Raw genomic sequence first — 72,089 nt, 5'->3', positions numbered from 1 at the left:
CCAACAAGGAGTGGGGTTTTGCCCGGTCTCCCAGTTCTCCAGGGAGCAGCTCTTCAAAGCATTCTCCTATAGCAACAAGTTGCATTGAACAGGGCTGGTGTGTGTGAGTGTGTGCGGCGTGCGCGCTTTGGAGATCTGCATCCAAGGAAACTTTGGGCAGGGGGATGCAGTGCAAAAGCCAACCTCTGCAGAGAAAATTATTTGTTGGGGTTCACAGGATTTGTATTCTTATTCTTATTCTTATTATTATTAATTTTAATAAATGTATATACCACTAATCATATTTTTAAATATATATATTAAGTGGTTCTATGCCTTGCATTTCAAATGATTTGATCAAGAGGTGTAGTAAAATATTACAGATCCCATGAACCACATGACATGACAACTGACAGCATGCTTAGGAGCTTCATTTCCATCTAAGCAGAGCCTGTACCAGCAAGGTGTCACATCTGCCAATTCATTTTGGAAGGGTGTTTGCTTGGAAGGCATGGGCCAAGTGGCAGGGAGACAGGATAGGATGGCCATGTGTCCTACTTTACAGATAATAGTCCTACATTTGCAAGCATCTTCTGTTTGAAGGGCTGTCCAGTCGAAGTCTAGTTTAAATGTAAAGAATCATAAGATGGGAGAGGGGCCTTGAAGTTGCCCCTCAACACGTAGCACCTGGACAGAAGACTGAGAAGGCACACAGGCCAGTGTGGTGTAGTGGCGAGAGTGTTGGGCTGGGAGCCAGGAGATCCGGGTTCTAGTCCCCACTCAGCCATGGAAGCTCCTTGGGTGACTTTGGGCCAGTTACAGACTCTCATCCCAACCTACCTCACAGGGTTGTTGTTGTGAGGATAAAATGGAGAGGAGGAGGATCATGTAAGCCGCCTTGGGTTCCTTGGAGGAAAAAAGGCAGAATATAAATGCAATAAAATAAAAATAAATAAAATAAATAAATCAGTCTTCCCCACTATGGTGAGACGTACTGTATTTCCATTCAAATTATACTAATTATTATTTCTGAATTTGCATCTATAAATATAAATTAAACATGCAAAGTTTATGCAAATCTGTGCCACAGCAAAATCCTCTTTTTCTGTGATGTATACGTGGCCACTTTAGGGAGGGATGGCAACAGGGGCCAGATGAATTCAAAATAGGTTTGCTCCCATGTCCCACCACAGTCAAGCATCTGGTTCCAGCCTAGATTCCAGTTGAGATGGAGTTCCACCCTATCCTTCATGGCTTACTAACATCATGACTCATACTCAAAAGAATTCTGTTTAAACAAGAATGCTTAGTTCCAAAGGAACAACCTTTGCTATGTCACCCTGCAAATTTACCATCAGAGCCCCTGGTCTAATGAAAGTGAGACATAGTTAAGTCTCATTGAAACCAACATTAACAAGTTAGTTGTGAGTGACTAACTTGAGTCCCATTGATTTCAATGAGACTTACAGTACAATCTTAAGTTCCGTTGATTCCAGTGGCACTTACTCCGAAGGAGGTGGTTATAGAAGTACAACCTAAAACATGACTTTCTCTAGATTGTGGCCACAGTGGCTAGGAATCTACATGGCCACCATCATACCACAAATGGGCAACTGATACAGAATCCGATAACTCCCTTTTTCAACAAACACAGCAGGTTGAGGTTTCTAGCTCAGATTGAACTGTTGCTGTGTAATGCTCCTTTTGTACTGCCAGCAGCACTGTGGTGGAAGAATAAAGCAAGGAATGGCAACAGAAGAGCTGTGTGCATCTTAGATGACTCACCAAATACCAAAAGGCCAGTCAAAATCATCTCTAACTTACCATCGAGGGAATAAAAATTCTACTTGCTTTGTAAAGCAGCACACTTTTGCATGGGAAGCTTTATGGCAGAATGTTTATGTTTTAGCATTTTCTTTCCCCTGAGCCGAGACTCAGCCATAGGCTGTCTGCTGCTACAGAAAGGGATGAAGAATGGCATTCTCATCAGACTGGGTAAGGAGTGGGAGAGGAAGTCATGGTCTGTGTCTGCAAGAAAGAGAAAGGAGGCAGGCTGTGTGTTGCTTCTCTTATCTCCGCAAGGAAGTCAGTTTGAGTCAAGACGGTATCAATACATATGACTGTTTCCCGTTTGCGCCTCCACGTGCCTTTTTACAAACTCGTGGCCAGCTGATTTGTACAGGGAGAACACCACACTCTTGCATGTGCTTTTGTCCCCCAGCCGCCCGCGTCCCTTTGCTGAAAATGGCAAGCGATCAACAGGGATCAGGTGGAAGAAATACAAAGTATTATTCACACTTACACCGCTGACAGAAGAAAACGACAGCCGTGCAAGCTGTATATATCGACTTCGTAGCAACAACAACAATAAAAACAGAACAAATCAACCTTTCTTCACTGCTTAAATTAAGAGTTGTCAGTTTAGAACACCATGGATATTTTTGTGATGGCATTTCAACCAAGTCTGTTCATGGATGGGCAAAATGTGGCAAGTGTTCTACTACTATCCATGTGAATTGATGATGACATTTGCTGATCTACTCCATCGTCCCATCATGAGGCATCAGTCCTGGTATGGTGATTCGGACTACATAAGAACATAAGAAGAGGCCTGCTGGATCAGACTAAGGATCCATCTAGTCCAGCATTCTGTTCACACAGTGGCCAACCAGCTGTCGACTGGGAACCCACAAGCAGGACATGAGCGCAACAGCATCCTCCCACCCATGTTCCCCAGCAACTGGTGTACATAGGCTCACTGCCTCTGGTACTGGAGGTAGCACATAGCCATCATGACTAGTAGCCATTAATAGCCTTCTCCTCCATGAATTTGTCCAACCCCCTTTTAAAGCCACCCAAATTGGTGGCCATCACTACATCCTGTGGTAGCAAATTCCATAGTTTAGCTATGCGTTGTGTGAAGAAGTACTTCCTTTTGTCTGTCCTGAATCCCCCACCAATCAGCTTCATGGGATGACCCCAGGTTCTAGTATTTGGAGAGAGGGAGAAAAATGTCTCCCTATCCACATTCTCCACACCATGCAAAATTTTGTACACCTCTATCATGTCTCCCCTTACCCTCCTTTTTTTTTCCAAGCTAAACAATCCCAGCTGTTGTAACCTTCCCTCATTTGGGAGATGCTCCAGCCCCTTGATCTTGTCAGTTGCTCTTTTCTGCACTTTTTCCAGCTCTACAATAACTTTTTTTTTAGGTGTGGTGACCAGAACTGGACACAGTATTCCAAGTGTGGCTGCACCATAGTTTTGTATAGGGGCAGTAGGATATTGGCAGTTTTAGTCTCAGTTCCTTTTCTAATTATGCCTAACATGGAGTTTGCCTTTTTTACAGTGGCCGCACACTGGCTTGCCATGTTCATTGACCTGTCCACCACAACCCCAAGATCTTCTTTCTAGTCTAGATGTGACTACATCTAGTCACTTAATAACCAGGGTACTGTAATGTCTAAGAAGGTGATACAGAAAGTTTCTGTTTCAAATCTTATCCCACAAGCTAACTTGGACGTGTGGGTGAAAAATTGTTCAGTTCACATTTCAGCTAAACTTACCAAATCTCCACTTCGTGAACCTAAACACAAACTGGAGTGTAGTTACATGTCAAAATGCTTACTTTTCCAAAGTTTACAATACTGTTCAAACAAAAGACTATGTGCATTTGAAAAAGCTTGCTCAATAAATGCATACATTGAAACTGTGCAAACAAAATTGTGTACATTTGGGGAAAGGCACACAAAAATGCTTTATTCAGTGGTAAGATCACTTGCAAAACTGCACATATTTGAAAATGTGTGCACAAAAATGCATTCATTTAAAAATGCATACAAAATGAATATTTTGAAAAATGCACATGACAATACGTATCACAATATACACATAAGAATGCATACAACAATACATTTAGTTTCATGTGAACTATAAAGAAAAAAATCAGAGTCCAATGCAGACAGAATGAACTTAGTGGTGAAAAAATGAGAACCAGAGCAAAATCAAGCTTGACAGGTTTGCCCATTTCTACTAACTGGTTGACCCTAAACAAACAGCATAATCTAAGGATTCATCCCCTTCTTCCCTACCTTGTTATTGAAAGAAATACTGAGTTAATCTGAGGTACTTTTAATGCTGAAAATGAAGTTAATGGCTGGATCTACACTTACCAACTTTTTTCGCTTCCAATGAGGTTTCACCGCCTGCCTTTCACACTACGCTGTACCCGCCTCAAATTGGAACCGGAATTTCCCACTTCCGTGCTCCTGCTTTCAATACCCTAATATCCTGCTATTTCCCCTTAATGTGCTCTGATTTTCCGCCTTTGCTATCATATCCGGTCATAGTCCCCTCCCCCGCCTGTCCATATACAGCAGCGTTTGTATTTCCCTCCTGTCCAATCACAGCTCTCGACGGCCCCATGTCTTCTTCCAGCTACCAATCGCATAGCTTCCTTAGCAGCCCCCATTTCCTCAGCAACAAGCACAGGGCTGGATGTGCGCGCACTTGTCTGATCTTGGAAGCTAAGTGGGGTCGGCCCCGGTCAGTAGTTGGATGGGCGACCGCCTGGGAATCAGGCTTCCTGCACTGAGCAGGGGGTTATTTTAGGGATGTACGAAATTGGCCTTACCTGGCTGTGCTGGGTTCCGCTGGAGGGGGGAGGTGCTCCGTCCCTCCCGCCAGAATCCTCGCCGGGGGGAGGCACTCCGCGCCTCCCCCCTGGAATCCTGGCCAGCTGGCTGTGCTCCGCAGGGATTCTGCAGAGCCACCGGCCGGCTCCACCAGCAGCCGGACATCTGGCCACTGGCTAGCAGGGACGCAAATGGCGGCAGCCGTAGCCGCCGCCGTTTGCATCCCTGTAGTCAGCCGTGATAGGCTACATAAATCTTTACATAGCCTATCACATCTGACTTTAAAAAGAAAAAAAATCATGCTATGGCCGCCGCCATTTGCGTTCCTTATTTTGGCCCGTCTTAGTCTACGTAAATATTTACGTAGACTAAGACGGCGAAAATAAGGGGAACGCAAATAGCATTTGTTGTTGTTGTTGTTGTTGTTCAGTCGTTCAGTCGTGTCCGACTCTTCGTGACCCCATGGACCATAGCACGCCAGGCCTTCCTGTCCTGCGCTCTCTCCCGGAGCGTGCTCAAGTTCATATTCATTGCATCCGTGATGCTATCTAGCCATCTCATCCTCTGCCGTCCCCTTCTCCTTTTGCCTTCAGTCTTTCCCAGCATCAGGGTCTTTTCCAGAGAGTTTTCTCTTCGCATTAGGTGGCCAAAATATTTGAGCTTCAGCTTCAGTATCTGTCCTTCCAATGAGCACTCAGGGTTGATTTCCTTTAGGATGGACTGATTTGACCTCCTTGCAGTCCAGGGGACTCGTAAGAGTCTTCTCCAGCACCACAGTTCGAAAGCATCAATTCTTCGGCGCTCAGCCTTCCTTATAGTCCAGCTCTCACAGCCATACATTACTACTGGGAAAACCATAGCTTTGATTAGACGGACCTTTGTCGGCAAGGTGATGTCTCTGCTTCTTACTATGCTGTCTAGGTTGGCCATAGCTTTCCTCCCAAGGAGCAAGCGTCTTTTAATTTCATGGCTACAGTCACCGTCTGCGGTGATCTTGGAGCCCAAGAAAGTAAAATCTGTCACTGCTTCCATTTCTTCCCCTTCTGTATGCCAGGAAGTGATGGGGCCAGATGCCATGATCTTAGTTTTTTTAATGTTGAGTTTCAAACCAGCTTTTGCACTCTCCTCTTTCACCCTCAACAAGAGGCTCTTGAGATCCTCTTCGCTTTCTGCCATTAGGGTGGTATCGTCTGCATATCGGAGGTTGTTGATAATTCTCCCAGCAATCTTAATTCCGACCTCTGATTCATCCAACCCGGCATTTCTCATGATGTACTCTGCATATAAGTTAAATAAGCAGGGTGACAATATGCAGCCTTGTCGTACTCCTTTCCCAATTTTGAACCAATCGGTTGTTCCATGTCTGGTTCTTACTGTTGCTTCTTGACCCTCGTACAGGTTTCTCAGGAGACAGGTAAGGTGGTCTGGTACTCCCATCACTTTCAGAATTTGCCACAGTTTGTTGTGATCCACACAATCAAAGGCTTTAGCGTAGTCAATGAAGCAGAAATAGACGTTTTTCTGGAATTCTCTTGCTTTCTCCATGATGCAGCGAATGTTGGCGATTTGATCTCTAGTTCCTCTGCCTCTTCGAAACCCAGCTTGTACTTCCGGTAGTTCTCGGTTCGCATACTGCTGAAGCCTAGCTTGTAGGATTTTGAGCATCACCTTGCTGGCATGTGAAATGAGCACAATTGTGCGGTAGTTTGAACACTCTTTGGCGTTGCCCTTCTTTGGAATTGGAATGTAAACTGACCTTTTCCAGTCTTGTGGCCACTGTTAAGTGTTCCAGATTTGTTGGCATATTGAATGCAGCACTTTAACAGCATCATCTTTTAGGATTTTAAATAGCTCGGCTGGAATACTGTCATCTCCGCTAGCTTTGTTGTTACTAATGCTTCCTAAGGCCCACTTGACTTCACTCTCTAGGATGTCCGGCTCAAGTTCAGTGACCGCACTATCATGGCTATCAGGGACATTCAGATCTTTCCTGTATAGTTCTTCTGTGTATTCTTGCCACCTCTTCTTAATCTCATCTGCTTCTGTTAGGTCCCTGCCTTCTTTGTCCTTTATCATGCCCGTCTTTGCACAAAATGTTCCCTTGAGATCTCCAATTTTCTTGAAGAGATCTCTAGTCTTTCCCATTCTGTTGTTTTCCTCGATTTCTTTGCATTGTTCATTTAAGAAGGCCTTCTTGTCTCTCCTTGCTATTCTCTGGAACTCTGCATTCAGTTGGGTATATCTTCCCCTTTCTCCCTTGCTTTTCGCTTCCCTTCTTTCCTCAGCTACTTGTAAAGCCTCATCAGACAGCCACTTGGCTTTCTTGCATTTCTTTTTCTTTGGGATGGATTCCGTTGCTGCCTCCTGAACAATGTTACAGACCTCCGTCCATAGTTCCTCAGGCACTCTGTCTATCAGGTCTAATCCCTGAAATCTATTCCTCACCTCCACTGTATATTCATCAGGGATATGATTTAGGTCATACCTGAACGGTTTAGTGGTTTTCCCGACGTTCTTCAATTTCAGCCGAAATTTTGCAAGAAGCAGCTCATGATCTGAGCCACAGTCAGCTCCAGGTCTTGTTTTTACTGACTGTATGGAGCTTCTCCATCTTTGGCTGCAAAGGACATAATCAATCTGATTTCGATATTGACCATCTGGTGATGTCCATGTGTAGAGTCGCCTCTTGTGCTGTTGGAAAAGAGTGTTTGCTATGATCAGCATGTTCTCTTGGCAAAACTCTATTAGCTTTTGTCCTGCTTCATTTTGTACACCAAGGCCATGCCTGCCTGTTATCCCGGTGATTTCTTGACTTCCTACTTTAGCATTCCAATCCCCTATGATGAAGAGGACATCTTTTTTTGGTGTGAGTTCTAGAAGGTGTTGTAGGTCTTCATAGAACCGATCAACCTCAGCTTCTTCAGCCTCAGTGGTTGGGGCATAGACTTGAATTACTGTGACGTTGAATGGTTTGCCTTGGATTCGTACTGAGATCATTCTATCATTTTTAAGATTGTACCCCAGTACTGCTTTTCCCACCCTTTTGTTGACTATGAGTGCTACTCCATTTCTTCTAAGGGATTCTTGCCCACAATAGTAGATATGATGGTCACCTGAATTAAATTCGCCCATGCCTGTCCATTTTAGTTCGCTGATTCCCAAGATGTCACTGTTCAATCTTGCCATCTCATGTTTGACCACCTCCAGCTTACCTTGATTCATTGATCTGACATTCCAGGTTCCTAAACAATATTGTTCTTTACAGCATCGGATTTTCTTTTCACCACCAGACACATCCACAGCTGAGTGTCCTTTCGGGTTTGGCCCAGCCGCTTCACTCTTTCTGGCGCTACTTGGAAATACCCTCTGCTCTTCCCCAGTAGCATATTGGACACCTTCCGACCTGAGGGGCTCATCTTCCGGCGTCATATCTTTTAGCCTTGTGATACGTTCCATGGGGTTTTCTTGGCAAGAATACTGGAGTGGGTTGCCATTTCCTTCTCCAGTGGACCACATTTTGTCAGAACTCTCTGCCATGACCTGTCCGTCTTGGGTGGCCCTGCACGGCATAGCTTATGGCTTCACTGAGTTATGCAAGCCCCTTCACCACAACAAGGCAGTGATCCATGAAGGGGGCAAATAGCATAGCAGACGCTATTTGCGTTCCCCTTATTTTCACCATCTTAGTCTACGTAAATATTTACATAGACTAAGACAGGCCAAAATAAAGAATGCAAATGGCAGCGGCCGTAGCCGCCGCCATTTGCGTACGCGCGTGTTGTTGTTTTTTTAAGTCAGACGTGATAGGCTACGTAAAGATTTACATAGCCTATCACTTTTTTTTTTTAACCTAGCCGTGATAGGCTACGTAAATCTTTATGTAGCCTAACATGTCTTTTTTTTCTTTTTACACGGGAAATGGCAGTGGCGGCAGCCAGTCGGAAGACTGGCCGCCACAGCCACCACTGCCGAATCGCCGCCGGAGCCACCACCGGAGCCGCCGCCACCTGGAAGATCCGCCCCAGGTAAGTCTCATCCCGGGGGGATCCCCGGGGGGGGCAGGGGGCAGGCCATTCCGCCACAGATTTCAGGGGACCGAATGCGCTGGCATTCGGCCTCCCCGAGATCCGTTGCGGAATTCTCTGCCATCCCTAGTTATTCTATCCCTTCAAATGAGACTAAGTTTTACCCCCTCCTATCCCCCGCTCCAGATGTGTGTTTTTTTAATTAAGGCCTTATCCTCACAGAATCGGGGCTTCTCTGCGATGTTTTTTTTCCTAATTGAGGCATGATCTTCAAAGATTTGAAGTTGTGAAGCTTCACAACTTCGAATCTTCGAAGATCATGCCTGATGAATTAGGAAAAAAAAAACATCGTGGAAAAGCCCCGATTCTGCTTAGCATCCGAGATCAGACAAGCACGTGCAGGAAAACAGCAGGAAAACAGCACAGCGCCCGAGTGTGAACCAAAGTCGCACATTCGATGAAGCACTGCACCGGGGAATATGGGTGAGTGTGAATAATCACGTTTTAATGCAAGAGAGTTTAACCCGACGGGACACCAAATTCATTGTGATGGCAGGCGCAATGTAGATCAGCCCAATGTTATTCATATTAGGACTGAGTGGAAATTGAGGGGCACATTTTGCACAACCCTCCCCTCAAATTCTGCCCCACAAATGCAGCCCCTGATTAAAAATATTCTCAGAGGCACCCTGTGAAATGAGCGAAAAATGTTTGCCCAGACAAGTGTTGCCTTTACTTTGATTTCACTGTGGGACATTATCATATAGACAAATCTGATAGGCTACATGATGATATGACATCATCACTCTGTCTGTGTGATTGCTGATTGTCTGGGATCATCCAAAGAAGAAGTCATTATCAGGAATTGCACTGGAGCGGCATATTGGGGAAGCAAAAGAGACTCATGAAACTCACCATTTTACCCCCAACATTTTCAGGAGTGATTAATTAGTACACCCCTATTAATAATACTTTGATATTTAGCATTAGGCTTTAGGAGAACATTAGAAGCTCTTAAAGCATGGAAGCTTGTGTTTTAGAAATATCGTTGGATTAATAAGCATCAGATTCCAGGGCAATTGCTCTAAGAAACACTATCCTATGCAGCTTAAATCAATCTGACTGCATGAGGACAAATCGATTTCTGTTTGTCATTCTTGGTAGTCAGCCCCTATGTAAATGCTGCTGGAATAATGAATAAAGGACTGCAGAGTCAATAGGTGGTAAGATGTGATGTGTGGTAGTCCCATTGACTAGAGAAAGTAACTATTACTGAACCACTGAAAAGAAAGCTCAAGAGCTTCTAAAGTGAGCTCATTTGGTGAGGGTCCCTATCTCTTTTGGCAGTTGGCATAACTGGGCCAACTGTTGTAAAGAAATGAAAGGCAAAGGCTTGTGTCAGGAGGAGTCATAATCGCCTAAAAGATGTTGGTAAATCTGAGATGACAGTTACAAAGATGATCAAGGGAGAAGAGTGGTTGTTAGGAGGGGTTGGACTCAATGGTCTTATAGGCCCCTTCCAACCCTACTATTCTATGTGGGTGATATTGATGGCTCTGTGCTGCCAAATGCATCTGAGTCTGAGCTGGCTGTTCTGATCCCTTGCCCCTCTTTGGGGAAACAAAAGAAAACAAAAAGGTAAGAATAATGAAACAACAACAAAGGACATTGTACTCTGCTGCCATATATGGGAGTCACTGAGCTTGCCGACATCATGAATTCCCATTCTGTTCAATCTGGAGGAGTAGACACTCCCTGACCCAATCACTGAAACTACTCTAGCTGGACTGGGTTTTAGTTTACCATGTTCTGCTCTACTAGCTGCACTTGCCTTTGCACTGTATGTAAGCATCCGTTGTTCTGCCCATCCAAAGTAAGAACTGGGGACCTAATACTTTGGGACTCATGGACGTCTTGGATAATCAGTCATTGTTAACTGAAAGAGGATTAACAGAGAGGGTTCCACCCTTAAAGGTAGCCCAGAAATAATTTTAGGAAGGTAAGTAGGTAGGTAGGTAGACCTTACTGTATCAAGGAATAGTTTGCCTTACATGTGCATAAGTTTATAATACGGTACCAAGTTCTAAAACGAGTGTGAAGAAAAAGCAACTTGCTCCCATAGCCAGGTGAGCAAAACATAGATTTCCAGATGTTTGGGACTTCAACTCCCAGTAGCCCCTGCCAGCATGGTCAATGGTCAGGAATGCTGATACTTGAAGTCCAAAACATCTGGAGACTGGCTTTCTGCCCAGCCCTGCCATAGCCAGTTCTCAGTCTCCATGTATTCCAAGTGGGGAAGGAACATTTGTCAAAGTACCCAGTTAGTGCTATGTATGTTTTTTTAGTTGAAGTTTGATCCAAATCTGATAAGAACCCAATACAACCTTTATTCCTGCCACAACTATCATCAGAAAGGTTACATATATTATATATCCTCCTCCTCCAAACATTAAGCAACTTATCTCAAGGCCATTTTTTATAGTTTCTTCTCAGTAAGGAGGGTCCAGAAACAAGGTTTGGATGTAAAGGGAACTTCACTTTATTTCTAAACCCTAAATTTCTACCTGTCTTTTCCCCTCACATTCTCCTTCCTCCCCTTTCTTTCTCTTCCCTCCTCCTTTCTCCCTCTTCCTGGGACCCTCTAGGGACTAATTTCTTAATAACTCAAAACAAGGAAGTGCATACAGCTATTACAATACAACACATCTCTCTCTTTCGAAATAAAGGTACAATTAATAAGAGCTGGGCTCAAAAGTTAGTTACAAAATCTTCAAATCTAGGCATTTCTTTGGTCTTGCACTTCTTCTCACAATTGGAGAAACAGCTGAAGAGTTGGAGGGCTGAATGCTCTCTGCAATCCTGTCCTGTCCATCTTCCTCATCCATATCATCTAGGCTTTCTAATCCAAAAGGAAGATCACTACCTTCTTTATTTGCTGTCTGATGGGCCTTAGCAAGTCTCGAGATGTTCCATTTCTTTTCACCCTCAAGATCAACCAAATCTCCTCTGTTGTCAACAATCTGTAAAGGATGTGAATAATTGGAGTGTCCTTTCTTGACTCTGTAAGGGAATTCAACTCGTACAAAGTTTCCAGTTTCAAGTTTATGAGCTCTAGCTCCTTTCTTTTGATCTACATATTGTTTATATTTCTTTTGTTCATCTGTGCCACATCAGGATGTTTGCAGGCTAAGTTGTTAGCTGGACATGTAGTTAATCTTGTGTTGACTTTGCATCTTCATAAAGGTGAAAAGGTGATACCCCTGTTGTTGAATGTGGAGTAGTTCTATAGGCAAACAGTGTGTCTCATAAATGATCTTCCTATGGTACCTTTTGTTGACTGGCCAGTTGTAGGCTCTCTTTTACAAGTCTTTTCATTCTCTCAGCCAGCCCATTAGCTCTTGGATGGTATAAGGATATGATTTTGTGTTTGATACCATTGCTGTGAAGATATGTCTGCATCTCTGTGGACGTTAACTGAACACCATTGTCTGTTACAACTTACAAGATCTTTTGGGAATCCTTCTCTGGCAAATATGAAAGTCACGAATTTAATCACTGGATGTGTAGTTATTTTTGCAGCAAATGTGACTTCTGGCCATTTAGAATGACAGTCCACCATTGCTATAGCATATCTCTGTCCTACTGGGTGATCCTCAAATGGCCCCATTATGTCCAGGGCTAACTTCTCCCATGGGCAAGAAAGGTACACTACTGGTGTTAAAGGAGTGCAGTTGGTCTTCAGTGATTTGTCACTGAAGTGGCACACTGTTCTTAATTACCTCCTTGACTTGTTTTTCCATCCCTAGCAACCAAAAGTCTTGTCTCAATAGTCTTTTGGTAGGACTCATCCCCAGATGTCTTTCACGGGACAAACGAATCAACCTTTCCTGCAAGTTTAATGGAACAATGACCAATCATTTCTCAGAACCCATTCATCTACTACTGACAAGTCCTGCACAGCATGTTGAAATGGTTGTAGGTGTATAGGTAGTTTTTTCTTGAATGGTCATCCTTTAACTATGTGGGCTTTCAACTTATTTAATTCTTGGGCTTCCTTTACAGATGCAGACCATTCTGAAGCTGAAATTATCCCCTGAATGCCTTCAGTGATTTGTGTAATGATAACTTTTCTCTCATCCTCTGATTTCACTTCATCACCTGAGTAAGGGATAGGCAAATGCGATAAGCAATCAGCAGTTACATTCTTGGCTCCAGGCAGATACACAGTTTCAAAATCAAAATCCATCATTCTCATTGCCCATCTAGCAATCCTTGGGGTAGCTTGACCTGAACTTCTTGTGGTAAAGAGTCTTGCTAGAGGTTTATGGTCAGACCTTAGAATAAATTCTGTGCCCATAGGTAGCACAGAAATGTCTCACTGTCCAAAGCATGCCAAAGCCTCTTTTTCTATAACTGAGTAAGATTTCTTTGAATTAGTCAGAGCATGAGAGGCAAAAGCAATGATGGCTTCTTGCCCATATTTAAGCTGAGTCAAACAGCACCTAGTCCATACTCACAAGCATCTGTTCTGTTGTTACTATCATTTTCTTCTTGGAGTCAAAAGACTTAGTGCTGGGCTAGTGGAAACAGAATGTTTAGTTTCCATGAAACTTCTTTTGCTTGTTGTGTCCCATTCAAATTTTACATCTTTCTTTAGGAGATGGTGAAGAGGAGCTATCTTAGTAGCAAATTGCTTTATGAACTTTGAATAGTACTCACAAAGTCCTAGAAAAGATCAGAGTTTGTCTTTGCTGCCTGGTTCTGGAGTTTCCCAAATGGCTTTTACCAAGTCTGATTTTGGTAATATTCCTCTCTGAGAGAGGGTCCCCTAGACAAGTCACTGAATCCATTTTAAATTGACATTTCTCCTTGCTGATGGTTAATCCATGTTAGCATAGTTTGTTGAGGACATTTTTCAAAACCCTATCATGTTCACATTCATGGTTACCATAAATCAAAATGTCAACTTGGAAATATGTGACACCTCTGGTTTCTCCAAATATCACCTGCATCATCCTTTGACTTTGAAACACTGATGCTGCAGAAGCCAAACCAAATGGCATTCATTTAAATCGGAATAAGCCCTCAGGAGTAATAAAGGCAGGGTGCTTGCAAGATTCTTCTACTAAGGGGATCTGGTTATAAGCTGATGATAAATCAAGTGTGGAAAAAACATTTGCTTCCTTAAGAGTTAAGAACATTTAATTGATGTTAGGCAGGATGACAGTCTACCACCATGTTTGAATGTACATCTCTCAGGTCTACACACATGCAGATGGTGCCTTTAGCCTTCCTCACTATGACAATGGCAAAGACCCATTCTGAAGCATTAATAGGTTCTATGATATCAGCTTTGCAAAGTTTAAGAATCTCCTCTTTGAGCATCCTCAGAGCAATAGGTACATTTTCTGAACTTTTGTGTTGTACTTTGTGTTGTGTTCATTTGAATTTTGTGCTTAAATTTCCTGGCAATACCTGGAGTGTTTGTAAAAACATCAGGATATGCAGCACAAATTTCCATGTGAGACTTCAATGCAGTGTGTAAGACTGGTTCCATGCAGTTAGGATTTAGTACCATTTGGAGATCTCTTTGATGGTTCCATCCTAATACGGAGACATCTCTTTAGGCTACATACACTTCCCTCGTGTAGTGCGATCTTTGTACTTCAAATGTGCCATGAAATCAGTATTGATGAGAAACCCATCATATCCTTCTGGGCGTATATCTGGAAGATGCAAATAAGTAGTGACAGCAAATAATACAGAATATAAAGCTCAAGAAATAATGGTGTACGGTGAGCCTGAGTTCTGCTAGCATCCTTATCTCATGACCACTGACTTGCACGAAGCAATGAGGCATAGAACGGTTTTGTGTGACGCTGAGGATTGTGGCTGAAAGTTGTTCCACATGCTCGGCTTCATCCTCATCAGTAAGGCTTTCTGATGTTCTGTGAACTGCAGACCTACAGACTCTGGCAAAAGGTCCTCTCTTAGTGCATTTCTTGCATATTGCTGCCTTAGCAGGACAGCCTTTAAAGTCTGCCTTATATTATTAGGATTTTCACAGTGCTAGCACTGGTAGTCAGTTTGTGGTTGATGAATGGAGATGAATAATATACCATGTAAAAGGTAATGTGACAAACATAATCTGGAGTTTATTGCTTCTGGTAGTTACCTCTGAATGATCTTTAAAAAGTTAAGTGTGTGTGTGTGCATATACATACACACACACACACACTGACATAAATTCTGAAAAACCTAATAATGCCACAGGCATTTGTAAAGCCCTGAGGTTTTAAATGGAAATAATCACAATGCAGCCTAGTCTCTAGCTTGTGTTTGTAGTGGAAAAGCAAAGCTAGAATGTATCAGTACAATGATTGCACCCTCACTTGGCATCTCCTTACCCTGAAAAAGTCTTCTCCCATCAAATGCAAAGAATACTACAGTAAGCATTAAATAAGCACATGTATTCATATATTAAGTGCACTGACTGGAACTGTCATTTCATGTACATTACAGTGTAGTGTAATAACCACATATTACGCAGGATGTGGCTTTCTTCCCCTTCCATAGAATATTTGCTAGCTTTCTTCATGAAGCAATACTGTTGAATGGTGGCATATTCTGAAGAGAATGCAGGTGTAATAATTATTACAAGTCTTTTTCTTGTGTTGATTTTTCTCAGCTGTCTCCTGGAGCTTTTCACTGATTTCTGCAGGGCTTACCAGATAACAGCATAACTAGAATGACTTTTCCTCAGGATGATCTTATTTGGAGCTTTGCTTTCAGATAGCTGTGTCTATAAGCAGCCCACAGGAACATGCTAGAGCTAAAACTCATTTTGGTGCCTTGGGTATGGGGGATGGTGCAAATTGGCTTGCAAGAATTCAAATGATGATCCGACTTTGATTTTTTTTCCAGCATTCCCTTTTATGCCTGCTTGCAGCAGTTCTAAAACTTTCTAGCCTGCTTGCGAAACCTAAAAAAGTGTCTGAGGCCCACCAGTCACAAAAAGATGACAGATGAAGGAGGGGTTTGGCATAAATCAGTTGCCAGTTCCTGATATCATTTAATATTGATATCTAATCCATCTTTGAAAATTGCTCAATGCTTTGCCACATTGTAGCAGGGAATTCTATAATGCAGCTTCCCTCAAGTTAAGTGCAGGCATTGGCTCTGGAGGTACCATTACTCAGCCTCCCAATTTGGGGAAGAAATTGCTGATCCTAAGGTTCAAAGTCTGGATTTCCAACATGGTGCCCATGGACACATCTCTTGGTTCCCACCAGGCTCCTTGCATCTCCAGATTTTAATGCTATTTCTTAAGATTATTTTAGATTACTTTTAACTGGGAGATTGTCATGATGTAAAGCAAAGTGCTGCCCTTTATTTGGGTTCAACATGTTTATTTGGTTTCAAGGGAGGGGGTTTGTGTTTCGGAGCTCAGACCCCCCACCTCTGCCTTGTTCTTGAGCTAGTTGCATTTCTATTAGTCTCATCAGTTTGCAAGATGTATTTGTCTCACAGAAGTCTACTGGTATGTCATTGACTTCAGTACAGCTGAAATCTCATCTGTTTGTCACAGGATCTGAAGAGAATTTATTTATTGCATTTCTATACCACCCCATAGCCAAAGCTCTCTGGGCAGTTTACAGAAGTTAAAACATTAAATACAATATAAAAAGTTTAAAAGCCATTTACAAAAAAGCACATAAAAGCACACAGACATTATACACAAACAACATATAACTAAAAACAACATTGAACTATCAGTCATAATTAATGACGCATCCAGAACCAATTAAAACTCATCATGTGCTGCCAAATGCCTGGGAAAAGAGACAGGTCTTAACCTGGCACCTCAAAGATAATAATACTGGCACCAGGCAAACCTTATCAGGGAGCTTGTTCCACAGATGGGGGCCACCACTGAGAAGGCCCTCTCCGTATTTGCTGCCTTCTGAACTTCCCTTGGAGGAGGCACTCAGAGGAGGGCCTTAGATGCTGAATGTACTGTACAGGTAGGTTCATTTCGGGAGAGGTTTGCTGTCAGGTATTGCAGTCCCAAGCCGTATAGGGCTTTATTTTAAAATCAGCACCTTGAATTGAGCTTGGAAGCATATAGGCAGCCAGTGCAAATGGGCCAGAGTTGATCTTATATGTTCTCACCTTCTGGTCCCTGTTAGCAATCTGGCCGCTGCATTTTGCATGAGCTGCAGCTTCCGAACCATCTTCAAAGGCAGCCCCATGTAGAGTGCATTGCAGTAATCTAACTTGGAGATTACCAGAGAATAGACAACTGAAGCCAGGTTATCCCTGTCCAGATAGGGGCATAGCTAGGCCACCAACCAAAGTTGGTAGAAGGCACTCCATGCCACTGAGGACACCTGAGCCTCAAGTGACAAAGATGGTTCCAGGAGGACCCCCAAGCTACAGACCTGCTCCTTCAGGGGGAGTGCAACCCCATCCAGAACAGGTTGAGCACCCTCCATCTGGTCAGCAGAACCACCCACCAACAGCATCTCAGTCTTGTCTGGACTGAGTTTCAATTTATTAGCCCTCATCCAGTCCATTGTCACAGACAGGCACTGATTCAGCACATCCGTAGCCTCACTTGAAGAAGATAAAAAGAGAAATAGAGCTGCGTGTCATCAATGTACTGATGACAACACACTCCAAAACTCTGGATGACTGCACTCAATGGTTTCATGTAGATGTTGAGCAGCATGGGGGACAAAACTGACCCCTGTGGAACCCCATATTGGAGAATGCACCGGGCCGAGCAGTATTCCCAAGCACTGCCTCCTGGAGGTGACCCTCCAAGTAGGAGCGAAACCACTGAAATGCAGTGCTTCCCACTCCCAGCTCAGAGAGCTGTCCCAGAGAAGGCATTCAAGGGGTTGTTTCTCACTCTCCACATAAGAGAAATAAGAGGGTACAGAATCACATGGAGAAATATCCATGTTAACTATGATGGTGCAAGACTTTGAGGTGGGGGAAGCTTGAAATGAACACTCCCTTCATTCAAAAATCTAGCCCCATTTGAGTCAGGTCTAAACCCCAGAGCCCTTTGAGCTAGGTCCAGCTCAAAATGGGGCTGATACCCAGTCTTAAAAAAGCCTTATCTTGGGGAGCTGAGAAGAGAGGGAACGGGTAGCAGGATAGGCCACATTATGTTGTTTCTATTGTTCTAGGTTTCTGTGTCTCTTGAACTTCTAATAGCGGGTGCTGAACCTCTTCTTGTCTCTACAACCATGGATTATGGTGAATATCAACTGAAAAATAAATTCTCCAAAGGGGAGACAAGTCCACCAAGAATATCTTATTTTTGTATTGCCATTCACCTAGCTTGTCTGAATGATAGTGTGGCCACTTCTATATCACTAAAAAAGAGGAAATGCATCACGCAAAAAAGAGGACAGAGGTTTGCATGAGATTTGCATGTAATTAATATGTCTAGCTGCAGGTTTATAAATAATGACTATAATTTAAAGAAACGTACAACACCCCACCATGATGGGAAGACTGGGACCAGGTGATCTGTGTGCCTTCTTAGCTGGCTATCCAGATGTAACTGTTGATGGGCAACTTGAAGCCCCCCCCCCTCCCTTCTTATGTTTCTTTACATTTAAAGTGGACTTGGACTGGGCAGCCCTTCAATTAGTGGACACCTTCAAATAGAGGACTGTCCTCTGGCAGCCCTGCAAATACAGGATTGTAGGACACATACACATGGCCAGCCTACTAACAATGGTGAGATTTCAGTCCTGATGGTGAGAATTCAGGCCTGTGACGAGGGTGCTGCAATGCCAGTGTGATGTTCTTTCTGATTCCCATCTCCTCCTATATGATTGTGATATGTCTACCTCCCATGTTGCTAGAGCAGTATGGAAGAGAGGTATGGTAAAGCAGCAGCCGTTCCACTTGGATAATATATGAACTAGGCCTAAGCCATATCACTAAGTAAGTAAGAAGCAGATACTCATTTTTACAACTATTTTATAATCAACAACTATTATTTCTCACATGTTTTCAATTAGTTTTTGTTTTGAGAAACATGTGGCAGTAGCAAGCCTGATAAATTTTTATTGCTCTTTCAGTGCAACCTTTATTTTGTTACATTAACGAGCTTGCTGAGTTTGGGGTTGCTCACAAACTATCACATCTTTAAAAGCACACAGGGATCATTTTCTTCAAGCAGTCGTAACACATACAGCCTGAATTCTCTGTCTTCCAAATCTCTAGGGCCAGAAAATGTCCCATTTTTGAAGACAGGTTTTGTTTTTCATAGAACAACCAGTTCTATTTTATGTACTCAAACTAGTAAAGTTGAACTACCTTTTTAAAGTTTCCAAAGCTTTATAACTTGACATGTCAAACTAAGTTGTCACATGAGTCTTAGCAGAGAATTGTATTATTATTACCATCACCTCATGCAGGGGATGGCAACCTCTGGCCAGCAGACCTAATCTCCCCCCTCCCCTCCCAAAGCCCTGCCCCCTATTCCCGCAAACCCAGACAGGGCTTGCAGAACTGGACCCCGGGTAAGTTCCTTCCTATGCTGCTTGTACCCCATGCCATGAGCAGTGGAGGAAGGAGGCACCAGCCTCAGTCAGGGCTTGTTTTAGTTCCTAAGGAGAAGTCAGATTGGGAGATGATAATCAAAGATGTCTGAGCCCAATTCAAGGTGCAGTTCTTGACCTATAAAGCCTTACATGGCTCAGGACCACAATACCCAATGAAGTGCTTCTCCCAATATAAACCCATATGCTACAATCAACATCTGAGGTCTGCCTCCAAGAAAGTTTCAAAGGACAGCAACAACTGAGAGTGCCTTCTCAGTGGTGTCCCCCACCACCCGACTGTGGAATGCTTTTCCCAGTGAGGTCTGTCTGGTGCCAACGGGGTCATTTTTCTGCGCCAGGTTAAAACTATCCTCGACTCCCAGCCATTTGACCGTATATGATAAACATGGTAGAGGTGACATGATAGAGGTGTACAAAATTATGCGGAGAAAGTGGATAGGAAGACATTTTTCTCCCTCTCTCATAATACTAGAACCAGGGGTCATCCCATGTAGCTGACTGGTGGGAGATTCAGAACAGATAAAAGGGAGTAGAGTACTTCTTCACACCACACGTAGATGAACTATGAAATTTGCAACCACAACAGAGACTGATGACCACCAGTTTGGCTGGCTTTAATAGAGGGTTAGACAAATTCTTGGAGAGAAGGCTATCAATGACTGCTAGTCCTGATGGCTATATGCTACCTCCAGTATCAGAGGCAAATAAGCCTATTACACCAGTTGCCTGGGAGATGGGTGGGAGGCTACTGTTGTACTCATGTTCTCCCTGTGGGTTTCCCATCGACAGCTGGTTGGCCACTGTGTGAACAGAATGCTGGACTAGATGAACCCTTGGTCTGATCCAGCAGGGCTCTTCTTCTGTTCTTATGGGGCATTTTCATTTTTTATCGGCACCTGTAGGGATGGACAGACCCATCTCTGTCTGGGGCACAGGGGAGCTCGACGAGCTGCCCTGCCCTGCTTGCACAGCCTGGACCCACTCAGCGAGCTGCCCTGCTCACCCCGCCTGCCGAGCCATGCGAGCTGTCCCTCCTCTCTACACCAAGGGCTCCAGCAGTCAAGCCCTTGTGCCTTGCGCACACAAGGGCTTGACTGCCAGAGTGCTTAGTGTGGTGTGCCCCCAAGTACTCTTAGCTCTGTCCTCCTCCTGAGGCCAGGGCTAAAGCGCTAGGGTGCCGCTGAGGCCCTTCCTGCCTGTGCCAGTTGTCAAGGGCTTCCTTGACAGCTGGCAGAGGCAAGACGGGTCCCGGTGTGGCCACTCCCCAGCACCCTAGCACTGTTCTCCTCCCAAGGAGGCCAAAGGTAGAGCACTGGGGCGCAACTGAGGCCCTCCTGAGCAGAGGCAGAAAAAGTCCTCAGTAGCGCTCCCACTAATCACCAAGCGCCAGGATGCTCGGTGGCTGGGTCCATCAGCCCCCCACTGGCTTGGTGAGCAGGGTCCAGAAGGCAGAATGTGGGGGGAGTCCATAGGAATCCACCCCTTCCTCAGACTCCTGCACCATTCCTAGGCACCTGGTAGTTTTATTATTAATTGTTTTTCACTTGTTTGTAAACTGTTTTAAATTCTTGAATATTAAAGTTTTTATGTTATGTTTTATCATGCTGTGAACTGGCCAGAGAGCTTTAGATATTGGGTGGTATGGAAATAGAATGAATGAATGAATGAATGAATGAATGAATGAATGAAATGTTATATATTGTAATACTTGTGAATACCAAAAAGTCTAGTGTTATTATAGGGCATTGTTCATGCATATGTAGACCTATAAGGTTTGTTTCCTCCAAGCTTCTTTGTAAAGCAATGGAGAGAGTTCTTTAAATCCAGAAGTACTATTTACTAGTCCCTAGTATTTTTATTCTTCCTGAAGTCATAAGTGCTCATGCAACTTGATAACAGATCCTCCCCATGCACTCCAAGCCATGGGTCTGAACGAGGCACTAAGTTCTTCAATGTGTGCTTCTCAGATTCAGGAAATGGAAACAGGCCTAAGTAGGAGAGATCCATGTTCAAAAAAGCCCAGGCTCCACCTCCACCCCACCCCACCCAATGCACCTGCATGTTGATGTTCTGAGTGGTCCACCTCCCTCCTGCCCATCTGGAAATGTGCCCTCTATTTGCTAGAACACCTTGTCCAGAAATTGTAGATTTGACACTGGCTAGTCATTGTTCAAAACAGTGAAATCCAGCGAGTGAAGGGGAGTTGGCCCCAGCCTCCTTTAAGGCAGCTGATACTGCATACTCTCTCAGAGAGACATTCACAATGATACGCATCACAGTCAGCTTTAACAAGGTCAGTCACAAGTTTGGCAAGCGAGTGGCTTGAATCAAGGTTTCCTATGACCACAGTTTCCTATGTAGATCATTCATATTGTCAAGAACAACTACATTATTTGTAGGACCAGCATAATCCATTGAAATGCAGATCCTCACAAGCTCTGTTCAGGTGTGCATATCATGAACAATAATTCTGTGGAAAGGATGGTACGTAGCCTGACCCCACCAGCTCCATCCCCAACATCACTGCACCAGTCCCACCCCACTCCACCCTAATGTCCATGCACTGAGCAGGCCATGTGACTGATTAGACAGACAGACAGACAGACAGACAGACATAAATGATAGCTATCCCACCTACAGGATGCATATAGGCACTCCTTTCAGATGCCCTACTCAACTCATAGACATTAGGGCGGCGGGGGGGGGGGGGACTGGTGCAATGTTGTCAAAAGGCCCTGCCCCACCAGCCCCTTCTGCTCAATTATTGTTCATGAGATACATGCCTGAATAGGAACAGAGATAATAGTGCATGTGCAGCCTATTGCTGGGAGCAAGGATCATAAGAACATAAGAAGAACCCTGCTGGATCATACCAAAGGGCTATCTAGTCCAGCATTCTGTTCCCACAGTGGCTAACCAGATGTCTATGGGAAGCCCACAAGTGGAACATGTGTACAATAGCATCCTCCCACTTCTGCTCTCTAGAAAGTGGTATTCAAAGGTATACTGCCTCTGATACTAGGGATAAATATATTGCTAACATGACTAGTAGCCATTGATAGCCTTCTCCTCCATGAATTTGTCTAATCCCCCATTAAAGCCATCCAAGCTGGGGGCACTCAGTACATCTTGTAGAAATTCCATAGTTTAACTGTGCACAGTGTGAAGAAGTACTTCCTTTTATCTGTCCTGAATCTCCCACCATGCAGCTGTGGACATGTAAAAACTCTCCGATACAGTATGCCAGCTGCCTTGGAGTCTTGCCTGAGTTTGTGCTACGGCTTACATCTTCACCGTGACATTGTTATCATCCCAGCTCTTAAAGAACTAGCACTGTTATGTCTGTCTTTTTCTTATGCACAGGACAAATTCCATGGAATCTTATCTTATGAGGCTGTGCCTTGGAACTTTTGACATAAATCATCAGCTTTTATTCAGAATCACATTATTCAAATATAAATCTCAAGAATGTAACACTGAACATTGTATCTCTAATGCTCACACACACACAGTTCATGTAAGCTTTCAAATTTTTCTCTCTGTTCAAAACCTGAAAGCTTTGTACTCCCATGCAACATAAACAACAAACATGTCGGAATCTAGAATGAGAAGTGAAAAATGAAACTTTTAAAATGAGCAAAACAAAAACACTTCAAGTGAAGTCCTTGAGGTCAAACAAGAGTAGACTTTAAAGAAGTATAGGTTGGAAAGGCAAGTTTTCATACCTTGGTTACCATTTCAGCTATCACAAACTGAAGCTGGTTTCTGACTAGTTGTACCAACACCTTCCATGTTTTCCATTTGAAATCAGTATTTGCCACCAGTGTGCTATTAAAAAAAGTCATTTCCATGCACGGAATGCTGTTTTACTTATCATATTTAAAATATACTATTTCTATTTTCTGATTTCCCCCCCCCCAGAAACCCACAACCACCTTGTGATATAAATGTATGTCTATAATCTGGAGGCCTTAATAGTTGAGTACAAATCACAGATCTTCAATCTCTCCATGTTTTCAAGAGCACAGAAATTACAATCATAAATGCCATCACTGCTTTCTCAAATGTTTTCAGCAAGTTACTTAAGGCAAGTTCATTAAAGCAATGTATCTGCACATATACAACAGGACCAGCTTCTCTGCATGGTGCCTTTTTCAGCTACAGAAAACCTTTCTTTGAGGTTCCATCAGGTCTGATCAGGATTTGTGCACATCTCCAGTTACTTCTCCTTAACAGAAAGGTTAGCATAATTTCTAAGTAGTCAATATTGGCTAACAACATCTATAAGGAAACAGGATACATTGTGTTATAGGGTGATGAAGACAGACATAAATTCTGAAATGTGGTGTGAGTGATTTCAACACACATTCGCTTCCCTAAAAATAAATGCCTTGGAATGAAGTGAATGTATGTCTTAAACCACTGACACCACACTTAGAATGTCTGTCTCTCTGTCTGTCTTCTTCCAAAATATACTCAGAAGAAGAAAAGGAAGAGAGAAGATTGCCCTGGGAAACTTTCCAAACTCAAGTCAGCTTGGAATCTGAAATGTGGAGCCAAGACTCAGCAAATGAGGAAGCCCACATCAATTTTTTTCATGATTTATTTTTGTAATAACTTCATCCTTTTGGAGGAGGAGGAGGACTTATGATACCATTCCTTTAGGGCAATACACAACTCCTGTGTTTTTAAGAACATAAGAACATAAGAAGAGCCATGCTGGATCAGACCAAGGGTCCATCTAGTCCAGCATTCTGTTCACACAGTGGCCAACCAGCTATCCACAAGAAACCCACAAGCAGGACAACAGCACCCTCCCACCCATGTTTTCCAGCAACTGGTGTACATAGCATACTACCTCTGATGGAGGCAGTATTTTCTGCCAAATTTTGCCAAATATATATGTGGTTCAGATATTGTATTTATACAGACATGGATATGGATCTGTTAGACTTTATTAAAAATCTCCAGTCATGGCTGATGTAAGTTCAAAAGTCCCAATAAGTGATCCTTGAATTCAGTTTGAGCACGAAACACATACTTGAATAAAATTTGAGCAGAATTTTCAATGTGTGTTTTTGGACTTGTATCTACTGTACATTACAGACTTTAGCCCATTTCATAGACATTTATTTTCCCACAGGAACTGTAGTTTTTTGAAGCGGGCCAGGTACCTCTAACAGAGAATTCTCATCACCCTTACCTGACAACATCATGTAGAATTATTTTCGAGAAGCCATGATGGTTGAAGTGGTTCTAGTAAAACTACCAGATTGAAGATATAATCACTATGCCATAAAGCTTCAACTAAAGCCTTATTCAGGCATTTGCCTGCTCTCATGTAGGGCTAAACTGCATAGGGGAAAGTGGGACCACATGTCATACCTGCCCCCAACATCCCATTTGCCCAGCAGCAGCTTCCATGTAGACCTTTGCATGTTGAGTGTGAAGGTCTGTAAAGGGGTCTGTAAGTACATTCAGCTGAACACTCTTACAGAGGTTGCATGAGTGCAAATGCTGCCTTAGCACTTAACGGAGCCCTATACAGACTTTATACAGACCTTCATGCTCAATGTGCAATGGTCTGCACAGACATTGGGCATGTGGGGACATTAAGGGCAGCACTTACATACACACACATGTCCTTTACACAGTATAGCCCTACACATGAGTAGGTGTACACCTGAATAGGGCTGTAGAGACAGCACAAAGTGAACTGTCTGAGAACACAGTCTTCAGTGCAATCCTATACATGCCTACTCAGAAGTATGTTCCATTGAGTTCTGTGGGAGTTAGTCCCAGGTAAGTGGGTATTGGATCGGAGTTTCAGGCAAAATTGCATACAAAATGTGTATATTAGAAAAAATGCACATGAGAACACAACTTTTATTGCCAACTTAAAAAAAAGAAAATTGCAAACTGATGTGGAAAGAAGGACAAAATTAACCTAAGACTGGAAAAATGAAAAACTGTGTGGAACTGAATGGACAAATTTGTCCATCCCAGACAGATAGAAAGAGGAGCTTTGCTAGTAAATATATTCTCATAGAACTTCACACTGTCATTTTTTGTTTAGAGCCTGAAAACTGGAGAAATTGAAACTCTGCAGTCACGTATTTGGAACTCTGGTCAGTTCAACTATATGGCATAAACTGCTTTAACGTCACTTGGTTGCTTTCCCAATACTGCATACATTATATAATATATTGCATTTAGGTAGTACCATTTATCTTTCTTTTTTAAAGCCTGATGTCCCCTCTGTACTAAAACAATAAAACTGGCTTTCATTCTGACCAATTTCATTTTAATCAGTGAAATTATATATATGCATATCGAAGATTCAAGACTCAAGCCTTCCATTTTTCAGTGAGCATAATTTTCAACATGGACATACTTCCATTAAGCATGCGGTTTGAAAGAGGTTACAAATGATAACATTTGGAACTCCTTCTGATTTAAATGGGAATCCTTCTACCACCAAATTTCAGCATTTCCTCTGCAATATTTTCCTTTCCAGATCTGTTTTATTTATTTATTTATTATTAAATTTATTAATCGCCCATCTAGCTGGTCACCCAGCCACTCTGGGTGATGTACAGCGTACAATAAAACAGTTTAAAACAATAAAATTCCACAGTAAAAACATTTTCTAAAATACCCTAACCCAGCCCAAACGCCTGCCTGAACAACCACATTTTTAATGACGACGGAAGCTCATTAAAGAGAGGGCATGGTGGAGTTCCCTAGGGAGGAAGTTCCACAGAGGGGAGGCCACCACAGAAAAGGCCCTCTCCCTCGTCCCCACAAGTCTAGCTGTCTTGGCTGATGGGACAGAGAGAAGGCCATCCAAGGCTGATCTTGTTAAGCGGCCTGTCTGGTGTTGCTGGAGGCGCTCCTTAAGATAGGCTGGGCCGGAACCATATAGGGTTTTAAAGGTCAAAACCAACACCTTGAATTTGGCCCGGAAAACAACTGGTAACCAGTGCAACTCCTTCAGCACTGGAGTGATGTGATCTCACTGGCAGCTGCCTTTAATCAGGCGAGCCGCCGCATTCTGTACCAGCTGCAGCTTCTGAACCGTCTTCAAGGGTAACCCCACATAAAGCGCATTACAGTAGTCTAGACGAGAGGAGACCAGGGCATGTACTACCGATGGGAGCAGATGGTCGAGAAGGAAGGGGCGCAGCCGCCGTATCAGATGGAGTTGATACAGCGCTGTCCAGCTCACAGCTGACATCTGAGACTCCACAGACAGCTGGGAGTCCAAAATGACCCCCAGGCTGCGGACCTGGTCTTTCAAGGGTAGCTGTACCCCATTCAGCACCAGGTCAACATCCCCCAGCCTACTCTTGTCTCCCACCAAAAGTACCTCAGTCTTGTCAGAGTTCAGCTTCACCTTATTCCTCCCCATCCAGCCACTCACTGTCTCCAGACATTTGGACAGGGATTCTACAGCCAACCTTGGTGAAGATTTGAACGAGAGGTAGAGCTGTGTGTCATCCGCATATTGATGACACCGCACCCCAAACCTCCTGATGATAGCCCCCAGCGGCTTCACATAGATGTTAAATAGCATCAGGGAGAGGATGGAACCCTGTGGCACCCCACAAGTGAGTGGCCACGGGTCCAAAACCTCCTCTCCCAGTGCTACCCTCTGGTACCTGCTGGAGAGGAAGGACCGGAACCACCACAATACGGTGTCTCCAATGCCCAACCCCTCCAGGTGGTCCAGGAGGATACCGTGGTCAACGGTATCAAAAGCCGCTGAGAGGTCGAGGAGAACAAGGAAGGAGCATTCACCCCTATCCAGAGCCCTCCTCATATCATCTACCAAGGCGACCAAGGCCATTTCTGTCCCATGCCCAAGCCTGAAGCCTGACTGAAATGGGTCTAGATAATCAGTTTCTTCCAAGTGTGCCTTCAACTGCATCGCCACCACTCGCTCAACCACCTTGCCCAAAAATGGCAGATTTGAGACTGGGCGAAAGTTGTTCAGAACTTGGGGATCCAAGGAGGGCTTCTTTAAGAGCGGTCTTATCACTGCCTCCTTGAGTGCTGACGGCATCACTCCCTCCTCAAGGGAGGCGTTCACCACTGCCCTGATCCCCTCACCCAGTCTCTCTCTGCAGCCCATAATGAGCCAAGATAGGCAAGGATCAAGTAAGCAGGTGGTCAGCCTTACAGATGAAAGCACCTTGTCCACTTCATCAGGAGGAAGAAGCTGGAACCGATCCCACAAAACCGGTTTGCCACAGGCCACCTCTTGCTCACTAACTGTATCCACAGCGTGCAGAGTAACACACCTAATCTGATCAATTTTATCTGCAAAGTGCCTTGCCAAGTCCTCACAGGAGACCTTAGAATGCTCCAGTGGTTCAGGAGCCACAGGACCGACCAGGCTCCGGACCACTTGGAACAGCCTCCTGGGACAGCACTCCGCAGACGCGATAGAGGCAGGATAATATTCCTTTTTTGCTGCCTTCACCGCCACGTGATAGGCTGAAGATACAGCTCTAGCCCATGTCTGATCATCTTTGGAGGGAGACTTCCACCACCGGCGCTCTAGCCGTCTCACCTCCTGTTTCAGAGCTTGTAACCGCGGATTGAACCATGGTGCAGTCCGAGCCCTGTTCAGGGGGAGAGGGCGTTTCGGAGCCACCTGATCTAATGCCCCAGTGATTGCGGCATTCCAGCCACCCACCAGGGTCTCGCCCGAGTGGCCATTGGCGTGCCCCAGAGAATCCCCAAGCGCGTTCAGGAATCCATTTGGATCCATAAGACGCCTGGGGCGGACCATTTTAATGGGTCCTCCACCCCTGTGGAGGGGTTGTGGAACAGAGAAGTCCAATGTCACCAGATAGTGATCTGACCATGACAAGGGGGTGGCGGATATACCCCCGACTTCCAGATCACTCCCCGCTTCTCCAGAAACAAACACAAGGTCTAGTGCATGATAGGGATGTACGAAAGTCACTTACCTTTTCGCAGGGGTGATTCGCGGTGGGGGGGAGGCGCTTCGCTTCTCCCCCCGAAGTTCAGGCGAGGGGGGGAGGAATCCCACCTCACCCGGCCGAAATTCAGGCCGGGGAGAAGCGCCCCGTCTCCCCGGCCGTGAAAGAAAAAGTAAAAAACAAACAAAAAACCCCCGTGATAGGCTACGTAACGATTAACGTAGCCTATCACGGCTAGATTTCCAAAGTCAGCCGTGATAGGCTACGTTAATTATCACGTAGCCTATCACGGGTGACTTTGGGGGGAAAAAAAAGCACGTACACAAATGGCGGTGGCCCATGGGCACCGCCATTTGTGTTCCTTATTTTGGCACGTCTAATCTACGTAAAGATTTACGTAGACTACAGCGAAAATAAGGGCAATGCAAATAGCGTTCCCTTATTTTCGCCATAGTCTATGTAAGTCTTTACATAGACTAGACGTGCCAAAATAAGGAACGCAAATGGCGGCGCCCATGGGCCGCCGCCATTTGCGTACGCGCTTTTTTTTTCTTCCCCAAAGTCACCTGTGATAGGCTACGTGACGATTTACGTAGCCTATCACGGCTGACTTTGGAAATCTAGCTGTGATAGGCTACGTAAATCGTCACGTAGCCTATCACGGGTGTGTGGGGGTTTTTTTTACTTACTTTTTTATTTTGTAATGGTGGTAGTGGCAGCCGGTCGGGAGACCGGCCGCCGCCCCCGCCCCCGCCAAAACGCCGCCGAAACGCCGCCGGGACCCGCCGCCGAGAGGGACATTCGCTGAAGGTAAGTCCCATCCCGGGGGGGGGGGCAGAGGAGAATTTCCCCAACACTTTCGGGGGGCCGAATGCCTCGGCACTCGGCCTCCCGAAGATTCATGGAGAAATTCTCCGCCATCCCTAGTGCATGACCGACTACATGGGTGGGCCCAATTAGAATATGGTGCAGCTCCCAGGAAGCCATGGTCTCCATGAAGTCCCGAGGTGCTCCTGTGAGGATGGCCTCTGAATGTACGTTGAAGTCCAATAAGTTAGGGGACTGTACACGCACATCAGAGACCACTTCAAGCACCTCGGCCAGGGAGTCAGTCGTGCAGCAGGGTGGACGGTACACAAGCAGAATCCCCAGACTGCCCTTCACAATCATGAAACTTTCAAACCCGTGCTGGTTCAAAGATGAGAAAATGGAAGCTGTTAGACACAAGAACATTCCTGATTCTCTGAGTGAGAATAATTATCAACAGTAAGAGGAAGGCCATCAAATTTGAATTTGTGTGAGGAAGTATGTTGGCTGGCTACAATGAATCTGCAACCATTTATCAATTTATAAGACTCCAAAATACATATATACATATATGCATACATACATACCTATAAGCAGTGAGAGATTCTACCTAAGGGAAGTGCTACTGGGTTTAGTTTCCTTTGGATCAGTGGTGTATTGGAGGGGAACACAGGGGAGCACAACTCCAGGACGTTTTTCAGGAGTGATGACATCACCTGCCAGAGCACCAGGGCAGTGGCAGACCCTCCTTGGTCTGGCAAGTGAATGAGGTGATAATAAGGTGTTCAGGGTTTTATGATTGTTTGTGACAGATTAGCTCAGATCTAAAAGGTATGGAGAAAGAGGTAGTCAGAGAATGAGGAAAATTATTAAGCAGGGGACTGGATACTTCTTTCCTTTTCTTTGATGGAGTTCCTACCTTATGCTTGCAGTTTAAATGGTCACACTTCTTTGCAAGACTGTTTGCATTTCTAAATAAAAGCTAAAGGTTATATTTCAACTGGTTGCTCATTAAAGCAGAATGTAGTTTACAAGTTGAACCTATGCAGCAAGCATGTAAACACCACTGCGTTCAATAGAGCTTACTCCAAGTTTGCATAGATGGCTTACTTACACACACACACCCTCACACTCTCTCTCTCTCTCTCTCTCTCACACACACACACACACACACACACACACGGTTAGTCTTTACAGTGCCACATGATTCCTTCTTGAAAAACTGGTCATTCTTCCTTCACTTTTGAAGTAAAATTTCTTAAGACAATAAAATTAAAACAGGCATCTTACTGGCCAAAATCCACATTTTCCCTACATTTTGAGGTTTGTAGCAGAAAACAACAATGTAAATGTTTTACATACAGTGGATCAATATAGCTGCCTGCATTTTGGGACTTCCCATGGGGGTGTGGCTATAGTGGCTGTTATGCAGACTTCCTACACTTCCAAAATTTGCCACTACACTTCTGCTTTGAATGCGAGTGCACTGTAGAATTATGGCATCTTGTAATATTTGCTTTATGCCTGAATATACAATTAAACATACAGGAGGCAGGCTGAAGCAGCAGATCTCCAGGAATAACTCATGCAGTCTACAAGGCGACACATAACTCCAGCTAGAAATGATCAGCTCCCCTTCTGCCCATTATCACTGCAACCAGTTTCCCCTGCATTCAACTGGCACTACATAGCATCATCTCTCAGGGGCGCTTCAGCTGGGCTGCTCAGAGCTTCAGCCAAGAGCAAGAATCCCCCCAATACAAAGCAAAAGGGAAAATACCCTCAGCCACCTCATATTATGACACCCCCAACCCCCGAAAGGTCTTGGAAAGATCTGTGGTGTCATGTATATCCTAAAGTAAAGATGCTCATCATGACACTCCCCACAGCCACTCTCACAAAGAGTCCAAAATGGCAGGCAGCATTGATCCATATCAACAAACCAGTTCTAGGGGTTTTCATTGGCTAGGAGCAGGTCTTTTGGAAGCCTAGGGCACAATTCTATCCAGATAGGTGGTGGCCTCCGAACTCAGAGGCCACCACCTATCCGAAGCAGGGCAGGAGAAGCCTGGAGGGGATCGTTCCCTCCACGCTCCTCCAGCCCTGCATTTTCAGCTAGACAGCCAATTGCAGCTGTCTAGCTGCAGGAGGGCTGAGTGCGGGAGGAGGCTGCTGTACGACACATTGGATGTGTCGTACAGGCATTTCTGCCCACCCCGCAATGCCCCCAGACACGCCCCTTTTTGGCCGCTCTGCACTCCTCTTGTGAGCACGGAGGACAGGACCGTTCTGCCTCCAAGGCAGCACAGAAGTGGGGGGAGGTCGGTTCTGGGGGGAAAACCACATATCCTATTGTTACAAAACTGTTTTCTATCCCTGGTAGACTCTCCAATTTGTTTACCAAGAACGAGAGGAGGCAGAGATCTGATCTAACATGATTTGTTTCTGCAGAATAAGGTAACCTTTGGGGCTAACACACCAACAAAGATGGCAACCAAGTAATGTGATCCAGAGGCTTATATACACAACGATTTTGAGGGCTGTCGCCTGCTGTCTACTAATTCCTTTGTCTAGCTGGCACAAACAATGCCCCTCAACACTCAAGCATGCGCAGAGAGACAGCAGAGAGATATATTATTTTTATATTATTTACTGCATTTATATCACGCCTTTTTTCCTCTTGCAAGGAACCCAAGGCAGCTTACATTGTCTTCCTCCTTCTCTCCATTTTATCCTCTCAACAACAACCCTGTGAGGTACTTGGTCTGAGAGTCTGTGACTGGCCCAAAGTCACCCAGTGAGCTTCCATGGCCGAGTGGGGACTAGAACCCGGATCTCCCAGCTCCCAGTCCAACACTCTTGCCACTACACCACACTTGCCGCTACACCACACAGACAGTCACGTACTCTTGCATACTACATTCTTGACATTCCTGAGTCTCTGATAAAGCACTATATCTTTGCTAGCATGGCAGTTCTATACAGAGGTAGAACACACACAAAAATCTAGCTACATAGAACAGCTTAAGCTAAACTAGACATATTAAAGCTGAAATTTCTATAACACTATGGCCATCTAGCCGCTGCTGAGCAGCCATAGGATTGCTCCCCTAACGTATTGTCCATTCAAGACCAAGCCAGACCAAAATACTTGATATTACAACAAGGAACAATATATTGTTGCTGGGAAAACTCATTTCCTGCCCCAGCTACTGTGAAGACTGCAGCTAAGTTCAAAAGGAACAGGGAATTCTGAGGTGTGCGCGTGTGTGTGTGTGTGGCTGATGACCTCAGCATCCCTGCTAATAAAAAGGTGCCAGTGCTGTGTCCCTGTAAACCCTGGCTCCACTACACCACTGGGAAGGATGGCTTTGGTCTTCAGGGAGCATTTTAACACACACACACACACACACACACACACACACAGCAAAATGGCCCCCAAAATAAACTGTGTCATCTTGATGGTTCGCAAGCTCTTAAAAAATATAAACTAAAAGCTGTATATGGTACCTTTCAGCCGTGTTTCCAACACAGTTTACGAAAACAAGATAAAACACAGAAGATAAAATATAATAAGGTACAATGTGTTGAAATAACAACACAATTTGTAGTATCCTAAGGAGCAGGGAGGCATCTGGGACAAAAAACTTTTTGTGTGCATGCCTAAGCCGTAGTTTGAGTAACTGAACTGGAGTTCAGGTTGTCCATGTACATGGGATGCTGTTAGAGGAAATGCTTGCTTTCATAAAGAAATATTTCTTCCCACTTTCCAAATTCCGTAATATATAATGCACCATCATTAGGGCTGCCAGTTACCCCAGGACACACTATTTCAGATCAAAGAACTTTCTTCAAGCTTTTTCAGCTTTGTACTGCACATCTTTATAAAATCCTCTGTTGCCAAAATACTTGCCTCCACAATTACTTCCATCAAATGCCTGGAAGTAATTCAAACTACTCTGCATACCTGCGAAATTAGAGTTTTATTCATCAGTCAGTTGGAATGCATAGAAGTATGACAAGGAGAAAAGAAGTATGTCCAGCATTTCTCATTTGCGGGGGTGGGAGATATTGCTCTGTTATTGGCTCAGCCAAACTGCTAACTGCCTATCCTGTATAGCCCAAACCTCAGTTGTGATGTTAAATGCACTTTTACATTTAATGTGCACATTAAAAAAACAAAAGTGCAAATAACAGACTGGCGATAATTATTGGGATCATAGCAAGTGGGGAAGGGGAAGTGAATCTTCCATGCCATGGTCCTGACTAAAATCATTTCCCTGAAGCTGCTAGCTGCATTTCCTTCTAATGCAAAAAAGCAGCTTCTGAGGCACGATCATCAATGGGAACCACAGTGGGAAGGGCGCGGGGGGGAATGTACACTTTAAATGCAAAGACATATTTAACATCATGTCTAGCTTGGCTCTCAAAGACACAACTGAGGAACCAGTTCTGAAAAGTTGCAAAGCTCATATAATGACCAGTTTGAATGGAAGCATTCCATCTGTTGCAGCCTGATGGAATGGCTATAAATCCCGATTATCTCAAGAGAATGCCCCGCCCCCCATGCATGCGCAAATGGAATCTTATCCGTTAAGGTCTGCTCAGAATGTCTTCATTGGCAGATCTGCTTAGCTTGACTGTGAAGCAGGGCCTTCTCTTCTGGAGCCTGACAATGGATAACTGTACCAAAGGAGACCTGCCTCCCAAGTAGGGTGACCACACATGAATCGACAAAAAAGAGGACATGCATTACCAAACAAGAGGACAGCAAAATATGCATGTGCTAATTGATATGTATAGAATGCAAAGTTAGAAATAATTATTATAATTTAAATAGAAATACAGGTCATCTCACCATGGTGTGGAAGACTGTGACTAGGGGACCAGTGTGCCTCTATTGAATACTGAAGATTGTGGGCAGGCTCTTTTGGGAGGAGGCAGTCTTTCAGATGTAAAAGGATTGCAGCCTACACTGACTTGATTTTCATGAATTATATTTTACTTGATTTTAGCTGCTTTGGCTGTAGAGTATAAACATCAACATATACTGATTAATCAAGATATCATGTTCTGAACATTGGAAAAGCAGAATATACTGCCGTACTGAAATGCAATGCAATGCATTGTATGGAGAGTGCATGCAGTATAGTAGATAACAGCATATATACTATGAGCTGGGCATCCTGGGTTCAGATCTCACCTCAACCATGAACTCGCTGGATATCCTTAAGCAAGCTATTATTTCACAGCTTCAGTGCCATTCCCAAAATGGGGATAATAATGCTAGCCTAACTTGTAGGGCTGTTGGAATGATTTCTGATACCCTTCAAGCACTCAGGAATAGCACAGTGTAAATGTCTAGTAGTAGTACTAGTAATAGTAGGGCTAAATTGAATATTATTTTTGGTTTTCAAATCAGTAATAGGACCTGTAAACCACACTTTGTGTGAACATTTAAATTTTTCCCTATCCCGTTTTTCCCGTGAAGTATGGCTGGCTCCCACTCTGAATATCTTCCATTGGTTGGTGAAGACATTTCTATTCTGGCAAGCTTTTGCCTGATGAGTTTTTGTTTTATTGTTTGACGTATGGTCTCTGCCTCTGTGTTTTTAATGCTTTTGTATTTTTCGTATTTTTTAGGAGCAATCCTATCGAGATAGGCAGCCACCTCCGAACCCGGAGGCGACCACCTACCCAAAGCAGGGCAGGAGAAGCATGGAGGGGATCATTCCCTCCGCGCTTCTCCTGCCCTGCTTTTTCGTGGGAGCACGGAGCGGGGAAGGAGGCTGCTGTATGACACATAGGATGTATCGTACAGGCAGTTACGCTCTCCCTGCCCCGGAACACCCCCAGCCATGCCCCTTTCCAGCCACTCCACGCTCCTCTTGTGAGCTGTTCCACACTGTCTCGGAGGCAGCATGGAAGTGGGGGAAGGTCGGTTCTCCAGGGACCATCCTCGGAGAACAGGCTTTGAGGTCGGTTCCCAGAAAACCACATATCCTATGGCTGTCTAGCCACCTTCTAGAGGCCATAGGATTGCTCCCTTATTGAATGTATTATTTTATATTGTAACGTGGTTTTAAATTGTTGTGAACTACTCTGAGCGGTGCATAAAGTGTGGGATATACCTTTCTTTCTTATTTAATTAATTAATTAATTAATCCCTGCTGCTTCATTCTCCCTCCTAGATTAGCCAGCTATTGGAGATAGGGATGATGTCACAATGCTAACTATCCAGTCAACTATAGTTATGTGATGCTGTCACTGAGGACATGAGGGCTGTGTTGTTTGCTGAACTTTGATTACTGGATTCAGGCTCCACACATGCATTGGTAATATAACCAGCTGTTCCCCTGGCCTTTACCTGTTTCCTTGTGCAGCTTGGCCTGCATCACATCCTGCAATCCCATGACAGACATCAAAGTTGTCCAGGGAGGGACCCTGGTACAGTATGCTGAAACCCTCCCTGTATCCCAGATGCAAATAGACAGCATCTTCTCAATTAGGTATTTGTTCCAGTAGGCTGCACCTACACATGAGCTTCTCCATACACAATTATAAGAGTGTTGCATACTTGAGGAGATGCATGAGGAAACATTGGCCACATTGGGCTTCATATGATGCCCTACCAGGCCTTCAGAAAGCTTAACTCATTTACTCTTCTACTTTTTCTAAGGTTGCTAGATACTCAACAGCTACCATTGACCTCACAACACTGCATAACCAATTATAGGACTTGGAGATATCTACGTGAGTTGCTGCTACCTTCTTCTTCCAAAATAATTGACCTAGAAGTCAAATTAATAAGTATCCTGTGGTCTTCAAAGTCATTGGGGGAGGGGAAAAACTATCTATCTACCCTTTATGTTCTTAGTGGAGAACCTCATTTTATACTAGTCCATAAAAGAATATCCTACTCACTAGAATATTCCTTTGCTCCTTTCATATACTTCCATGGAAATAAAGAAGTAAACACATTAAACTAAACATCTGGAATTTTTCTCTCTTTTTGCAAAATTGATGCCACGGCCATAAATATAAAAGATCAAGGATAAAAACTGATATTAGCTATGTATTTAAAACAATTATACTCTGTTCTCAAAATATTGGGGGTTTGCATTTAGTTGTTTTGCATTATTCCATACGTTCACAGTGTAATAACAGTGCTTATTTTCAACATTTCCCTTTTACTTGTCTGGAAACAATAGTGAAAAAAAGGCAGATTGGCCATCTGGAACACATGCAAAACTCTTGGTCATCATATGTTCTTGAAAATAGGAGTCCCCAACTTTATTTTTAACTAGGTTTCTCATTTGAATTTTAGGCACCTGACTTGCTGTATGGGTAAATTATGCCTTCATAAATAACTGCTGGTAGGAATCCATTTCCTGTGTACTTCATGTGTTTTAATGTGACAAGAACTGCTTTGTACCTGACCAACATGATAAGATCACATATTAGCCCAGAGGAAAATATCTAGAAAAGACACTTTTTAAATATTTTTATTTATGCCAAATATTATTACCATGCTTTCTAAAACTATTTTACATAACATGATTTACCATAAACACTGTTAGAACATCAGCTTCTAACACAGTGTCCTACACCTACCAATCACATCCACACAAGCTCCCTGTTGCTCAACTGCTTGGTTGCTGAGGTCATCAAGAGATACCCTCCTGGTGGTACCCAAGATTTCAGAGGCTCAGAATAGGGCCTTTGCTGTCCAAGCGTCCACCCTCCAGAACTCCCTGCCATGTGTCCACCATCTGGAATGCCCTTTCAGGTGAGATCCATCAGCCACAAGACTGTGCTTTTTGGTGTCTGGTTAAAATATGGCCTTTGGGTGTGTGTGTGTGTGTGATATTAATGCTGTTCTCTTTCAGTCACTGTATTAAATTGCTGGTTTTGTTAGTTACGTTCTTGGCTTGCTATGGTAATACTCTCACACCATGATTAGTGTTTAATGTTGGTTGATTATATGTTTTTATATCTTGTATGAAGTTTGATTATTTAAAGTTGCCTTGAATCTATTTTTTTAAACATGGCAGGGTATATTTTTAAAATAATAACATAAACAAACTGAAATATAGGTATAATAACACTGACCCATCTCACTGAAATAAACTGAAATATAGGGATATTAACACTGACCCATTTTGCTGAAATAGTGTGGGTGAAATGCTGTGAATGCTTTAAAAAGTGCTATTTAAATCATTGTCGTTATTTTAGATAGATCCATAACTAATAGCACAACATATAGAGAATGCCGTTACGATTATAAAAACAGGAGGGTGCTATTGCAGTCAAGTCCTGCTTGTGGGTTTCCCATCGACAGCTGGTTGGCTGCTGTGTGAAAAGAATGCTGGACTAGATGGACCTTGGTCTGATCCAGCATGGCTCTTCTTATTTTCTTATGTTCTTATATAGTGTTATGTTTATACTCAAATACATTTATAATTGATTTTTGTTTTATACTCCTGAAAGTAGATGCTATAATTGTCATGATACCATGATTCTGTGTCTTACTTTAATGCAGCACTAGTTGCAGGAAGAGTTTCCCAGCTGAGCTATTTCATTTTTATGTTGACAGAGTACAAGTCTAGAAAAAGCTTTAATATAATTAATGCATAGCTCTTTCTGCTTCACTAGACATCTTGTTTTGCGCTTGAGACTTTAAGTGGCTGTCAGCCACATCAGCTTTACAGAGTTTCTGTTTAAAAGGGTGAGAGTCACTTTATGTCCACTCCCAAAAATGTAACAAGCAATATTGCACATGACGTTCTTTGAAGAGAGAGCATAACTGTTGCTGCTGCTGCTGCTTTTGTTATTATTAAATCCTTGATTTCATTATTTCATCTGCCAGTATGGGAGTGTTTCCTACACAGCTTAAATGCACTACCAATGGGCTCCATCATCCTATTCAGAACAAGTGACTTCCCCTCCTTCCCCCCTTTTCTCTCTCATGCAACTTTCTTTTTTTCAAGCACAGTCTCAGATATAATGGAAGTGGAGAACTGGATTTTTCTTTTCTATATATATAACAAAACCACTAAAATTATACATTTACAACATAATCAATATGGTTGTATCCAGAAAGCCCATGGGCTTAATTTTGCTAATGGAACTTCCCACTCACAGAAGGAGGGGAAGAAATGTTTCCCTGACTCCTTTCCCCCTGTACCCCATAAAAAAACAAAAAATCTGCTTCTAGATGTGAAGCGATGCAGGAGGCTGCAAGGGGAATGGACATAAATGTGCTTCCATCCCCTGAGATGAGAAGCAACCTCAGCTGGCTCTCTAGCCTGTCCACAAATCGAAGAAGCTGTTCCAGTCAGAGAAGGCTACTCCATAGGCTTAGACACTCAAAACATACACATAGTAGTCACACCAACCCATAACAAATAAATCTCCCCATAACCATATCTACTATAAATCTGACCTTTCTGGACATTAGCAAGAAGGCCCTATGTGTACTAATGCCCATTTTCAAATATCAGCTCATATAAGAAACATTTGGAGTCCAAAGTTTCTCAAACGTTTCTTTTGGGAGTGGCTTCTCGTCACATAAGTGCACAAAAGCTGTAAAACTTGCTATCAGAGCTAAATGCCTTCTTATTAAAATCCACTCATCTACAGTTAGTACAACTGGAACACACCATTTAAAGGTGACTAAGATTTTTTCAGAAGTTAACACATTCCATACCAGTTTCAAATGTTTGGAAAACTGACTTTAGTATATATCTAGCAAAATGCCCATCATTATGACATAAACTGAATGATATCAAGAAGCTTAGAAACAATAATTCAATGGCAAAATTGTGTTATTAATAATCTAGTAAAGAAACAAAGTACAAGGCAGTCTTAGGTCTTCTCTATCCATTGTAGCATATGGTAACTGCCCCCAACTCTGTGCCATCTTAATGTTTTGGACCCATTCCCATCAGCCCTAGCTAGCATGGCCAATGGTGAGGAATGCTGAGAGTTGTAGTCTAAAACATTTGGTGGAAACCAGGTTGAGGAAGGCTGACATATAGTCTTTCACCATACCACACCACATATAGGCCCAATCCAGTTCTTGAGAACAGTGATTATTTCTTACACTAGAACAGTTGTAGGCAACCCAGTAGCCCTCCAGAGGTTTTGGACTGCAACTCCAATCATTACTGACCATAAGCCATGCCAGCTGGAATTGATAGGAAATGTAGTCCAAAACATCTGGAGGATGCCAGGTTGCCTACCCTTGCATAAAAATAAGCCTAATATAACAGGATAGATAGATAGATAGATAGATAGATAGATAGATAGATAGATAGATAGATAGACAGACAGACAGAATAAGGGGAACCAGCTGCTTCCCTCCACCCTAAAGAAATGCAATCATAATAGAGTCTCTCACATAATCTTGGATAGGGTGAGGGGACCCGAAAATGAAACACAAATGCACACACCACAAAACCTAGCCACAGAAAAGCAACGTATGTGGAAACACAGTCAATAGAGTCCTCTTCTCGATACCAGCTCTGGGAGTCCTGAATAGTCTGAAGCAAAGCTTAGAGGAAATACACAAGCCATCATTTCTATTAAATACAATGCAGAAAGCTGTCATTCTCCAGACTTGTCTAGCCAGAAATTCTTGAGCAACTACTGGCACTCCAGATTGACTGAGACTTGGTACATTAGACCCCACCTGTGCGGGCGCTAGAAATAGTAGAAGCAAGCAACAAGTCATTACAGCACATTTGCCTTTTCTGAAGTGCAAAGGGCCTGGTAAATGGAATGCCACTAGCTTCCCCCATCAGAAAGTTATCTAGCAAACAACCCTTTGATGCAAGAGCGTTGCATTTATTAAAGCAAACAATAAACCGTGTGCTAAACATCTCCTGAATACCAATGCACATTTTGCACAAAGATTCCCTTTTTTTTAAGGGTGCTACATCCATGTGAAGAAAATCTATCTGTAATGGAGGCGTTTTGGACGGTGTTTTAAATTTTAATTAGAATTAGATTGCAGCATTATAGCACCACCTACAGGAGAACTTTGAATTTCTAGGTGGTCATTGGTATAAAGTGAGTTAAATTTTTAGACACTTTAAATCCTATAAACAACAAACCATATAAGACGTATCAAAAAGAGATCACATTTAACCACAGCATACATCTGGAAAACTATTCAAGGTCTGAACTGTCCCACATAGATAGTTTGCCATCTAAAAAAGGGTTTTCATAAAATTCTGGCTGTTGAATGTAATATTCAAGCATATCTGCACCATGCAAACATACACACACCCCTTTTGTTAGTAATAGAATTATTAATAGTTTTGATGCTGTTTTATTATGTACTTGTTATGAAATAGATCTGACTGTTCTATAATAAGGATAAGAATGTATTAGGGGTTTTTCATCATGCTTTGCTGTGAACCACTTTGAGCAGATAGTATATGGAAAAGTGGTATACAAATTAAGTGATTGATTAGTTAATCTCGAGATTAAATTAGTGCATCTGTAATTGTGCTGATTATAACAAACTGAAACTATTGTTGCCAATGCATATGTAGTATATCTGTAGAACTGGAATCATAATTTTTTTTGGGGGGGTATCCAAAAAAATTCACATGGCAAATTAAATTTTGCCACTGGAAAAAAAAACCCATAGAGTTCATAGAAAATGTATTTTCAGAAGCCAGCTGAAAAGTCCAAAAGGGGAGTATAGTTTGCTTTAATTGTTGTGATGCTGGATCAGCTTTCCTTAAGAGTCCGGGTGTGAGTTCACCCATAGGCATCTGGTTGGCCACTGTGGGCATCAGAATGCTGGATTCGCTACCACAAGATGTAGTGATGGCCACCAATTTGGATGGCTTTAAAAAGGGGATAGACAATGTCCTGGAGGAGAAGGCTGTCAATGGCTCCTAGTCCTGATGGCTCTGTGCTACTGCCAGTATCAGAGGCAGTATGCCTTTGTTCACCAGTTGCTGGGGAATATGGGCAGGGTGCTGCTGCTGTACTCATGTCCTGCTTCTGGGTTGCCTGTGGGCAGCTAGTTGGCCAATTGTGAACAGAACTAGATGGACCTTTGGCGTGATCCAACACAGCTCTTCTTGGATTCTTACCTTTTCATAATCCACAGGACCACCCCACAAATTCTGCTCCATAGAAGGAAGAACCAAAATTCACAAGCAGTGATTTCTACTTTGTACTGCATCTTATCTGTGCGGTCAGAACCTTAGTATGGTATTCATTCACGGAAATTAAGTAAATGTGGCCTTACTGCAAGAGAATATGAGAGAACAAAGGTAATAATATCCGATGGGCAGCCAGAGGCATACGTGCAAGTAGGGGTGGACAAATAATCTATTTCCAGTCTATGCCAGTTTTGCATATGGATAGGCATATTTTGTTCCATCCAATTTCTGCATTAGTCTGTAATTTTTTTAAGCACCAAAATTTGCATTTATTTTCATATGCAATTTTCCTTTCCATGCTCATTCTATATGCAGTTTTCTCAAATATATGCATTTCTGTATGTAACTTTCCCTAATACGTGCATTTATGTATGCAATTTTGGGCCAAGAACAGCATTGCAACATTTGGAGAAATGGGCAATCTGAAGGATATTTGTCTGCAAAGTGTGACTAGTCTGTGAAGGTCAGTTTGCTTAAAAATGTGGATGAAATTAAATCTCCCCCTCTCCATCCCTACCTGCAAGAAAGTAATTCCTCCATCCACTTTCATGGGGGGCGGGGGCGGTGTCTGTCAAAGTGAGGCTCTGGAAAAGTTTCTTGACAAGACAGTTTTTTTGTCTAGGGTGGCCTTAGGCCAGAATTGTACTCAGGATTGTACAGGGCACACAGTCCATGGTCCTGTTGTTCCTCCTACCTGCCATGACAATGGGTAGAGAACAAGCACAGGCTGAAGGCCTACCAGTCTGTGAAATGGACAGTGATGCTCCACCTATCAACATCTAGGCCCTGTTCAGACACACAGTGGGGAAGGGTGGTTAGGCTAACTATGGTGCATGGTGGTTACTGCTAACCTCTGTGAGTGCTTCTGCCACACATGCAGGTAAGTTGTAACCATGTCCCACAGTGTGGTTAGACCAACCATTCTCTAACGACCCTCCCTCCCACAGGAACCTGCAGTCCTCCAGATAGGTGGCCATGCATCCCAGCAGCCTTTGCACTGTCAGTCATTTTGGTGCTTGGTAGTGTTGACCATTTTGGTGCTTGGTGCTATCAGCCATTTTAGTGCTTAGTGCTGTCAGCCATTTTGGTGCTCAGTGGCTACTCCTTCTTTGGCCACTCTAGCTGTGGAACTCTATGGCAGCTCTCAATTAACCACGGAGGCTATTCAGACATCACACTAAGCCATGGTAGAGCCCACTAACCATCCTGCAGCAAGGGGTTAGTGAACATGGTTAGTCTGTGGTTAATAAACCCCCATGGTTGGGACAGGTGCCAGTTCAGGCATCACGCTAAGCCAACATGGTTAGCTCAAAACTCTTAACCATCATGGCTTAACTCTTAACCAGAACAGGGCCCTATTCTGCCAAGAAACCTCTTCAGGCAAGGTCAGCCCTTCCATTAGGCAGAGTGAGGCAAGGGCAAGGAGTCAGGAGGGCAGAGCTGTGTATGCCCTGCAGCTTACACTGTGCCCCATAAGGTAGTATGCTGCCCTCAGGTATAGCACAGCATGCTGCCCTCAGATGTAGTAGAGCATGCCACCCTGTCACCAGTGTCAAAGGGAGCTTTTGTAGGAATGGGGGGGGGGGTGCTTTGCCTTAAGGAGCAAAATGTCTTGGGCCAGCCTTGTCTCCAGGCTGAAACCTGTTTTCTGATTGAGAAACTGCATCTAGGCACCCCACATCAGGCAATTTGCCAACACTTGGCACTTTGTGTTTACATTTGTTGTAGATAGAAAGTTAGGTTTATTTTGTTTTGGTGATTTCTGACATATACTCATGGTGTCTTTGGGGGTAAAACAGGAAAAGCCATAGACTGGCGAATGGCTGGCAAGCTCATTTAAGCTTTCAAATGGATCCCTGATTCTGCACAAAGCAAAAGGCTGTCAAAGCTTCTTCTTTTTTTTCTCCTTTGCAGTAAATTACTCCTGCATTATTCTTTCAAAAATGGTTTAAAGAAACAAAAACAAGCCTGAAAATGCAGCTTTTGTATGCGAGGATGTCAGTCTTGGTGTTTCTCAATTCATTTCCTTCTTCCCGTCTCCCCCTTCCCTGGCCTCACCTCCTGTTGTCTCCTGCCATGTATCCTGCAACCCCCTTCTTCCTTTCTTTTCCTGGAAAGTCAAGACTCAGTGAATTAAGGCACAGTCTGTCTCAAAGCAGCATGCCGGCTGATTCCCTTGGGCAATCTTGTGCCAACTGGATTATATCAGAGCATTTGCTTCCCCAACAAAGAGGGGAAAGCACAGCAGATTGGAAGAAAGAGCAGCTAGTCCTGTAGCTTAGCAAATTAACTCCAGCTATGAAGCACAATGGTCTTTGGTAGGCCAAAGAGGTCAGCTACTAGTTCAAAATGCTGACCTGCAACTCAGCCAGGAGGAAATGTGTACCTTGATGCTTGTCACCACCCTCACCCATTTTTAAAGACTTCCACTAAGCTCTGTTTTTGCACAGTCCATCGAATCAATTAACACATTTTATAGCAAGTAACTCATATTAATGACAGAGTACAGAAAATCACGTAAACCGCATGAAGCCTCCAGAAGTAACCATGCAGAATACTTTTAATCATCAAGAAGGAAACTCATTGCACTTAATCTTAAATTCATTCAAAGACAGTAGTTCAAAAGGTCAGCTGTGAGAGAGACAATACAAATATATGATAAATAACTGTAGAGCAAATGTATTCTAAACTGATTGGCCATGGAGGGAGATTTCAATAAGGCTGGGTCAAAACACCTGGGGGGTTTGCAAACTTTTTTGGCAATGTCAAAAAAGTATTCCACTTTACTGTGATTTTTCAGTGATTTCTTTACTATTCAAGAAGCCTTTCCTTCACTCTGAACTGACTTGGTTTGTCCTCAATGGTGTCAGCATGTAGCGAAATTCAGTAGAATTGTGACACCATCCCATTCCTTATGTGATCCTTGAATAACTGGGATCACCCATGTAATGGATCCATTGCTTTCACTGTCATTTGGCTTTATTTCCTCACAGTGACAATTTCACAAAACTAAGTCACATTGGTTATATACTGTCTTGATGTCATCCAAGTCACTATATGATTTCCAGGTATCTGGAATCACCCATGAGACTTAGGGCTTAAGTGCACATTACATTAAATGTGTTGTTTCAAGTATTTTGGTTAGTTAACACTAAGTGTGTTTGAGGGGCGGGGAGGCTGACCTAGAACTGGATCACAACATGGGGGCAGGGGAGATTTAATCCTCCCTACCCCACACTGCAATGCAGAAAAAAATCACATAGTGCCATGCAGCAAAAAATTGGTACCCATGGAAGTCTTTTACTATCAACCAAAAGTGTTTATTTAGTCCAAAGAGCTTTCCACATAGAATCATAGACTAGTATAGTAGGGTTGGAAGGGGCCTACAAGGGGGGGCCTTACGTAGCCTATCACGGCAAAGAGCAGGGACACAAACGGCGGCCACTACGCCGTTTGCGCGGCTGCTCTTTTCGTGATAGGCTACGTATTTACGTAGCCTATCATGGTAAAGGCAGCCACACAAATGGCGGCCACTATGCCATTTGGGTGGCTGCCTTTACCATGATAGGCTATGTAAATACTTACATAGCCTATCATGGCAGCCTGGCAGGACGCAAATGGCGGCCGCTACGGCAGCCACCATTTTCATCCGCAGCAGCCCGGCTGCGGCCGGAACTCCAGCTGCAGACAGCCCTGGCCGGTGGCTCCGCAGAGCTGCTGTGGAGCAGAGCCAGCCAGGGAGGATTCCAGGGGGAGAGACAGAGCGCCTCCCCCCCACCGCGAATCACACCTGCGAAAAGGTACGTGACTTTCGTACATCCCTAGAAAAGAAACGATGAGTAAAGGGGAGTGAACAAATGGCAGCCAGCCAATCCAAGGTGAAGGAAGTCAGAGTGAATGGGAGAGAGACCAATAGAATGGAAGATGGCCAATAGGATGACATATAGCTTAAATCAGAAACCTGGCCCGTACCATGATTGAGAGGGTGTACTTGTTAGTAAGGGAAAGTATAAACAAAGTAATAATGTTACCCAGTGACTCCTGTCATACACTCCGGCATGTGAGAATGTGAACTAAAAGCGGCAGCAACTCTAAGGCCCAAATGGCAGGCTCAGTGGCCCCTGCAGTGTGATTAGGCCCAGGCAGCTCCCCCTTATTCCCTGAGTTACAGACGGCCCTGCAGCCAGCCACAAACACACAAACCCACACACAATTTTTGACTTTTATCTATAGAGAAGATATATATGTATGTATGTATGTATGTGTGTGTGTGTTTATATATATACACACACACGCACATATACACACACACACAATGGGCTATAATATCATTGTTAAAAACTGCATTCCCATAAATTTAACTATTGGTATATGCCATGCCAGGGGGACTCTGGGATTTTTTTCACGATAATAGTGGGGGAGGGAAGGGTTAAACCTCCTCTCCCCCTACACTGTGGTCCCAGTCCATATTGGCCCCCCATTCTTGATTTTAATGAAAAAAAACTCTTAGAGTTATCACACTTGAACATTCTGAGATACGCAGGAGACTTCTGAATCACATACAGCCTGATACAGGGGCGCAAAATGCTGCCATTGCAGTTGCTGTGTTCTCCCTGCTTCTCCAAATGGTGAGTGGCTCCAGGGTTGTGGCACCTAAAAAGAAAAATTATTTGTGACACAATAACAACAACAGCAACATTAACAACAGCAAAAAAGGGGGGAACATATAATAAAACATATCAATACACAGTAATCGTTAACATCTCCTTTGATATATGGAAAAAGAAAAGAAAAAAGGGGAGAGAGAACAGAAAGAGGGGAGAAAAAGGATTTAACCTTTTAGAAACATACATTAACATAATCAGTCCACATATCTAAATAAGTATTACTACTACTTTGATGGTTGTAGGAGATACACTCAAATCAGCACTGAGATTTTCAGTCCGTTGAGTGATAGGTGGTGTTTCCTTCCAAGCTTGAAGTGTAAGTCTTTTTGCAACTGTAAGGGCTCTCAGTATCCACTTTCATTGTCTATCTGTTAATCCCCATATCACTGGGGATACCCAGCTTTGGTTTCCTTTGGAAGGAAGTCACTGCAGGCTTATGGTATTTTGTAATATTTGAGTGTATTTATAAATACACAGGTTGAGCATATGTGAAGGCAGACAGCTTAAACACTCTAACAGCAGATCTCCAGAGAGACAGGCCTTCAAAAGGCACTTTCCAGAGCTAAAAGCTCTCTCCTGAGTCCTGCCTCCCTCCAAAACTCTATAAGCATATAAAATACTGTAAAATAACTATGTTTTAAACCCCATATTTCCTTAATCTTGAAAAGTCAGTCAGATCAAGGTCTTGCAAAGGAGCTTCTGGAAAGTGTTCCTGTTCAAACTGCGATCCCCTCCAAGGCATGAGGAGTTGGTTTGTTGTTGGGTTGTGAACTGTGGGTTGTTCGTGGTTAAGAAGCCATGGGTTGTTATCACGGATGGGTTTCAGACAACACAATAACACACATTACAACAATAACACACAGTTCAACGACAATGCACACTCAACCCATACTCAACCCTTGAGTGTGGGTTACTGTGTTGTGTGAACCCAGTTCCTGTGTCTCCCTAGCAAAAGTTGCCATGGATGTGGTTCAAATGTCTTGAAAGACTAGAGTCCGTGGATTAAGAGCATTTGTACCCTGATCCAAAAATAATCATACAGTACGATGCACACACACAGCAAAAGACAGTGGTTGGCAATGTGCATAGTTATCGGCATTTTAATATAAATGGAAATGCCTGCCCATATCCTGTGTAGTGCAAATGACAACCACATGAGATGATTATATATGCGTGTACATTGCAGTATTGGCATCCACATTCAGTCTGTACATGTTGTTCCAGTCCAAACTGAGGAAGGGAATGTTCCCCCATTAGCTGTTTCCACACAAATATCTCCCTTTGTGGTTTAGGTTGTCAATCTTCAAAATATTCTGATGCTTGAAAATGCCGTTTTTTAAAATATGCAAATGTTATATTACATAATATGGATTTGTAGCCTAGTGGAAAAAGAGAGAACTAAACTTACAATATTAAATGGTGTCTTTTAAATTATTAAGAAGCAATCATTGTTGGAAGATGATTTAGGCATGCTTGTATAAAAGTATATTATTTTGTATGGCTAAAAACCTATGGTTAATGTTGCACATTGATTTATGAAACCTATTTTTAAAAACAGGTAAAAGAGATAATCAGTTTCAGAGACCAAAATGTATGTCATATTTCTGGCCTAGGTAGAAGTTATATCTGAGAACTATAACGAAAAGCCAAGGAAATAAGTGTTTGCAATGGAAACACTGACAGAATTTTAACTAGAGCATATTACAGGCACCTTTATAAACATACTAGGCATGATGGCTTTAAGCCAAAAATAAATTGTTTCTTTAAAATGTATTAAAAATGAATTTATTCCTTATGTGTTTCTATGCTGAAGCTTCTAAGTATTGCTTTTACTGAGTTCTGTAGATTTCCATCCATCCAGTGCAGGCAAGGCAAAATAAAAATGTATATGCTCTTCAAATACACTGCTCACAGCCCCTCTGGGATGAAAGGAATGTTACACAGGGAGACATCTTTTCTTAGACAAGCCAAGAAATACACCCAGCATCTGCAGCTGAGGCATTTCTTCAGGTATGTCTACTTTAAGAATGTATTTAAAAATATATAGCAGCCAGATTGTTCTCTGGAGAGATAGGCCTTAGAAAGACAATAGCCCACAAATACCCAGCAAGAGGGAATTTGACTCTTAGGATTTATGCCCACAAGGATTCGGCAGAGGCAGAGCAAAGCATTTGAAAATAATTGACAATGTCATGTTCCCAGCTTTTATTTTATTTATTTATCTATCTATTTATTTAATAAAATATTTTTAGATCACCTTTCAGGGTACACCCTGTCAAGGTGGCTTACATAAGATCGTCAAATAAATTAATAAAACAACAAAAATCAATACAATCAATACACACCACCAATAATAATAAGCAAACATACAGCCCAGAAAGCACTGAAATAATTGCGCCTAAAAAACATCAACATAAAACAAACACCAGAGAAAGCAAGAGAAAACAAGTGGGTCTCCAGAGTTTTCCTATAGGCTTTAAAAACCAAACTACAGCCTAAACAGAAGATAGTATAGCTAGAAACTTGACAGTAGGTTATACTGTATGCCAGAGGTGAGGAATCTGTGGCCATGCAGAAGCTATTGGACCCCAAAACCATAAGCCCCAGCCAGCCTGGCTAATGGTAAGGGATGATGGGAGTTGTAGTCCAACAATATATGGAGGGTCACTGGTCTTCCCCATGTATAAGTGTTACCATTTTTGCTTGTTTTTATCATCTTTTTCTCCCAATAAGTGCATTTCTTAGTGCCAAAACAGACTTCACATTAAATCTGTATCTAGCAGTTGTATCTTTTTTTTATTTTTACACTGGAGTAGGTGCAGGGGGGGCTGATCCAGATCATAAAAGCCTCCCATGCTCAGTTCAATTTAACTATTTAAATAGGGGAAAGGTTTGGAAAGACATGGAGGTTCCAAAATTGGGGTGTCTGAAATATAGGGATGTACGAAATACTTACCTCCAGGTTCCAAGGGGCATCCGCGGTGGGGGGGAGGCGATCCGTCCCGCCCCCCAGAATCCTCCTCGGCCAGCTCCGCTCCGTGGCGAGTCCACAGAGCCACCGACTGGGCCCGTCCACAGCCGGACTTCTGTCCGCTGCCGGGCTGCGGCTGCAAATGGTGTCAGGCGTAGGGGACGCCATTTGCTTCCCTGCTTTAGCTATGATAGGCTACGTAAATATTTATGTAGCCTATCATGGCAAAGAGCAGGGACGCAAATGGCATCCGCTATGCCATTTGCATCCCTGCTTTAGCTGTGATAGGCTACGTAAACATTTATGTAGCCTATCACGCAAAGAGTAGTGATTCAAATGGCGTAGCGGATGCCATTTGCGTCCCTGCTCTTTGCCATGATAGGCTACATAAATATTTACGTAGCCTATCATGGCTAAAGCAGGGACGCAAATGGCGTCTGCTATGCTGGACGCCATTTGCAGCCGCAGAGCAGAACAACAGCAGACAGCGGACAGACTGGACTGGCTGGTGGCAGGTAGGGTCTGTCCGGGGGGGATTTCGGGGGGTGGCGGGCGGGTAGTCCATTCCGCCATGGTCTCCCCCCCCGCCACCATTTGCCATTGGAGTCCATGGTGGGTTTCTCCGCCATCCCTACTGAAATATAGTTTTAACTATAGATACTTCTGTTCATTTTACAACCTCATCCCTGCTGCACATAGTTAAGGCTACTTGTGCTGGCCCTGAAGGCAGGATTGCTAAATGTTGCATTCCTTTGTATCTGTAGCATTTGTAGCATTCAAATGTATTTAAAGTTCTCGCTTTCTGTCTTAACTTCACACTTATTGAAATTATTTGCCATTGTTAAGGCTTGGCTATGGATTCACTACTTATTCAGTTCATATGTAATAATTAATGGTTTAAATGGCACAGAACAAAGATGAAGACTGAAAACGAAGGTCTAAGTGAAATCTAATAGACAGACTAGCTTATTCATATGTTTTTTAATAGCCACAGAGGAAGCCACAGTCTGTTTTGCATGTTGACTTCTGCTATTTAAAATAAGTTAGACTGGGCCACACCAAAACAGGGCCAAACCACATGTGTCTCCACATCTGGAAAATATCTGAAATTCAAACCCCTTCACTTGGCTGTGATTTTGCATGGCTACCGAAAGCTAAAGTAGCTTTCCTCCACGACCTTATGTGTTCACAGTGTCTTGTTTTCAAATTCAGCCAAAGACGACATCAGATATGCTTGGGGGCAAGGTCAACCTGAGTAGTTATTTAAAAATGGATATGAATGTATTTCATGCTAGATATAGAAAGTAGGACTAAGGCAGAAATACACTCTCACAGCCCTTATGTGAGTTGTAGAATTAAGGACATTCATGGCTCCAGATGAAAGCTCAGGCCTTCAACTGCTCAGGTATCTGTTGAAGGTATTTTACTTTGTCATGCACAATAGACTGCCAAATGCTAAGTTTGCCAGTTGAATGAAAGAAAGGGTAATGTGCTGTACATTACCACAGCCTTTCCCAATCTGATGCCCTCCAGATGTTTTTTGACTACACCTGCCACTATCCCCAGCCAACATAGCCATTGGCCATACAGGAGAACTTAGGAGCTAAGGACCAATTGTCTGCTAATGTTGGAGAGTTGGTAGGGGACAGCTTTTCTGTCTTATTTTCCTTCAGGAAATTATGGGGAGGGGTGTATTTCTCCAGCTTAGAATTAAAGTTTCTATGATACTGAAGTAATGGTGTCTATTGTAGGGATGTCAGAGAAATCAATTGGGGGGGTGGAGTTTGACTAGTTTCCCTAGGCTCAATCCCCCCCACAACATTGTTTTGCTTCCTGCTGTAGTGCCCGACTTGATCTGCAGTGAATTGAGCCAGTTCATGGATTTTCTGGGAATTTTGTGTGTGTGTGTGTGGGGGGGTGTTCTGCAATTTGTACAAATTATGTCCAAATGTGCACAAATTATGCAAATACAGCTGTAATTTGTGCAAATTTGGCCAAAATTTGCACAAATTGCTCAGAAATTTGCACAAAGTGCAGAACCTCCTAAAAAGACGCACAAAAGAGTTTCCAGAGTTTGGGAAACAGCCTGCAGCTTGGTTTGCAGGTACAAAGTGGGTCATACACCCCACAGAAGTCCGTCGAGCCAAAAAAAAAAAAACACCCCAGGTTTCCCAGCAATGGAGTTCCCTAGTCTATTGAGGGAATAGTGTCCTGGGGAAAAATCAAAAGGTGAATAATATGAGGCTGGTCAACATGAACCAAAGCCCTAAGAAATTCTGTGAGGAATGATCTTGTATGGGCCTACATGTAGGCCCATACAATTTTGGAGATGTTCTTGGGGGCTGCACTCCAGTGATGGGGGAGCCAAAGGGATGGGACAAACAATACAAAAAATGCCAGCATATTTTAGCTTAAAGTTCTTGCTGCCAGTAACTAGGCCTTAGGGCCAAACTACAGATTCTACTAATTGTGTCAGAGAAGCTGGTGCTATTTTTCTTTACTTCCATAGAAGCTTCAGGAGAGGAGGGTTTAAGCTTCCCCCACCCAGCCATTTTATTTTACAAAATTCCACACACTGGCGGTGGGGGGGGGGGATAGAGAAAAGCCTCCATTGGAATTAATCTGCAAAAGGACCGTATGCACTTACAGAAAAGTAAAGAAAAATAGCAGCATCAGCTATGCTGATGTGATTAGTAGAATGTGTAGTTTGTCCCTTAGCAGAGCCATTTCAACCTTTTAGAATGGGAAAATAATTAGACTTTAATCATTAGACTCTAATGATTTTAAAATGACTTTAATCATTAGACTGCAGCCTTAAAGAACCAGTTTCTATTGAAAGAGGTCTAGCAACAGCAAGGCGTTCAACTATTTTGAAAGTTGAGAATGTCGTGATTAAATCAATTAATGAGAAAGAGAATAAGTTTAATATCCAGAAAGGAGAGGTTCTGCCATCCGAGTTGGCTCAGCTACTTTCAGTTTCCAGTAAGGACTTGTCCTGGTAGTCCAATCTGCATAGCACAATGCTGTATAAGGGAGTGTCTCTAAATTGTCATGATGAAGAGCCCAGACCAAGGGTAGGTATGGTTAGGCACCTGCTGAGGGCCCACAACCCAGCAGAGGTCCACTGACAAGTTCCCCCGGAGTTGGTCTTTCTCCTTCACTACTGCAATCTGCTCATTCACCTGCCTCTCACGCTGGCCCAGACAATGGTGATGGTGAGAAAGAGGAGCAGTAGATGCCATCCCCACTTGCTCATTGGCTCTCTGCCTCTCAAGGCAGCAAGTGGTAGCAGTGATGAGAAAGAGGATGAGAGGCAATAGCAGCTGGTGACAATGGCAGTGAGAAGGTAAACTCACTGAGGAAGGGTGCTTTGCCCAATGACCCTCAAAATCTAGAGCCAGCACTGGTCCAGACCTTCATGCATCTGCATCCTTCACTGACAGTGTGAACTGAAATCACTGAGGCTGATCTTCAGAAAGGTATATCTTATACCTAGGCTTTAATAGTGGTCTGATAGTTCAGGAGAATGCAAATACTGATTCAGATTTTCACTTAAAAAATTATTATGTTTGCTATTTTGCAACAATTAGCAATGGTCTAAAATCATTGTGTTACAACTTTGAAATAAACTGCAGTATGCAGAGTAACATATCTTTCTTCTTTTCCTTAAAAGCTCAATGCTCATTCCTCACATATAGAACTGCTTGTGGTCTCACCTAATAAGCCTGTTGTATAAGCTATTGTTGATGTCCCAGCTAATTCAATGGGACATCAGGTTGAAACATCAATACTAAAACAATAAAATGTAGGAAGAACCCCCCAAAAACAACAAGAGCACAATTCAGCTGACGTTAGTCATGACTAAGACCCATGGAACTTAATGGGACATAATGTTAGCTGTGATAAAGCCCCGTTCCATATATTTCAGCAAGACCTAGTCATGACTAACTTTTCCACTGCATTGTCGCCAATTGACAGGGCAGGATGTTCAACTTGGCTTCCTCACATGCTGCTGGCTCTAGTGAGCTGGAATTTTCCTTTCCTCCTTGCTGTGGTAGACTTCACATTGGATGCCTCTCCCCTGATCCATTCAACTACCTGCAGTACAATTCCTGTTGCCTGCAGGAGTGAGGGGGAGCTCTGTCTGGCACCACTTTCTCCCCTCCCTTGCCCTGCTCCTCCAGTAAAACACAATGAGGAAAACAGCTGCAAGCAAAGACAACCAAAAAGTGCTAAAAAGCACACAATTTATACAATCAAACTGAATTCGCAGCAGTGTTAGATATTGCCCAGTGTCTTTTGTATATTACATACAAAAGACATTGGGCAATATCCAGGGCTGCTGCTGTGCTTACACAATTGATGTAGCACTAGTGTAAGCAACTTAGGTTTTCTCAGAAAACCTGTCATGCCAGCAAACACTATTGGCACTGTCCTGGAGGTTGTTTATGCTAGTGCTACATCAATTACTTAAGCAGAGCAGCAGCATTGGATACTACCTATGTACACATTTTATTACAAAGTATATTCATATTTATCAACATAGAATAACACCCCCCCCCAATATAAAATGCTTAAGGCTAATGAGCAATTAACACACACACCCCAGTCCAACACTGAAATACACACATGTGATGTTGGAATGAAAGACATTAAATTCTAAATTCTTAATTCGTAGGTATAGTTTAAAGAAAATAATGCATTCACAAAGAAAGCAAAGAGGTGCTAAGTTTTAAATTTCTAAAGAGGTACTGTATGTGCATTTTTATATAAATAACGCACTGACAAAGAAAGCAAAATATGGACATCCAGCAGTATCCAGTTTTGTTGAACTTCATCAAGAGTTATGATTAATTGACTCAGCCCTGCCATATTTTCAATATTTTGCAGTATATCAAAATATAAAGGTTCAGGTAACCGTAATTCACACACACACACACACACACACACAACACACACACTAATAATCAGACAATGAAAACATATGTCCATATAAGGGTTCCATGATTCACACAAAACAATATCAAAACCTCAAATAACATGCCTTTAAAGTTCATCCTCAAAGCAGAAATTATAACTCAACTTCTTTATTATATCGCAACAAATTGTATACCAATAAATATGAGGAAAGTATCCACCTGTAAGCAGCAAACAACTCACCACTATTCTTTCAGTTCTTTCTTTTCAGCTGCCTAAAAGAAGTAAGTCAGCTATGAACCCCCAAATCTGGTATTCAAACCTATGGCAAAGTTTGTGCTGTTTTGTTCCATAACCCCCAGGTTTGATGATGCAACCCCAAATGACATACCCGGGGGCGGGGTCTGAATTAGCCAGGGTCTTTAGATCTCCTTCTTTGAAAATAGGAAGTATTTCCTATTGATCCATGCTTCAGGGAACCACCCAGTCTGGTTTATAAGGAGAGGACTACCAGTCTAAGTGCACAATTTGCCTTTAAAACAAATTCAGTGGTGCTGTGGTAGCACTTTCTGTGGCAGAGATGCAGTCCCTGGTGGTACCTGGGAGCAAAAATTGGCCTCTGGAGCCACTGAAGTTGCCCACCCTTGGTTTAGAGAAATAATTCATTTTACCAGCTAGTGGGAAATGATTGTGTCAGGGTGGACACTGAGCCCACAGAACCTCAGAGCAGTTCTGATTCTGGGGAGGAATGGCCGTCTGTGGGAGAGGAGCACACTCATCCCTCCCAGGCCCTGCAGCTGGCAGAGATTCCTCCTGCCGGCATTCCAGAAATAGATAGCCGTCCTGGGAGTGAAAGAGCATGGGAGGAGGACTGGCTAGAAGCTCGACGCAGACGCAAACAGCGACGAGCTATGGAGAGCACGGAAAGGAGGCGTAGTGCCCGTTCGGCACATAAGCAACGGTCGCGTCCAGAGGTCCCAAGGGAAAAGGGGAGGTACTCTCCCTAGCCCATAAGTTCAGGGTCTGCAAGTGATTCTCGTTCAAACAGGGACCCAGTGTTTCCAACCCGGGGCACAGGTTACTCTGCTGTTCATAGCTTAGTCGCTGGTGATACAGTTATTAAGTTGTAAAAGGAATAAAGCCTTGAAAAGAATCCTTTGTCTGTGTCTGGAGTTGGCTACCAGAGTAGACTGAAAGAGGCCGGCTAGGGCCCCCTGACAGCTTGGTCCCCATTCCTCTTTTTTTCTCTCTCTCTCTTGCTCTCCTCCTACTGCCAAATGGAGGGTGCCGGAGACCCGACGGTGCTGGCTCTGGCACAAGAGAACCAGATTCTTGGTGATCAAATGGCTCAACTGACAGCTGCCGTGCAGAATCTACAGGCTGCGGTTCAACCCCCGCCACCTCCGATTCCCCCCCACTGCAAGTGCCCGGTGGCCTTGCCAGAGGGGTTTTCTGGGGAGAAGGGACTTTTTCAGATTTTCAGGGCCCAATCAGAGTTGTACATGCGCCTTCGACCTGAGGATTTCCTGACAGAACAGGTTCGTGTGGGCTTCATCATTAACCTACTTTCCGGCATGGCCGCTAAATGGGCTTCGGGACTCCTTCTCGCTAACGACCCCCTGCTCAGGGATTATCAAGGTTTCATGACAGCAATGGCCCATTTTTTCGGTGACCCCCTGCATACGCAGATGGCTTCTCGGGAGATGCGCTGCCTCAGGCAGAGCAAGGACTCAGTTTCCAGCGATGCGACAACTTTTCGCTTGCTGATGCAGGATTTACAGTGGAATGATGCCACGCTGGTGGCTCAGTTTTTGGACAGTTTAAACGACGAGATCTTGGACGAGTTGGCACGCATGCCCAGCACACCGACTTTGGAGGACCTCATCCAGGGGCTGGGATTTCCCTCCTCCCATTCCCCCACATTTCCTGCCCCCTCCCTCACCCTCTGCCCCTGCAGTGGGGGTGGAGGAGACCCCGATGCAGCTGGGGGCTACCCGAGCCCCGCTCCTGCCAGAGGAGCTTGAGCGCCGGCGAGCTGGGTGCCGCTGCTTTCGGTGTGGAAAACTGGGCCATTTTGCCAAGACCTGCCACATTAGATCCACAGCTCCTTTGCCTCCCCCTCCTCTCCTTCCCCCTCCTCCTCCTCCTCCTCCCCAGGCCTGACTAGACTGCCCCCCAAACCTGTTGGGGGCCTCCAGTGTGGGGGTTGGTTCCCCACTGGGTGGGTGCCTTCCGCAACCCCCCACCCCCCCTCCCATCTGCTATTGCTGGTTCACCTATGCTCCTCCCAGTGGGGTGGGGTGGAAGCCTTGGCTTTACTGGACTCTGGAGTAGGGATGTCAGAGAATTCCACCATGGATCTCGGTGAGACCAAATGCCAGTGCATTCGCCCCCCCAAACCCCGTGGCAGAACGGTCTGCCACCCCCCCACCCCCCCTGCGGATCCCCCCTGGGACGAGACTTACCTGGGGCGGATGTTCCGGGCGGCAGTGGCAGCTCCGGCAGCGGCTGCGGGTCTTCTGACCGGCTGCCACGGCCGCCATTTGCAGTCTTGTGGGTTTTTTTTTTTTTACAAGGCATGATAGGCTACATAAAGATTTATGTAGCCTATCATGGCTGGGTTAAAAAAAAAAATAAAAAAAACGCGTATGCAAATGGTGGCGGCTACAGCCGCCGCCATTTGCATTCCTTATTTTTGGCCATCTTAGTCTACGTAAATATTTACGTAGACTATGACGGTGAAAATAAAGGGGAACACAAATAGCGTAGCGGGCGCTATTTGCATCCCTTTATGATTCGCTGTTTTAGCCTACGTAAATATTTACGTAAATATTTAGCCTACCCGAGCCCTCCGCGGCTGGAAATCTGGCTGCAGACGGCTCTGGCCTGGGCTGGGCCTGGCCAGCTGCTCCGTGGAGCTGCCGCAGAGCACAGCCGGCCATGGAGGATTCTGGGGGGGAGGAACAGATCGCCTCCCCCCCGTCAAGGATTCCGGGGACAGGGACGGAACGCCTCCCCCCCACCATCAACATAATCCGCGGAAAGGTAAGTGACTTTTGTACATCCCTACTCTGGAGCTACGACCAGTTTCATGGATGAAACATTTGCTCTCTTCCACAAGATTCCTACCCTGCCCCTTCCTGCCCCCTTGGCAAAGGAGACCATCGATGGGCACCCTCTCTCTTCAGGCGCGGTGACCCATATTACAATTCTACTCACTCTGCATGCCCAGTCCCACGTTGAGCAGATTCAGTTTCCCTTGGCCAAGGTTTCGCTATACCCAATTGTGCTGGGTGTTTCCTGGCTCTCTAAGCATAATCCTCAGATTTCTTGGGGGCTTCAGCAGGTGGAGTTTGCATCTCCCTACTGCTGGGAGCATTGCCTCCTGGAGGATGCACCTCTCCCAGTCCAGGCCTTAACCCTTTCCTCTCCCTCCTCATCTGTTTCTGGCAGTTCTTCAGCTACCATCATCCTCCCAGAGAAATATGTGGCTTTTCGGGATGTTTTTGACAGGAAGAAGGCTGACCAGCTCCTCCCCACACTGCCCTTTTGACTGTGCCATTAACCTCAGTCAGGGGGCGACCATCCCCGCTGGTTGGCTGTATTCGATGTCGGAGCCAGAACTTCAAGCTCTGTGCGAGTTTTTGGACACGAATCTCACACGTGGCTTCATTCACCCTTCCTTCTCCCCTTCCTGCAGCCCTACCTTTTTTGTTGCCAAACAATCTGGAGAACCCCACCCGGTGCATGACCATAGATCCCTCAATTCGGTCTCCATCGCTGACAAGTACCCCCTCCCCCTCATACCTGAGATGCTGGAGCACCTGGGGCGAGCCAAGATTTTCACAAAGTTGGACCTGCGTGGCGCCTACAATCTGATTCGCATCCGGGAGGGGGATGAGTGGAAGACCTGTTTCGGCACCCAGTACAGAGCGTATGAATACCTAGTGATGCCGTTTGGGCTCGCCTGCGCCCCCCACACACATGTTTTCACATTTTATGAATGCCATCTTCCGGGACTATTTGGAAACTTTCCTCATTGTATATCTTGATGATTTACTTATATTTTCTGAGGACCCCCACACCCATCAGCATCATGGCTCCGCCGTCCTCCAGCACCTCCGCGAGAACCATCTGTCTGTCGAGCTGGAGAAATGTGTGTTTGACCTAACCTCTTTGGACTTTCTTGGCTACATTATCTCAGCTGAAGGAATCAGGATGGATCCTGCAAAGGTCCAGGCTGTCCTCTCCTGGCAGGCTCCATCCACCAAAAAGGACTTGCAATGTTTTCTGGGTTTTGCAAATTTTTACAGAAAGTTCCTGCCCAGCTTTGCTCGGCTGACATCTCCTATCACTGACCTCCTTAAGGGCAGGAAATCTCCTTTTCATTGGACGGCATCTGCCCAACAGGCTTTCGAGGAACTTAACAGGCTTTTCAGTTCTGAGCCGATCCTGTTACATCCCGACCCGAGGAGACCTTTTGTAGTGCAAACTGATGCCTCTGATTTTGCGGTGGGGGCAGTGCTTTTTCAACTAGAACAGGCAGGCGGCAGGTTGCAACGCTGAGCCTACCACTCCAGGAAGCTGAACATGTCTGAGAGGAATTATACCATCTGGGAGAAGGAACTGTTGGCCATCACGTCCGCTTTGGAGACCTGGAGTCATCTTCCGGAGGGGGCACAGTACGCAGTCGAAGTCAGAACCGACTATCGCAACCTAGAACATCTTCAGACAGCCTGTGCCTTAAACCAGCAGCAGATTAGGTGGTCGCTTTTTCCCCCCCGGTTCCACCACCTTAAGATTTGCCAAGTGAAGGCCTCCGACAACCTACAAGCGGATGCTCTTTCTCATAAGTCGGACCTCCAGCCAGGGGGTGAGGGAAATCCCCCCCTTTCTGATTCTTCCCCCCAAGAGCCTAGCGGCAGCTGCAGTACCTTGCTCTTGGGAGGAGCTCCTTCACTCTACACAGGCTCAGGATGCTTTTGTTCGCACAAAGGTGGAGGAATTGGGGCTAGCCTCTGTCCCCCCCACCCCCTTCTCTTTGTGAGGTGGCCTGCTTTACCATTCCGGCTGGGTCTATGTGCCTTCTAGCCCCTTCTGCGAGAAGGTCCTCCATCAGTGCCGCAACTCCCCCACAGCTGGGCATTTTGGCGTTGCCAAGACCCTGCACGGAGTGACGCAGGATTTTTGGTGGCCTCGTGTGTGTCAGGACGTCAAGTCCTATGTCGCCTCCTGCCCAACCTGCCAGCAGGCGAAGGCCCCCTCAGGCAAGCCCACAGGCTTGCTTCAGCCCCTGCCTACCCCCTCAGGACCTTGGAAACTACTCTCCTTTGACTTCATCACTGACTTGCCTCCCTCACACGGTAAGACCACCATTCTGGTGGTGGTGGATTTGTTTTCTAAGATGGCCCATTTCATCCCCTGCTCTGGGTTGCCCACAGCCAGGGAGACGGCAGAGCTGTTTTTGGCGCATGTTTTCTGCCTCCATGGATGGCCCGAGGGTCTAATTTCGGATAGGGGGGCCCAATTCACTGCCCATTTCTGGAGGGAGCTACTTGGGCTTCTACATGTGACGCTCCGTCTTTCCTCCGCCCACCATCCACAGACAGACGGTCAGACCGAGCACACCAATGTGACTGTGGAGCAATATTTGCGCTGTTATGTCAATTACCAGCAAGACGGCTGGTTTTCCTTGCTGCCTCTCACGGAATTTGCTTATAACAATGGCTGCCATGCTTCCACTCACCAAACCCCATTTTTTGCCAATTTTGGTTACTACCCCAAGGCTTTCCCATCCACCCTAGCTCCCTCTTCGGTGCCAGTGGCCCATGACTTTTAGAGGAGTTGAGAGCGGTACACCACCTCTTACAGGACTCCCTCAAGCAAGCCAAGACAGCCTACAAGGCCGCTGCGGACCGATGGTGCCAGCCGGGTCCATCTATGCAACCGGGAGACTGGGTTTGGTTCTCCACCCACTACCTCCCCTCTCAATCGCCTGCAAGGAAGCTCGTGCCTCGTCGCACGGGGCCTTTCCAGATTACTGCCCAGATTAACCCTGTTGCTTTTTGCCTGGCTCTCCCCCCCCCCGCTCCATGAAGATCCATCCTGTTTTTCATCAGTCCTTGCTGTCCCCCCTGGTTTCTGGAGATCCTCATCGCTCGACCGGCTCCCCCCCCCCACCGCCGCCAGTGCTGGTGGAGGGGGAGGAGGAGTTTGAGGTCATGGAGATTCTGGATTCCTGCCTGTCTCGTGGCCGCCTGCAATATCTGGTGGACTGGAAGGGGTACGGGCCAGATGAGCGATCCTGGGAACCCGCGGAATATGTACATGCTCCGTTGCTGCTGAGGCGTTTCCACCAGCTGTACCCCCACAAGTCCGGGGGGGGGGCTCATGGGAGCGGGGATGATGTCAGGGTGGACACTGAGCCCATAGAACCTCAGAGCAGTTCTGATTCTGAGGAGGAACAGCCGTCTGTGGGAGAGGAGCACGCTCATCCCTCCCAGGCCCTGCAGCTGGCAGAGATTCCTCCTGCTGGCATTCCAGAAATAGATAGCGGTCCTGGGAGTGAAAGAGCATAGGAGGAGGACTGGCTGGATGCTCGATGCAGATGTAAAGAGCGACGAGCTATGGAGAGTGCGGAAAGGAGGTGTAGTGCCCATTTGGCGCACAAGCAACGGTCGCGTCCAAAGGACCCAAGGGAAAAGGGGAGGGACTCTCCCTAGCCCATAAGTTCAGGGTCTGCAAGTGATTCTCGTTCAAACGGGGACCAAGTGTTTCCAACCCGGGGCACAGGTTACTCTGCTGTTCATAGCTTAGTCGCTGGTGATAGAGTTATTAAGTTGTAAAAGGAATAAAGCCTTGAAAAGAATCCTTTGTCTGTGTCTGGAGTTGGCTACCAGAGTAGATTGAAAGAGGCCAGCTAGGGCCCCCTGACAGATTGCTCTATGTATGGTCTCCTACAAAACAACCACAACCATAAATCAAATGTTTCAGAGGAAGTGAAATAGGAACATAATCAATAACACTACCAACACTTGCAGAACTGAATGTATATTCACCAGGGCTATCATGAGGGAAAGATCCATTTATGAAAGTTTTATCAAAACAAATAAATTGTGCTTTTAAAAAAAGCAGCATAAATTATATGTAAGTCTTTGAAGGACTTTGTATATGGGAGAAGACCCTCAAAGTAATCATTACATATTTTAGAATATGTCAGAAAAGACTCATCCCTCCTTCTCCTTGCATTACAACTCTGGCCAAAAGAACTTTGGCAAGAAGATATTGAGATTCCAGTTTCATCGCATACCAACTTAGATTTTGCCATTGGGGCAATATTTCTGCTCTACTCCTCTGAGGTGGAAGTCCTACAATAAAAATAAGCAGTTGAGAAACATTATTTTAAATTAATATCACAAGGGCAAATGGTTCATACATATGTAAAGTTATGAACTCAACATGGAGCAGGTTGAAGACAAAACAACAAAAGCCAGCATTAAAGCACCCTCAAAACCAGCTTGGAGTGGCAAGGACAAAAAAAAGTAGCATTGGCATTCCCCCCAAATCCCTCACCTGATTAACTTAGGCATGGATGAACTCACCCCTGTCCACACTATCAGGTGCTCACCAAGCTGCCGCCGTCTGTCCACTCCTGTCTGGCTCACTGGATGAGCTGCCACACAGTCCACAGACACCTGATGAGTGCCTGGTGGCAGTCCAGCTCCTCAGCAAGCTGCCATTTTACGCAACATTATGCCTGTAATGTTGCCTAAATGGCCCCTTTACGGCCACCATTTACCCAACATTACTCTTACAGAAAAACCCAAACTGCCATTTTTATTTTTTTTTGCAAAATGGCAGCTTGCAGGGGGGGCAGCTGCCAGACACTCACAGACCATGTGGCAGTTCAGCAAATGGAGTCCAGGAGGCTGATCGGGGGAGTCCCTCCCACACTCCTGTGACATCACTAGACCAGCTTTCTTGAAGCATTACTACATCAAAAACAGAAGGTCCAAAAACTATTTCTAACTTCCCCTTTCCATTAAGCAATATTTCAAGATAAGCAATTTAGAGGGGAGGCCTAATAATTTCCAGATTGTCAATCCTGTTGATTCAAGTTATCAAGTGTCCTAAATTATTTGTGAAACACACTACAATTCTTGACTAAGGAGTGAGTCAGAAAGTCTCAGTTGAAAGCAGGGGGTGGGTGTTCCTCTGGAGATCCCTGCTTGGGTGGTTCTAGAAATCAGTTTATAAAATTATTTCTGGAAGCTTATGACTATTACACTTGGTGTAATACAATCAAAATAATATGGCAAATTACATTATTTTAAGGCATCATTAGACTGAGATGGAGATTTACAGAAAGTTCTTGAAGTCTTTTCTTCAAACTGGAGAGTCTTTTAACAATATAATTCTTCTTTTTGTGAGGAAGTTCAGAGTATGAGTCAATTAATGCTTCTTCATCAGAACCAACAATAGAATTGGATTTATCTTCAGTTTCAATTTCATTAGGTAACCTATCAATACAGGGACGACTTTATACATGGACTTCACCAGATGGTCGACACCAAAATCAGATTGACTACATCCTTTGTAGCCAAAGGTGGCAGACATCTATACAGTCGGTAAAAACAAGACCTGGAGCTGACTGTAGTCCAGATCACGAACTTCTTATTGCACAGTTTAGAATCAGACTAAAGACAATAGGGAAGACCCACAGATCAGTTCGATATGAGCTCACTAATATTCCTAATGGATATGCAGTGGAAGTGAAGAATAGATTTAAGGAACTAGACTTAGTAGACAGGGTCCCGGAAGAACTATGGACAGAAGATCGCAACATTGTTCAGGAGGTGGCAACAAAACAATGTCCCAAGGAAAAAGAAAACCAAGAAGGCAAGATGGCTGCCTGCTGAGACACTGGAAGTAGCCCGAGAAAGAAGGAAAGCAAATGGCAACAGTGATAGGGGGAGATATGTCCAATTAAATGCAAAATTCCAGAGGTTAGTCAGAAGAGATAAGGAATTATTTTTAAACAAGCAATGCGCAGAAGTGGAAGAAGATAATAGAATAGGAAGGACAAGAGACCTCTTCCAGAAAATTAGAAACATCGGAGGTAAATTCCAGGCAAAAATAAGTATGATCAAAAACAAAGATGGCAAGGACAGAAGCAGAAGGGATCAAGAAAAGGTGGCAAGAATATATGGAAGATCTGTATAGGAAGGATAATAATATCGGGGATAGATTTGATGGTGTGGTCAGTGAGCTAGAGCCAGACATCCTGAAGAGTGAGGTTGAATGGGCCTTAAGAAGCATTGCTAATAACAAGGCAGCAGGAGATGATGGTATCCCAGCTGAACTGTTTAAAATCTTTCAAGATGATGCTGTCAAGGTGATGCATGCCATATGCCAGCAAATTTGGAAAACACAAGAATGGCCAACAGATTGGAAAAAATCAACTTATATCCCCATACCAAAAAAAGGGAAACACTAAAGAATGTTCAAACTATTGAACAGTGGCACTTATTTTACATGCCAGTAAGGTAATGCTCAAGATCTTGCAAGGTAGACTCTAGCAATTCATGGAACGAGAATTGCCAGATGTACAAGCTGGGTTTAGAAAAGGCAGAGGAACTAGAGACCAAATTGCCAATATCGGCTGGATAATGGAGAAAGCCAGGGAGTTTCAGAAAAACATCTATTTCTGTTTTATTGACTATTCTAAAGCCTTTGACTGTGTGGATAATAACAAATTGTGGCAAGTTCTTGGTGGTATGGGGATACCAAGTCATCTTGTCTGCCTCAAGGGATGTACGAAAGGCACTTACCTTTCGTGGATTATGTTTATGGTTGGGGGAGAGGCGTTCCGTACCTCCCACCTGAATCCTCGCCAGGGGGGAGGCACTCCGTTCCTCTCCCCCCCGGAATCCTGACCGGCCGGCTGTGCTCCGCAGGGATTCTGTGGAGCCACCAGCCGGCTCCACCAGCAGCCAGACATCCAGCCGCTGGCTAGCAGGGACGCAAATGGCGGCAGCCGTAGCCGTCCCCATTTGCATCCCTGCAGTCAGCCGTGATGGGCTACGTAAATGTTTACGTAGCCTATCACAGCTGACTTAAAACAAAAAACGCGTGTACGCAAATGGCGGTGGCCATGGCCGCCGCCATTTGCATTCCTTATTTTGGCACGTCTTAGTCTATGTAAACATTTACATAGACTAAGACGGCAAAAATAAGAGGAACACAAATAGCGTAGACACTATGCTATTTGTGTTCCTCTTATTTTCGCTGTCTTAGTCTACGTAAATGTTTATGTAGACTAAGACGTGCCAAAATAACGAACGCAGATGGTGGCAGCCATGGCCACCGCCATTTGCGTATGTGCTTTTTTTTCTTTTTTTTTTTTAAAGTCAGCCGTGATAGGCTATGTAAACATTTATGTAGCCTATCACAGGTTTTTTGAAAACCTAGCCGTGATAGGCTACGTAAATCTTTACATAGCCTATCACTTTTTTTTGTTTTTAAACTGGAAATGGCAGCGGCGGCAGCCGGTCGGAAGACTGGCCGCCACAGCCACCACCGCCGAGCCACTGCCGGAGCCGCCGCCGGAGCCTCCGCCACTGCCAGGAAGATCCACCCAAGGTACGTCTCGTCCCGGGGGAGGGTGGCAGGCCATTCCGCCACCGATTTTGGGGGGCCAAATGCGCTGGCATTCGGCCTCCCCAAGATCTGTGGCGGAATTTTCGTACATCCCTGTCTGCCTCCTGAGGAATCTATATAATGACCGAGTAGCAATGGTAAGAACAGACCACGGAACAACGGACAGGTTTAAGATTGGGAAAGGAGTACGGCAGGGTTGTATACTCTCACCCTACCTATTCAACCTGTACGCAGAACACATCATGTGACGTGCTGGGCTTCATGAATCCTAGGGATGACGGAGAATTTCTCCCCGAAACTTCGGGGTGCCAATCACCAACATGTTCGGCCCCCCGAACAAGTTTCGGGGAGAAATTCTCCGCACCCCCCCACCCCACGCACCTTCCCCGGGACGGGACTTACCTTTGCCGAATATCCCTCCCGGCGGCGGGTCCGGCCGGCGGTTCAGCGGGTGTTCGTCCTGGGCGGGGGCGGCAGCCGATCTTTCGACCGGCTGCCGCCGCCGCCATTGCAATAAAAGAAAAAACAAAAACGCCCCCGTGATAGGCTACGTGACGATTAACGTAGCCTATCACGGCTAGATTTGCAAAGTCAGCCGTGATAGGCTACGTCAATCATCACGTAGCCTATCACGGGTGACTTTAAAAAAAAAAAGCACGTATGGATAATGGCGGCCCCCATAGGGAGCCGCCATTCGCGTTCCTTATTTGGTTGCTGTAGTTTACGTAAAGCTTTACGTAGACTGCGGCGAAAATAAGGGCAACGCTATTTGCGTTGCCCTTATTTTCGCCGTAGTCTACGTAAAGATTTACGTAGACTACAGCAACCAAATAAGGAACGCGAATGGCGGCTCCCTATGGGGGCCGCCATTAGCGTACGCGCTTTTTTTAAAAAAAAAAGTCATCCGTGATAGGCTACGTGACGATTGACGTAGCCTATCACGGCTGACTTTGCAGATCTAGCCATGATAGGCAACGTTAATCGTCACGTAGCCTATCACGGGGGCGTTTTTTTTGTTTTTTTTTTAACTTTCGAGTTTGCGGCCGGGCGAGGCGGGAAGCCTCCCCCCCCGGCCTGAACTTCGAGGGGGGAGCAGCGAAGCGCCTCCCCCTCACTGCGAACAAGCTTCAGGACAGGTAAGTCACTTTTCTTCCACCCCTAATGAATCCAAGGCTGGAGTTAAAATCACTGGAAGAAACATTAACAGTCTCCGATATGCAGATGATTCCACTTTTATGGCTGAAAGCAAGGAGGAGTTGAGGAACCTTATGACGAAGGTGAAAGAAGAAAGTGCAAAAGCTGGATTGCAGTTAAACCTCAAAAAAACCAAGATTATGGCAACCAGCTTGATTAATAACTGGCAAACAGAGGGAGAAAACGTGGAGGCAGTGACAGACTTTGTCTTTCTAGGTGCAAAGATTACTGCAGATGCTGACTGCAGCCAAGAAATCAGAAAACATTTACTTCTTGGGAGGACAGCAATGACAAATCTTGATAAAATAGTTAGGAGCAGAGACATCACACTGACAACAGAGGTCCACATAGTTAAAGCAATGGTATTCCCCGCAGTAACCTATGGATGGGAGAGCTGGACCATAAGGAAGGCTGAGTGAAGGAAGATAGATGCGTTTGAACTGTGGTGTTGGAGGAAAATTCTGAGATGCCTTGGACTGCAAGAAGATCAAACCAGTCCATACTCCAGGAAATAAAGCCAGACTGCTCACTTGAGGGAATGATCTTAAAGGCAAAATTGAAGTACTTTGGCCACATAATGAGAAGACAGGATACCCTGGAGAAGATGCTGATGCTAGGGAAAGTGGAAGGCAAAAGGAAGAGGGGCCAACCAAGGGCAAGATGGATGGATGATATTCTGGAGGTGACGGACTCAGCCTTGGGGGAGCTGAGGGTGGCGATGGCCAACAGGAAGCTCTGGCGTGGGCTGGTCCATGAAGTCATGAAGAGGAGGAAACAACTGAGCGAATAAACAACAAAAATCAATAGAGAGAGGTTTCCTTTAGGGGTTGGTGAACTCGCCCCATCCCATGCCACTTGCCAGACCCCTGCCAGGTGCCTGAGCCTGTTTGCTACACAAAGCAAGCCACTGCCACCCAGTCCCTTACCAAGCCACCATTTTGCATAAAAATGGTGGCTTGGCCTTTTTCATAAATAACCATTTAAGCAAATGGCGGCCATAAAGGGGCCATTTATGCAACATTACAGTGCAAGTGCAAGGAGCCAGGCAAGCATGGGGATCTGTGGGCTGGTGTCCATGGGGCCAAGAGAGCAAGAAATCTGCAAGCTTTGAGCCCCAACCAGACGCCTGCATCATCGCTAGTTTCCTTGAAATTTTTTGGCATCCCACATTACTAAACTTAGACTCAGCCTCAGAACCAGGGAGGCTTTCCCAATCAATCAAATCCTTAGGGATGGCAGAGAATTCCGCCACAGATTCCAGTGAGGCTGGATTCTAAAGAATCCCCTGGAATCCGTGGCGGAATGGCCTCCTGCCCCCCCACCCCCCCGCGGAATCCCCCCGGGATGGAATTTACCTGGGGCGGATGCAGCAGATTTGGCGGCAGCAGCGGCTGGTCTCCTGGCCAGCCACAGCCAGGCTGCTGCGGCCGCCATTGCCGTCCTTGCAGCTGTGATAGGCTACGTAAGTATTTACGTAGCCTATCATAGCTACCCCCCCAAAAAAAAAACAGTGTACGGCGGCCGCCATTTGCGTTCCCTATTTTTTGCTGTTCTAGCCTACGTAAATATTTATGTAGGCTATTAAGGCGAAAAAAAGGGGAACACAAATAGCGTAGCGGGCGCTATTTGCGTTCCTTTTTTTTACGTAGGCTAGAACAGCGAAAAATAGGGAATGCAAATGGCGGCCGCCATAGCCGCCACAATTTGCGTACACTGGTTTTGGGGGGGGTAGCTGTGACAGGCTACATAAATACTTACGTAACCTATCACGGCAGCCTGGCTGGATGCAAATGGGGCCGCTACAGCAGCCACCATTTGCGTCCGCACCAGCCCATCCGTGGCCGGAAATCCGCGGAGCGAAGCCGGCCAGGCAGGATTCCGGCGGGGAGGACCGGATCGCCTCCCCCCCATCGAGGATTCCAGGGGGAGGGACAGAGCGCCTCCCCCCCCACCGCGAATCAATCCGCGAAAAGGTAAGTGAGTTTCGTACATCCCTACAAATCCTTACATGAGTAGCAATAACATTAAATTTGGGAGAAAGAACTTTTATCTTTTTATTAACAAAATACTTTGAAAGAATTATCCCTTTCTACTTACAAAATGCTCATGCCCTCATTAATAGAGAAGGTATCTGTCAAGAAAATGTCAGAAGAAAATAAGTGAAGATAGCCACTAGAATGATAAACAGACAAAACTATATCTTTAGGCTGAAAACCAGCTCATCAGTAATTCCCTCTCCTTCAGCCACATGTTCAGTCCTATAATTTCTTTGTGTTTTGTTCTGTAGATCAGAAGCAAGTGGCTGAAGTTTTTATCCATCCTTATATCTATGGAAGTTAGCAGACACACTAAATTAGTTGAAATTGCATCTGCTTGTATCTGAGTTAAATTAAGTGCTGGCAAAATAAAATTGTATTCTTCTGAGGGTGGGTGCATTTAAATATTCTGTTTTGGAGGTAAAGCCCTATAAATATGTCCATGTAATTTCTGGTTAAAGTCAGAAACTTGTGATAGAATTTCATATTGATTTTGAGTGGGGATGGTATGGGAACTAACCTTTCTAGATTACTTTGATTAACCATAGGAAAAGAAGGACTACCCCATCTCTTCAGAAAATCTGAAACAGTTTTTCTTACCCATTTTAAAACAAACAGAACAACAAAAACCTAGGCTCGGTACTCGTCAAGCCCCAATAAAATTCCACTACCACTCTGATTGCTCTAAGGTCACACACACCCCATTCATAAATAGCAAAACTGGAAAAGCAGAGTAAATGAGGGCAGCGGTCACCAAATAAATCCTTCCCTCAATTCTGCAGTGGAGATGTCTTCCTCTTGCTTCCCAGATCTTTATATTCCAGCCATAAGATAACAACCCAGTGTTGCTGAATGTCCTTGTTAATACATGCACATGAACTCACATATGTACATGGCATGCACAGCCGACAAGCCCAGAAAGGTTGGGATCTTTTGCAGAGGTATGGCATGGACGGAGCGATATATGGATTGTGTGAAATCCATACCATACGTGTTTCACAGATTGTCAGGGGTCTTTCATTCCGCTGTCCGCTGATCAACAGAATCAGGTTTTTTCTGTTGCTGAATTTGCACAAATTAAAATTTGCTTGAATGCACAGTTGCGCAAATTCACACATGTGAAAATGCACCAATTCCTCCCAAATGTGCATTTTCATGCTTTTGCCTATGGGGAAATGTGCATTTTTGGCCTTTTTAAAAAAAGTTGTGTATTTTTCTGTGTTGAAATTTGCGCAAAAGTTGGGAAAGTTAGAAAATGGGTCCACAGGTCCACAGGATACAGGTCTCTATGCTAGACTGAAGTGGGGAAATTAGGTTACTAACAGAGATTAAAAATGAAAAATACAAGTTTTATTTTACCACAATTTTTTACAGAAAGGAATAATGATTGATTGGTATGCCAGTTATTCAGTGTGATGTACAGAACTTGTATGCTCAGGTGCAGGCCAGCTGTCCAGTTCAGGGACTGCGGGATTGCTGTAGGCAAGGGTCACATCCCCTCTCCATACTCCAGCAGAATTATGCTGTTTGTTTGCTTGTTTCCAGGTTGGTGGTATGATGCAAACCATCAACATTGCAGATGAGGATTTGAGTTTATACAAAGAACAATAATCTTCTAGGCTTCAGCTGTCTGTGGGAGAGGGGGAAAACAGCTAATAAAATCACAGCAGACATTCTGAGGCATTTATAATGTGCTGTGTTTCCATGCCTGAGTCTGAAACAGCTGTATTAGGATTAAGAAAATGTGATTAGCCCAAAATACCTTAAATATTTGAGAAAGGATTTGGTGACATTTTCCCATTAAAAATAATTGGTTCCTTCTGTGTTAACTAGTGGGATACACATGAAAGGCCATTGGCAGTGGGACAGGATGAGGTATTTCAGCTGTTGTTCATATAGATGGATAACTCCAAGATGTACAGATGTGATGCACATTAAAAATGTACAGTTACAAGCTTTCAAAACATTCATGATTCATAGATGGCCTAGGAGACAAGGAGCAAAACACTGACATTTAGTTGGCATTGTTCTGTTTTTGTTCTGTTACAGGGAAGAATGTGGTGGTCGGAATTCATATACTGTGGAACAAATTTTTTCCACATGCAACTATATTAACAGAAAGAGCCTGGGTCATCAACATAACTAGTTTATTTGGGGGGGGGGGTTGCGGGGAATACACACAGCATGCAACCTTTGTGAAAATAACTTTAAATGATATTGATATGATCAAGACCTGTACAAATTTAAGACTACTACCATCCCTGAGCAAAGAGAGATCAGATAACTGATTCAATAAGCCCTATTGAACTCAATGCTAGGGATGTCAGTGAAATCCACAATAGAATCAAATACATTTGGATTTCTATGAATCTGAGCTGTGGCTTCCACAGCAGACCTGCTTTTCCCAAGTCTCACAGATTCTGTGGTCTTTAGAACCTTAAAAAAAAAAAAAAACTTTCTGGAATGTTATGCAAATTTAGTCACAGAAAAACAAGTAAAATAAAAAACACCAGCCAAAAATTTGCATTTCCCCCATAGGCTAAAGCATGAAAATGTACATATTGGAGGGATTTTCACATTTGGGGCAGGATTTACCCATTTTCTCAAGTGCAGATTTCAACAAATGCAAGTTCGTGCAAATTCGGAAATAAGGAAAAAGAAAGATTCTGTCAATGAGCAGACGACGGAATGAAAGGCACTTGACAATCCGCGAAACACAGATGGAACAGATTTTACAAAATCTGTACATCCCTACTCCTTGGGAACTACTTCAGAGCAGAGAAGGATGCCTGAGACTGACGTAGAAGACTATCTACATTTGGTAAGCTATGACTGAAATGTAGATGTCTTGCTGAATTCACACTCAGGCATTCCCCTAGGGGCCTTTAGGAAGTCAGGGCTTGCTTGCTTGCTTGCTTGCTTGCTTATTTATTTATTTATTTATTTATTACATTTCTAGATCACCTTTCTTCCATGGCACCCAAGGTGGTTTACAGTTTTTAAATACTGAAACAAATAAACAAATGCTTCCCCCAAAATAAAAAATCAGAATATAGTTATCTCCAGCCAGTTGAAGTGTATCCCAGAACTCCCTGGACTGGACTTGTCTTCTCTTCTCTTCCTTCAGGGCACACAGGCCTCAAGTAGCACCAGGGAACATGGGAAGGGGCTGCCCCAACAGTCCTCTGGCTGTTGGTGATCCGTTCAGGAGTTGATAGCATGAGCTCCCTGGGCTGGGCTTCTCCACTTCTGTCTTCCCTCAGACCTTTGTGTCCCAAATTAGGTGCAGCTTCTGAAGTCAGGAGCTGTAGCAAGGAGACTCATCCTTTGAAAGGTGAAGAGGGTGGAACTAGGGATGTACGAAAGTTCCACCACGGATCTCGGGGATGCCGAATGCCAGCGCATTCGGCCCCCAGAAATCGGTGGCGGAACGGCCCCCCCGCTCTGCCCAGGACAGGACTTACCTGGGGCGGATCTTCCTGGCGGCGGCAGCTCCGGTGGCGGCTCCGGAGGCAGTTCAGTGGCAGCGGCTGCAGTGGCTGGTCTTCTGACCGGCTGCCGCCACCGCCATTTCCAAGTTTAAAAAAAAAAAAAAAGTGATAGGCTACGTAAAGATTTACGTAGCCTATCACGGCTAAATTTTAAAAAACACCATGATAGGCTAAATTTTAAAAAACACCATGATATGCTACAACAACAACGCGCGTATGCAAATGGCGGCGCCCATGGGCACCGCCATTTGCGTATGCGCGTTTTTGGGTTTTTTTAATCAGCCGTGATAGGCTACGTAAATGTTTACGTAGCCTATCACGGCTGATTTAAAAACAAACAAACAATGCGCTTATGCAAATGGCGGCGCCCATGGGCACCGCCATTTGCATTCCTTATTTTGGCACGTCTTAGTCTACGTAAACATTTACGTAGACTATGGCAAAAATAAGCGGTACGCAAATAGCGTAGCATCTACGCTATTTGCATTCCCCTTATTTTCGCCGTAGTTTACGTCTACGTAAATGTTTACGTAGACTAAGACGTGCCAAAATAAGGTATGCAAATGGCGGCGCCCATGGGCGCCGCCATTTGCATATGCGCGTTTTTGGGGTTTTTTTAATCAGCCATGATAGGCTACGTAAACATTTACGTAGCCTATCACGGCTGACTGCAGGGACACAAACGGCAGTGGCTATGGCCGCCGCCATTTGCGTCCCTGCTAGCCAGCAGCCAGATGTCCGGCCACTGGCGGAGCCGGCCGGCAGCTCCGCAGAATCCCTGCGGAGTGGAGCTGGCCAGCCAGGATTCAGGGGGGGCAGAGATGGAGCGCCTCCCCCCCTGGCCAGAATTTCGGGGGGAGGGACGGAGCGCCTCCCCCCCCAGCATCAGCATAATCCGCGAACAGGTAAGTGACTTTCGTACATCCCTAGGTGGAACTGACCTGCTAGCCTGTTATTGGATGCCACAGATCAGAGGAACTGAGC

This window comes from Heloderma suspectum, chromosome 1 (genome assembly GCF_057233095.1).
Source record: "Heloderma suspectum isolate Gila_16-S chromosome 1, 16-S_ref, whole genome shotgun sequence".
In the NCBI taxonomy this organism is placed as follows: Eukaryota; Metazoa; Chordata; class Lepidosauria; order Squamata; family Helodermatidae; genus Heloderma; species Heloderma suspectum.
The sequence above is the reverse complement of the archived record's forward strand: the minus strand, read 5'-3'. Positions refer to the sequence as shown.